We start from the raw sequence: 72,089 nt of genomic DNA on the forward strand, positions 1-72,089 counted from the left end.
GTCAGGCGCCAGGGATAATAGACGCGTGTTAGAAAACTGGCCACAATTCTACAAGGCAAGCGTGATCTCCTGCGCCAGTGTTAGAATCCTTCCCGGTGTGTCTGCTCTCGATATGGGGATGAACACAAAATCGCCTTCGTGGTGAGCAGTTCGCGCGGCCTTATCCACGCGGTGGCCGCTTGCGATGCCGCTTTGTCCTGGCAGCCATTTGTAAACAATATCGTGCCCTTTATTGATGACGGTGGGGTGGAGATCTCGGATTTCCGCGACAAGTTGTTCACGGGACTCATGGCGAAAAGCAGATTTTAAGGTTTGGAGGGCTGCTTTTGAATCAGTGTAAACAAACCATTGAAGGGATGCTCCTCCACTGATATGCTCAATGGCGACACTAATAGCGATAAGTTGTGAACCAGTCGATGAAGTCTGGTGTGATGTTTTCACTTTCTTAACTATGCTCTTTACAGGGATGACCACGGAGCCCGAGGAACTGGAGGGGGTCACTAAGCCATCATCGGTGCATACGCGCAGTTGGTGTCCGTGTTTCTCATGCAAATATTCTAGAGTGGTCTGCTTTAATCCTGTCGGCAATAAATCAGCCTTATTTTTTTATGCTCAGTATAGAATGCAGCACACGAGGTCGGTGCGGGCTACGTAATGGAGAGGACAGGCTAGAGGCTAATGTAAATTGGGGTGGTAGAAAGTCGCAATGGCATCAGCAGTTTTCTCAAAGGATATACGCGGCCGGTGAGCAGGAAAACTGGCAAAATGTTGAGCAGAAATCCGAGAGAGGTGACGAATATGCGCTCTGAAGGCGTCGATTGTTATACAGGTCATTCGTAGAAGACGCCTACACCGCAAGCGAACTTTGTAACAACCGGTTAGGCTCTATTATATGTACGCTAACCGCAAATGAAGAAACCCAAGGATGCCGAAAAAATTTTTTATCGGTGGCAAATTTTCATATGCTTAAGTGCCGAGAAGAGCAAAGGCTCAGTTGTTTAGTTCCGTACCCTCTACTTGAAAAAAAAGCCCATAGATGCCAATAATTTCTGAATTCATAGAAACGAGTAACCCTATAGTAGTCAAAGAAAATGCAAGGAATGTATGAAGTGCTCATGCTTTTAAGAAGTCTGAAAAAAAAAGAGAAACTTGGAAGCACTCCAAGACGGATGCGGAAAAACAAGCTACAGATTGTTCGTCATGATCTATAGACCTTGGTGCGGGCACAAAAATTTATTGGTGTTATTGAACAGCTGCCTCTGACTTGGTGAGACCAGAACGAAACTGGAAATGTATTTTCAGTAAAATACTAGCAATTAGCGGCTTTTTTACACACGCCGCTTTGTATGAGACATTGACGAGAGAGTAACGGTGTTGTTATAGCGACATAATGATAAAATATGCTTTAATTTTTGCCCCCAATCATCGTTGGAGGCATCACATATTCCGTATCTTTATGTGCTCAGCAGGCACTTATAATCGATAATGAAAATAGGAAGCGTCAGCTGGAGCTTCTTTCGTAGAAAAGTCTAGGTAGAAGACTACCCCGAACTAAGAATCAACGAAGGCACCCTCATGAGCCCCACTTTGCTTCTTTTGGAAACAGCTCTAAATTACTGATTAGAATATGCGGAAGGTGTTTACTGGTGATGATTATTAAGAGATAAATGAGAGATAAATGAGATAAATGAGCTCCTTCTCCCCTACTGTACTGTCTCTAGGAGCCTCTGTATGAGCAAAATGCCTGGCAGTAGTTCAGTTCCGCGACTGTTGGGCGTGGTACTCAGAGATTGAGGTTGCCCTTTTATTGACGACCATCACATCGCCATAATCTGGGTTTATGTAAAGAGAGAACAGCTGGCTCTATGTGTGGAGCCCAAGTAACTATCATTAGAGGTCTGTACCCCTCCCCTTTAATGTGACATTGAGAGCGCGAGGCAAACCATTCTGATATACTTTTTACTTCGTTTGATATGAATAAAAATCACTCCTGTATCTTTATTTTTATTATGTGAACATTTTCTTTATTCCTACACACAGTAAAATCGGACATTTATGGCACTTTAGTCTCACCTTTAGATAAGATTCCTTATGACCGGTTTTTGTGCGCATACTTCTGCAGTGCTAGTAGACACGTACAAGACTTTGGTCCACTTCCAAATATAATGCACATATCAGGCTTTCTGTAGTTAAGCTAGCCTTGTGCGTGAACATGGAGCATATTATTGCCAATTTTGACTTCCGATGGACCCGCCATCACGTTCCAGAAGAGTGTACTACATCAAATATGCCTTGTGCTAGATTAAGAAACATAAGTCTTAATTTGCTCGGAACGTCCCTATACGACCAATCCCGTCCTTTCAGATACGTTTTGAAGAACTTTTGCGGAAAGATTGGAGAAGCCAGCCGTTAGCTGTCACAGCGTCCGGACCGACCGTAGCAGCGAGGGCCCGCAACACTGGGCGCTGGGCTGTTCTGGCGAGCGTCGGGGCTGCCTGATCACGGCGACCTTCGCCGCCTCCGCACCTTCCGCTCTCGCCGTGGCTATCTCCGCCGCAAGCCAATGCACCTTGGTAGAGAGATAAAAATAAAACACAAGTCAGTGGGCTTTCATTGAATGAGAGATCTCACTGCTTCTGGAGTTAAGTCCAACGCTCAGGAGTTTACATATTATTACACAGCCATATTATTGGTACAAAAAAAGGCGCTCATGTTGCAAAGCTTCTTTACCGTCTATAAACCCTTCTCTTCTTTCTTTACAATTTATTTTGAAGCTCACCTTACATTGAAGACACGTTGCACCAAACCTACCTCTCCACTATATTTTCTATCATTCTGGGAAAAACTAAATGAGAGAGCATTTGAGCTGCACCGGTTTCTGATGCTAGCAGTTATTAGCAAAAAGAGTTGATTTTTATCAGCATAAATAAGTGTTGAAATGTATTAGAACAAAAACTATTCTGTAATCTCAAGCTCAAATAGACCACAGACGGGATACGAATAGAACAGCATTAGGGAATAGTAGAAATATGAAAGAGCCACTAAAAACGTTTTAAACTAGACGCTCCTCCAGCCCAACAATGTTATTACCGTTGATCGTCCTGTTTGAATTCTTCTATTTCGGGCTTCCGTCTCTTTTTTTGCAGTGCAAATAATTTTTACCAGAAAGGTGTAAACATATAATGCGTCTTTGATCGATCGGATTATTACAGTTGAGATTCCTTGTGAAAGTGCGGTGGAACGGGATGAAAAAGCTCTAAGCAGAGATATCGGGGGGTCATGAAATAGAATTCACTAGGTATTGATTGAAACTAAAATTAACCTCTGTTTTTAAAGGCAGAAATTATTATGAAGCTTTTTGCGAATACTTCATTGAATTCGGAGTAAGGCTTACCAAGTTAGTCAGCATACTTACGAAGGTTATTAGTACTATGAGCGGACTGAGTGGCGCAATCTAGGCTGCTGTTGGCTGGAGTCAATGCTGAAGGATACCTTGAGAAGAACGCAATACGTGTTCGCAGTTTCTATAACCGTGGAAATGACCCCACTTGGGAAAAGATATTCTAGAAACATTAAATTTACCCTGAATGAGGTCGCTCTTTCTCAGAGTAGGAAGTAAATATAAGTACAGATGACGTGATCTGGTTTACATTACAAAGAAGTAAGTGCGGTGTGGTTGTCACCCCCTCTTACCTGCAACGAAGATGGCGCAGATAATCAAGACTGCCTGCAGTGTTTCAGCCTTTATGGTAACAAAGTGCTCTTCGAAATAAACGACACATTTCACACTTTGTATACTGCACGAGTTGTCAAGTTCAAAGAGTATTCACGCATATCGGTACAAATGTATCGAATGCATCAAATGAGGCACGACAGTGTTAATGCCTGATGAAACATATTTGCAGCACAAAACATAGGCACGAAGCCGTTACACTTTTTAAAAAGTGATGTTCATTTTTCTCGTACACGAATTTTCATTGCCGACGCGCAAAAGTTTGCATAATGAACTTTGAAAAAAATTTTTGCTTTTCGATGCAGTACAGTCTAGCTGTGCGTATGGAACAATAAGTGACGTACTTGTTAAGGTGACTGGAGGACAACGAACTTGACTGTTCACCTCAAATCGGTTTTCTCCTACACCAACGGCACCAACCTTTAACTCACTGTACGTTTCTTAGCAATCTTTTGTTTCCCTTTTCGAAGCAAAGTCTTGCTATTTGAAAGCCTACTGGAAACATTTTAGCAAAAATAACGTTTCTTTTGTGTTTTGAGAGGCTGTACTTCAGCATTTGCAAATAAAGTAACGGAGAGATGTACAAAGCAAATGGCGTTCAATAAAGCTATTCAGAGCAAGGTACAACTTGTAAAACTCAACGTTCGGAAGCAGTCTGATGTTAAAGTGAAGAATATGCTTACCCTTGCGAGCCTTTGATAGCAAGCTGAGTGCATTAGCATCTGACATGACCTGGCTTTTATAGCGCTGTGCGAAGGAAAGACGAACAAACGACAGACAGTGAGGACAACCAAGATATTTTTTGGACCAATAAAATCCTCCGAACACCGGAAACGTAAAAAACGGAGGATATAATGGGTCATTCTAGCGTTTGATTGGTCGAACACGTGGATGCTGTGCTGGATGTACATCCTCCCTACAACGCCCGTTGCCACTACACTTAAGCTGGCATGATTTGTTGTTTTAGTGCAAAACTGTTTTTTGTAGAGAAAAAGGAATTGTACTGTAATAATTTTTTCTGCTGGTCTAAAACAGCGTCTACGTTTCTTTACGTTTTGACGTGCGCGTCTTTCCACAATCGTTTCAAAGAATCAATAGGCACCGAAGTAAAAAAAAAAGCAGTTAGTTCTTTCGTTTGCAGAAAGTTCTTCGTCGTATGAGGCTGCAGTTTTTTGTTTAAGACCGAATCAGCCGCATGTGGACATTGTGTGCATCGGAAGATCTGAGAAAGCTAGAATGCACAATGCACCATGGAATCTGTGCGGTTGCATTTTGTGTCAGACACGCATCGTGGGGCGGTGATAAAGGGAACTCTCCGTTTATTCCGATGAAGTGCAATATATACAGAAGCGCTAGTCACATGACTTTTGTGATAAGTGCGGTATGACAGTCAAAGAAGTGTGCTCGTGTTTTTCTGCAGGCTGACGTCACATCTTTCCCTTTTTGCAAGCTAAGTACATTCACAATAACTCAACAACACAGTTCATAGTTAATCATTAACTCCAATTCGTTTCGGCGTCTTTATTATGCGACCGCAGCGGGTGGTTCTCCGATGTCCGGTGGTTTCGCTGGCGTGACCGGCATACTTCACTGGCGTTGTAGCCGGTAATTTGGCGGGCAGTTCGGGAACTTGTGGTTTCGGTGTTACGTCGATCTCTTCTTGATGGTGATCCCGTTGAACCGCCGATGGAACACTGTCATCGTCTCCCGTCTCTGGCAGTAGGAGGAGATGGCATCTGTTCCGGCGAACGGCGCCTTTGTCGGTCCCCACCCAGTAGGACCGTGGCGTTTGGGACGGCCGCAGGATAGTTCCGGGAGCACCCTTGTCTTTCAGCCACACTCGATTTCCTGCAGAAAGTCTGGGCAAAGACCTGGCAGCATGACGCTTGTCAAAGTATCTTTTCTGCCTGTTTCTGTATTCCTCATCCATTTTCTGCCACGAAGAGCTAACAACACAGGGTTTTAGCAGAGATTGAACGCAAGGTATTCTTGAGCGCAATCGACGGCTCATCAAAAGTTGTGCTGGACTGTAACCTGTGGGACCCAGCTCAGCTCAGCTTCGCCGTTTGCTTGCGGGAAGAGCGGACTAGTTGTGACGTGCTTGAACCCGTACACGCTTGAAAAATGCTTGAAAGCAAACGAGACAAATTGTGGTCCGTTATCGGATACCACGGTGTTTGGGATGCCGTGCCTGGCGAAGATACTCTTCAGATGGTTGATAACCGCTTCTGATGACGTATCGCCTTTCAGCAAGGCCAGCTCTGGATATCTGGAATGATAATCCACAACAAGATACACCGCGCGTTTTATTTCAACGCCGACTTTTTGCCATGGTAGCTCTGTCGTTTCCGAGGGAATCATTGGTTCCGCGAACTTGCACACACATGGCAACCAGCTACAGCTTTTGCTATCTCTTTGCCGAGCCCCGGCCACCAAACAGATTCCTTTGCTTTTGCTCTGCAGCGAACGATACCTTGGTGCCCTTCGTGTATTCGTTCGATCATTTCCTTCCGCAGACTTCGCGGAACAATAATGCGAGCATCTTTCAGCAACAGGTGCTTGCAAACTGAAATGTTATCACGGTTGGGCCAAAATTGCCTCAAAACGTCTGGGAGCCTTTCTTTTCTTGGCCACCCGTGGTGGCAGGCTTTCAGCAATGACAAGCATTCCTGGTCTTTTTGTTGCTCAGCTCGTATGAGATTAAGCACGCTTTCTGTAGCCGGTAGGCCCTGAACGATTCCATCGACGAAAGCAGATACGTCTGAGTCTGTCAAGGCGCCTAGAGTATGGTTAGTAGCGTTCGCTCGTACTCTCGATAAGGTGTCGGCTGTCGCAATGCTTTTGCCGGGAACGTGCGTTAGTGTGTTGGATGCGAGGCGGCATAGCGTCCAGAGGATCACGACCGAGCAACGGAAGTAGAGGCTTGGGATCTGTTTCGAACAAAAATTTCATACCTCTTAAAAATTCGTCGAATCGTTCAGCTGCCCACGTCAGAGCTAACGCCTCCTCTATTTGAGAATATTTTTGTTCCGTCTTTGTCAGCGATCTCGAGGCATAAGCAACCGGTCGTCGTTCCCCGGATGGTTGGATCTGAAATAATACAGCGCCAAGATCATATGATGAAGCATCAGCCGAGACTATTGTCTCGTAGAAAGGGTGGTACATGGCGAGGCACCTGTCCGAGCTGATGGTTTCCTTGATTTTGCAAAACGCTTGTTCCTGTAGCGGTCCCCACGACCACTCATTGTCCTTGCACAGAAGGCTGCGTAGAGGCGCGCTCATAGACACTGCATCTGGAAGAAACCTAGCAAGATGGTTCATCATTCCCAGAAGAGAGCGAACTTCCGTTACGTTCTGCGGCCTCGGAAATTCTGTGATGGCCCGCACTTTTTCAGGATGCGGCCGCACGCCACCAGCGCCAAAAATCATGCCAAGGAAGGATAATTCTTGCACTGAAAAACAGCATTTTTCTTTGTTCAGCGTCACTCCTTCCCGCTGTAGTCTTCCGAGCACCTTGTGTAAGCGAGAGTCGTGCTCTGACTTATTTGCGCCGAACACAAGAACATCGTCCATGTAGTTCAAAACACCTAATCCTTCCAAGACTTGCGTGAACTTCCTCTGAAAAACTTCTGGTGCCGAGGTTATACCAAACGGTAGTCTGCGATAGCAGTACCTGCCGTATGGTGTTATGAAAGTGGTGAATGTTTGGCACGACTCCGCAAGTTGGATTTGGTAAAATCCTGAACTTGGGTCTAGTTTCGAGAACACAGAGGCTTCCTGAAAGCTTCCCATGATCTGCTCTACGGTTGGCAATTGGAGGCGCTCTTCTTACTAAGTTATTTAGTTGAGTGAGGTTGACGCAAATCCTGACTGAGCCGGATGGCTTCAAAACCGGCACAATTGGCGCACACCATTCCGTCGGATCCTCGACCTTCCTAATCAGGCCTTCCCGCTCAAGCCTGTCAAGTTCCTCCTTAACCGCTTGCTTCATCGAGATAGGAATCCTGCGCTGGGTTGACACTGCGTAGGGGATTGCATTTTCTGCCAACCGTATCGTGTGCTCTCCTGCTATAGATCCGATTCCTTGAAATAGCCCTGGGTACTGTTTCGCGACCTCGTCGGACGTTTCTAGTTCGTCTAAAAATCGAACTACCCCAAGGGCATTTATTGCAGGTAGCCCTAGTAAAGGCATGTGCAAGTTTTTTACGACATACACTGTCTGCTCGCAGCGATTGTCCTTCCATGCGATTTCGGCTTGAAACTTTCCGCACGTGTCAATGCCTGCGTCGCTTGGTCCCCTTAGATTTGCTGCTTTGTCAAGATAGCTTGGCATTCCTGGGAAATTTTCCCCACGACCGTGACTTCTGCTCCAGTATCGACTTTCATTTTTACTTCATGGCCGTTTATCTGCACCGTCACGAAGTGCGCAGACAACTTGCTTTGTCGCGGTGTAACTGCCGAGGAATTGGTGCTCGTTATCTGGGTAGTCGTTATCTGGGCAGCCAGGTGCCGTTACCCCGTCAAGTTTTCTTTCTCTGTTTTTAATTTGACAAGCCTTTTCGAAATGCTCTAGCTTCTGGCAGTAAAAGCATTTTTGCTGCTTCGCTGGGCAACTAGTTCGCGGGTGCATCGAACCTGCGCAATAAGTGCAGTTTTTTACAGAAGCGGTCTTCTTGCGACGCGCGAGTGTAGCATTCCATTCTCTCTTCTGTTCTGTTTTCTTCTTCTTTACCGCTGCAACATATGTTTTGGCGCTCGTACCTTCCCGCTGTTTCAAGTCTGCTTGCTGCTGCTTTATCGGTTCGCTTGTTCGGGCCCTTGCTAGTGCGGTGGCCAATGTTAGCTTAGGGTCCATTTGAAGCTCTTCCGACAGCGCTTCGTCTGGAAGGCCAACTACAAAGCGATCCCTTATTAAACGGTCCTTCATGTTATCGAAGTCGCATCGCTCTGCTAACTTGTGGAGGTCGGTTGCAAATTCGTCTACAGTTTCCCCTGGCTGTTGACGACGTCTGATAAAACGGGCGCTCTCATACACTGTGTTCTTCGTGTGAACCAAATAGGCTTCAAACTTTGCCTTTACGACCTTGAAAGTATTCAGGTCTCCGTCTTTTACCGCTAACGAGCGAAGAATCTCTCTTGCCTTCCGGCCCATTGTGTAAAGAAGCGTTGTTACTTGAATTTCTTCCGTTTTCTCGCTGAGACCGGATGCGAAGCTGTAGTCTTCGAATTCCTCAATCCAAGAGGGCCAGTCTGCTGCGTTGTGGAAATAAAATGGCTGCGGATGCTTTATCCCAGCCATTGTTGCTCGTTGCTGGACGCTCGTTGCTGCCGTGCCTTCCGTGAAGACTTGCACCACTTGCAAGTCCGCTCTGTCGGACTGCATACGCCCCTGACGGTCTATTCCGGGAGCGGCCATCCCACTTCTGACACCATGTCAGACACGCATCGTGGGGCGGTGATAAAGGGAACTCCCCGTTTATTCCAATGAAGTGCAATATATACAGAAGCGCTAGTCACATGACTTTTGTGATAAGTGCGGGATGACAGTCAAAGAAGTGTGCTCGTGTTTTATCTGCAGGCTGACGTCACATTTTGGATCCTTAATAATGTGGCAGAGAACCATCATTCATAGAAGAGATTTGATCAAAAAAACACTGTCGAACATAATTTGTTGTTCTGCTTAAATCCCGGTTATCTCGTAGAAGACTAAATTCCAGGGATTTTAAACGTGCAGATTATGAAAGAGGTCCTGCAGCGGGATTGTCTCGTTACTTGTCCGGTACAGTACGTTGACGATTTGTTAAGGTGTCGTCAGCGTAAGGCTCTTATTACCTCGGAACCAGGTACATTAATAGCAAGACAACAGTACTAAGAGGTGGTAGCGGCGGAGTATCTACTATAACGACTGGCTTCTGAATCCAAAGGTCATGAAATCGAATTTCTGGCTAGCAGGGGTAGGGGCAGCAGTTTAATGGAGGCAAAAATACTTTGAAAAGCATTCTTGCACAAACATGGTCCTAGACCACGCCCTCTAATAGCTAATTTCAATATTCATGCTTTAGCCTCGTTATGATTAGCAGCTATCGCCTCTATAGTCGCGCTTGATAGCTAGCAAGCAATGTTGCTCGCATGCTATGATATGGAATGGTGAGGCTAGAGAACGGCAAAGGGTACAAATAGTGGCTCGAAAAAAAGTCTTTTTCCGCGCTATTATTTCATTCCGAAAAAGTTACGCACCATCTAGGCCCATCTGCAAGTTTTGCTTAGGAAATCTGGGGCACGTTGTAGTTGAATCCGATCTCTGGAAAGAACGCTGTAATATCGGCGTTCGTGCCCTCTTGTGAAATTATTTAGGCGAAAGCCTTTAATGGCTCATACACCCGGTCGAGATTCTGTCAGTCCGTTACATCGCCAACCGTAAGTCACGACAACGGAAGGGACGTCATACAGTCCGTCAGTTACGCTATTCAACTCGATTAGAAAAAAAATCTTTGTGCTCAATTGGATTCGAACCACCATCCTTCAGCGTGCTAACGACTAAGCTACTTCCTGCCAACGCATATGTAGTTCTTCTTGTCTAGGACGCTGGAGAGTGTTTGCGGAAATCCGTCGAATCAGACGGATGCCTCCCAAACGCCCTCCAGTGTCTATAGCATTTAAGATTCCCAAACAATCGTGTACTTAATCACCATCTTAACCACACATCAGTGAAACAAGCAGCAACACTGCGCTAAAGGCTTTCGGCTCACCGCACTTATGGTCAACAAAGTTCCCCCCTCAGTTTGTCTTGCGGTATGTTTTGTAATTAAGCGGACTTTTATTTGACGTCAAAAAAGGCATTTTTAAATATATGTAGTAGCAAACACATACATCCGACTGACCTTGCGACGCTTTGGTTCGTCCTTGTACAAAGCGTAACCTGGAAGGATCAGGAATGATGACAGTATAGTGCGGCTGGATTAACAGTCTACTGATTCCTGCATAGCGCTTTCGTTTTCTTCAAATTTTAGTGGTATTGCTAGCTGTAAACCAGGAATAAAGGGGGTTAAATGCATAAAAAATGATTTTATGCTAACTTGTAATACTGCGGTCTAGCCATGATTTTAAAAGCGGAAGAATGCTAGAGAGAACAGAAGCGTAAATATAGGCCAAATTTCTCTGTCCTGCTACTTCACTAAGGTATTACTTTCGAATCACGTTTCTGTAATAGATCTAGCTTGTCCCTAAACGAATCTCTCTTTCGCTCATGGATGAATGTGATATGATTGCTGCATGTATGAAGCGTCCGGCTTAAGCGTTTGAAGAATACCGACGCACGCATAGAGAAACGTCCGAATACTGCTCAAATTCTAGCGTCTGAGCAGGCTTCTGGCCTCCCTTATAGCGTGGGAAGATTATCCTGTGCTTCTGGCAGCCGTCCTGCCATCCTGCGAGACGCCATCTAATCATTTTACGCCTCTTTCATTAAGCCTTGAACCAATAAAACGCCATTGTCCACATGCTGTGTTCCGTGGTTGAATTATTAATAGTAATCTTTGACAGCCACGACACTTACGCCGCTGAAATGGTAAATAGGGCAGTTAACAGCTGCGCTGTAAAAGAGTGAGCGACAGTTCCGAAAATCAGTGACAATACACTACTATTGACCTGGCTTCATCGTGCAGTGCAGCACCTGGACTTTCACATCAAGGGTAGAAAACACGTCCTTCCATCTGCACGGTGTCACTAACGCGATCGCCATGTGCGCGGCAGCTTTGTCTCCTATACTCTTCGCTTGGACAAACTCAGAAGCTCGGACTGGAGCAAGTGCTCCAGGCATTGGCGCTATTCAGGCGAATTAGAGCCGCTTGAGCCCCTTTAGACAGTATGTAATAGGACTTGCTGAAACAGGCGAAAACTTGCTCAGATAAAGTGGAGACGTTTCTGGCTTCATGTGGCCACTCTAAAACGCGCGACAAAGACCACTGTATACAGGATGAAGTTTCGTGAACAGCCGAGATTTTCCACAAAACTGATCATAACTAAGCCGTTTCTAAGCCTTCCGAGAGTTGACGTCATCACTACAGCAGGATGCCTCACTACAAATGCATCTAAATCTTCGTGTTATGTTTTGTGGGTGGCTGCTGTGTTTGTTCTGTTCTGCTCCTTTTCTTTTATGAATTTTTCCCCCTCTTGCTTTTACTTCCTAAACAAGTGATTGCTATTTAGGTTCCAGCCCTGCGCGATGCGGTTACGGAGCGGTCAGCTAGCTTTGTTCTTCAAGAATCATGTTATCCTTAGTTCTCTCAAAATTAATGTGAATGAAGCTTTTCTGTAATGATCAAACATTTGTCTGGAGATAGGTGGTGCACAGTAACACAAGAGTTGCAGTAGGGAAGCAAAAACAGGTGCTTTATGTGTAAGCGGTTTAATTTTTATTGCTGCTGAACACACCAAGCTGCAATAAATGCAAGAAGTCGAGGAATACTTGCTCTTTGCTTTACTTTATAAGATGTGAGCACTAGAAAACAACGATATATTAATTTCTGACCGACCTGCGAACTCTAGTCGGTCGTTGTGGGCCCTGTTGCGACATGGAAACTTTTGTGTCGTAGAATTTACATTAATGTTACATTTGTATGCACCCGAGAATGGACGTTAATTCTGTGAAGTCAGTGACGAAGCTGCTATATTTTCTTCACTGAGAGCTCCACATGCTTTGAAAGGCATACAAACTTATGCCTCATGCCTCCTCCACAAACTTATATTTGCGTACAAAAGCTGCAACAGTCACAGAAGCGATGGAACATCGGATACGCAAGGTAGAAGTCAAGTTGGTTGAGGGGTTCACCAGAGAATGAAGTGAAAACATAATCATTGTGGTTGAAAGACTTTTCTTGCGCTCCGATTCCACGTGAGGGGTAAAAATTCATCACATTTCTTGAGGTGGTTGTAATAAATGATGTTATGGCCGGTTACAGTTACAAAAGCAGCGAAAGAAGGCTACAGGTCTGGGCATAAGCCGTCGTATAGAGAACTGACAGACAGTAATAGACCATTAGCAATCATCAGAGCTTCTTACGGAGATTATGCAAAGAAGCACTACTTATACTATTACGATAAAACAAGAGGAAAAACAGCTATATGTTTGTGGGAAAGGCGCGAAAATTTATTGATAGTCAAGGGCTTTTGGTCTAGGGATAAGCTGAGAATACTTGGGGGATGTAGCAGGGGAATCCCCATGGCAAGCATTTAATCGAACATAATGCGCTGCTCCAGTACTAGAGATCTCGGGCGAATATTGAGACTAATTTCATTCCCCTAATGACGCTTGCCTGCTAAAAAAATGTGTGTGGAGCGTGGACAGTTTTTGGCGCTACTAAAGACCGGAATGTGACAAGAAGCTTTAAAGGTTCTACTTGGATGCAGTTAGTGCCCCAGTGCCATCATCAGCATCAACCGGACTACGTCCACAACAGGACAAAGGCCTCTCTCATATCTTTGAAATTCATCCTGTCCTGTGTCAGACGCGCTCATCGCATCCCCGCAAGCATCTTTTCTCTTGCAACACCAAAGTTTGTGTCATCCCCTGCTATACTTATTAAAGCAGAAAGTTGGCGAGTTGGTTTGGGTGCATGGTGGAAAAAGCACGTAAAGAGGAAGACGCAACGAAGAAACTTCAAGGAAGAGCACTGCACTCGTCGTAGCACTCGTCCTTGTTTCTTCATTCCCATGCCCTGCTACACTTGCGTTCTCTTGGAGTCCACTCCGTTACCCTTAACGACCATCGGTTATCTTGCCTTCGCATTACATGCCCTGCCCAAACCCATTTATTCCTTTTGATTTCGACCAGGATGTTATTATACCGCGTTTGTTCCATGACCCACTCTGCCCTCCTTTTCCTTTCTCTTAATGATGCACCTATCATTTTTATTTCCATGGCTCGCTGCTTTGTCCTTAATTTAAGCTGAACCCTTTTCGCTAGCCTCTACGTGTCTGCCCTATAGGTGAGTCCCGGTAAGATACAGATTTTACAGACTTTTCTCTTGAGCGATAATGGTAAACTATCATGAGCTGAGAAAAGCTGCCGAATGCGCTCCCACCCTATTCTTATTCTTCTATTTATTTCACTCTCGTGGTCGGGATCTGTGGTCACTATACATGCCCTAAGTAGACGCATTCCTTAACAACGTCCAGTGCTTCGCTACCAACCATAAAATCGTGAAGTGCTGTTACCGTCCGAGATGGAGAACATTTCTAAAGTTTTCCGCATATTAATTTGTAGACCTACCGTTCTGCTTTGCCGGTCGAATTCATTGATCATGTTTTGCAATTCGTCCGCCGAGCTACTTAGGGCAATGACATTAACGAATCACAGATTATATAAGGTATTCTCTATTAACCGTTATCCACAACAGTTCGAAATCCAGGGCTCTGAATACCTCCTGTAAACAGCCGGTGAATAGCATTTGTTAGATCATGCTTCGCTGCCTGACACCATCCTTGTTGGAATTTTATTGCTGTCATTACTGAAGACGGTGGTGGCTGTGCAGCCGTTATAGACATCTTCCAGTATTTTTAGATAGAGATTTCCTACACCCTGATTCCGCAATGCCTGTATGACCGTTTTTTATTTAGCGCAGTCTGAGGGTTAATGCCAATGAATCTGAAGCCATGGACAAGACGATGCTCATTAGTTACTTGAGGGCAGAATTCCTTCTCTAAAGCTATGCTTGCGTTTGTGAAAAGCATTTAACGAACAGAATAAATGAAGCTTAGCTGGGTTGGCCTTTATGCCAGGAGCCCGTTTGCATTGGCAGCGCAGCCTCCTAGACCTCAGTTGTTGGGTCATTGATTCTCGCAATATGTGGAATTTTCTGGCATGCCCATACATTGTGATATAAGTAAGCCACTTCGCCTGCAGACCCAGGAAAATCGGTGAATTCTTCCGTACAAAGCAGAAACTGAGCGCGTTAGGCGCGCAAGAAGCAGAGTGCAAACGCAACGTCCACTGGAGAAGTTTCACGCTGAATACAGCGCCGGCTTTGAACTTCCTACTCCATTCCACCATGGCATAGACTTGCTTTTGCTTCAGCACAGGGTGAAAAGATAAGGATCGTGATCCACAGTTCCGTAGCCGTTATTATTTCGAGTGACGGAGAAAGAGAAAGTGAATGGCATAGTACAACGGAGCAGGCAGTTTAAATTTGGCGGCGTAGTCATTGGGGACACGTTATCAGCGACTGTTGCGTCTGCACCCTGCCTTTTGTGCGCCTTATACGCCGAGTTTCGGTTTGTGGTGAAACCAGTGCTGAATATCTTCACTCTGCACAGCTTTAGAGGATGATTTTACTTTCGTCTAAACAACTTATTTGGCATCACTTCGAAACTTCCAGACCGTAATAATTGTGAAGTTGATCATACATTTCTGTTAAGTACCTGTCAAATTAGTCTGAATTTTTAAAGTAATCGACATCCGCCGTGGCTACTAGTTTGTTATTGAAAAGGTTTTTTTCGATTTCGAGCTCACTATATTTAGAAATTTTAGAAGGTGTTCATGATGGCGAAAAAAGGCGTCAATTAAGTAAATAAAAAGAGAGAAGACAACATACGCGTTGTTCTGTGGGGTCATTATTTATATTTTTCTATGCCAGTTTTCGCTTTTTTGCACCATTATAGATGTGCACCAGCTCGCCAAAACGTCTGCTCTACTGTGGAATGTGTTCTCTGAAACACGTGGTACAACCGACTGAAAGCCGGTAGTTAGGATGAGCCGATAACAGTGCAGTGTCATCAGCAAACTGCTCCAAAGTTGAGTTTCAATTCAGCACTTCGAAGCCTTCACTTGTAAGCTGAATCATGCTTAGTAACAATTTTCACTGTATAATTACAGTTAAATTGTTGTCCAACCACGAAATAAACAAATTTCCGTTGTAGCTCGTATATCAAAATTTTGCGATCGGTTGTATCAAATGCTCTGGTGAGGTGAACGAAACCGCACAACTAAATTTCATTTCGGTAAATTTATTTGGCGTGCCATATTGCACAAATTTTCTTTCAGCATAACATGCTTGTTCTTGTTCGAAATCTATACTGACTGTATGCTACCAATAGCGTTTTGTCCAGACTTCATTAATTTTCGATATGCTTTTATATTACTTTTTTAACGATAGGCAATATTCATATTAGCATGTTTAAGTAATTCTTCTTCCCTTGCACGAATAATGCTCCAACGCAGGAGTTTCAAGTTTTGCAGGAATTCTTCCGGGAATTAACCCTTAATTGGTTAAACCTAAGAGAATTTTATCCTACTTTTCAAAGGCCCTCCAGATGTTTTGCGGCCTAAAGTCACAAAAGCTGGAGAAGCCAGTTGCCTTCAGTGCCTGGTAATGAGGTTGCAATGCTCGGAGGTTGCAACCTCGGAGGTAATGCTCGGAGGTAATGAGGTAATGCAATGCTCATTTTATATCAAGGGAGGTAAGCTAGCGAGCCGATATCAGATACTCCCAGAATTAGATCTGAGCTCATCTGCAACTAGGTGCAGCGCCTATACTCCTCGCGGATAGAAACATTTATCAAAAAGGTGCTTTGTGGGCAAAGAGGTGCGATGTGTCCAAGATAGATTTTAAGGCTCCGTGTATAAGCGTCAACGTTGAAGCCTTGTTTGTGCAGTGAGCACAACATAATAGAGAAACGTTTACACCGTAAATTTCAGGGGTGATTTTACTTCGTGTTCGCAGAAGATACAGGTAAATGTGCATTGTGCTTGCAGTGCCAGAAAAGGCGGTTTGTTTATGTCATACAGTTTAAAAAATAACAAACGCCCTTACCAATGGCTCTGCTTATTGCTTTGTAATACCAAGTCACCATACACCTTACTTAAAGGCCTTTATTTAGACGCGTTGTTACTTTTGATGAACCTTGTAAAATTGCCGTATGCCGATTCACCTAACACCTCTGTGTATAGAAAGGAAAAATTCCGACCTTGGGGTAGAGGAAACGGTATATTACAACATTAGAAACTTCTCTACACTATGCCATGCAGAGAAAAATGCTTGTCGCTTTGAAGTGGCTGGATGAAATATTTTGTCGTGCCTTTGTTAATAAGGTGAGTCAGCATTAGTGTGCAGCTTGCTTCAGTTTCCGGCGGGTCATACCACGCAACCCTGGGTTTATTTCGTTCACCTGTGTGGCACGACAGCGAAGGGACGGCATAATTCAAACAGACTACTTTGTTGAAACCTGATTGACGTACTGAATAATTTCATGGCCGAATCTATATTTGTATAGTGCCAGAAAAGTGATCTACACTTAAATTGCACACGTTCTTACATGTATTTCATTCGGTATACTTTATGCAGCTTATTTTGCTGTCGTAAATCTAAAGTGGCTGACTGGTTTGTTCCTAAAAATATATTGAGACGCAGCAGCCTCATCACATATTATATTACAGATATTGCATAAAATGTTCCAAGTCTTGAAGTCGCTGTGGGCCACAAGTGATAAAACTCAACTACATTATATTAGGTTCATAAAAATGGGTCTATACTCTATAGGATTCATATGTGTATAGGAATTATCTAATGGGGCAGGGTTGGTGATTGGCTATACACTGTTAGCGGTAGACCCTTTCTTTGTGAAACTAGTTTACCAATCATAATGCCTCCATTTCGTTCACAGGAATATCATGCGGGAATATAATGGTTTACAGTATATACTAGTTATTTGTACGAGTTCAGCTAGGCGGTTACTTCGCAAAAAAAAATACAGGCTTGGAATCTTTAGATATAAACAATGCAGACAAATAGTAATAAAAAAGAGAGCGAGGTGAATAAAGATTCATTTACTGAGTGTTGATAATTTGCCTAATGCCATCCACCGGTAATTATGGTTGCGTATGCTCTTTCCTCTCACATATGAAAGCGATGAAGTTGTGCTCGGCATATAATAAATAGGAATCAATCTTGCTGAATTGCATGCAGCAGCGTAATGAAAAAAGGAAAAGTTATGCCCCGAAAACTGCCAATGAGGGAACGAGCCACAAAATGGTGCAGCGGAAATACTGCCAAGGATAGAGATTTAAAAAGGCCCATTCAATCAAAGAGGACTGCATTTCAAAGTTTTCACGAGAACCGGAGGCTGCTACACAAATAACTTCCATGTCATTTGCCCTGTGAATACACATCTACCCCGCTTATATCATTTTAAACGAAAATCACGTTAAACTAGCATCAAAGTTTCAAGTGAATTTTTGGTTGTCGGTGTAGTTTCTCTAGCCAGAAGGCACCCGATATTTAGTTCCAGGCAGAAATATTGCAAAAGAGTGGGGGGGGGGGGGGGGGGGAGGCTGGAAAGAAAAAAAAAGCTATTGCGGCTATAAACTTATTATATATGAATTTTTAAAGCACTATGTAGACAAATTGTCTCCAAATGGCCAAAAGCGCCCTCCTCAATTAATCAAAAAAATATTTTCTGTGACGAAACCTGTGCACAAATATCCCCATTTTATCGTGCTGAAAAACGGTTTTAAGCTAAATGTCCTGTAAGCATGTGTTCATATGTATAAATAACAGTGTTTAGTTGCATTTACAACTGGCTAAGCGTAGAGGAAACCTGATGGTTGTACACATCTCTCGATCTCTTAAAAAGCTGCAGCTTAGACATACTGGCACTGAAGCAAAAACCGAGGATGCATTCCAGTGATTACCCTGTGCACGTGTGTGCTAACCGTGGTTACACACAATATAGTACGCCTCTGGGCAGTGACAGAATGAATTTCAAGGAGATTAGTGCGTACTAATACAGCAACATCTATCATCTCAGGTTCCCTGTAACTGCTTCGTTGGAGCTTGTAGCTTGCACATGTTGGGATAACCCAGGCAGCACAACAGCATTGGACGAACGCCGGGCAAACATTGACGAAAATTGGCATGAACAGCGGTCCTACACTGGCTTTTAGGCAAAGTGCTACCACTCTGACTCATTATCTGGACTTTCAGGCCAGTTTTGGGCCAGCGCTCGGCCGATCGAGCGGCCAACGCAGGCCTCGTGTTCGTTACGCGACATGGGTGAGTAAAGGCCTCGGATTGGCTTTCCAACTTTCGTACACTGACATTCAGCTTTTGAACATTGGTATCCAGCTTTGGAACACTGGCATATCTAGTTGTCCTACATTGACATCGAGCTTTCAAACATTGGTATCCTGCTTTCGAAAATTGGCACATGCAACATAAAGCGCACTGGCCAATGTACTGGCACTGCGGATGTACCGTCAAACCTAGTAAATATTCATAAACGAGGGTGCCAAAGAATTCAGCAAAAAGAACGGTTTTATTGCATCGATTTATAATGATCACGCTTCTAGAAAACGCTGGATGGCTCGCACCACAAGCCATCCTGGGAATTAAAGAAAAGGAGAATGCAAGAACATGGTGGCAGAGGCTGCAGGAAAATCATTTATTTCCATGTTTGCTGGGTGCCGTCGATTCAGGTTGGACAACGCAGCTCGGCAAGCTGCTGTGTCATGGCTAAGAGACCCATAGAGTGCTTAATGAAGCTGTCCTACACTGAACTGATCAGTCATATCAGAAGTAATCGTTGCACTACTCTTGCAAGAGGAGTGCATTCACACAAATTCGTTGTTCAGCGCTTGTTGCACGATAACCTCACGATGCGTCGAACCTGGTAAAAGATGCATGATGTCACTATTTGTGCAATTAATGGGGTGTTAGTTCTTAAGCATAAATTACAAATTATCCAGAAAAATGTGTAAATATGAAAATGGCCGTCATAGGGCAAAAACATAAATGATTAAACAACACTGAATTTTGTGAGGCACAGTCTGCGTAAAGACACTCTCAACACGTTTTACAGAATAATTTTTAATTTATGCTGAAGAACTAACACCCCTTTAATAGCACAAAGAGAAATTTAAGAAGTGTGGCTGATCGGCGGAGTTGGTTTTGAATAGTTACTCATGAAACTGCACTGTGGACACAAGGCAGAGAAGAAAAGGACACACACTGCGCTGCCTTTCCACTCAGCGCTGTTGAAAGTCAGCGCAGTGCGTGTCCTGTTCTTCTCGGTCCTGTGTCCGTAGCGCTGTTTTATGAGTAACTGTGAAATTTAACTTGCCTTGCACCAGATTGTTGATTTTAGTTTAGTGCGCCAAGTCGCACCTACAGTAAAGAGATTCGATATGAAAAAAAGAAATTAATGAGATAATGAAAGGAAATTAATGTATTTATTTGTTTCCATGTCATAACTACGTACCTCTAAATTGCAAGCTCGTTTTTTATTGAGGTAAAGATGCACAGGTGGTAGCATCTTCTCCACATGGACGCGAGAACAGCATTTTTGAACAAAGTTTCTTTTTTTTTTGTGGATGAGGTTTAAGATTAGGCTTGCGCCTTTTGCGAAATAAGCTCGAGGCATCTTTCTTGTCTTAAAAAAATCAAACAGTTTATGATGGTCGCTTCGAAAGCATGTAATATGGCATTCGAAACTGTGACTTGAAAACCACACAAAAACAGCCGTCTGACAGTCCAGAGTCAGGCTAAGCTCGTAGCTGCGCGCGAGGAAAACAGCTTGGAGAAAGTGAGTAAAATCACCAACGAAAAACTGCGCTTCGAGGGGTAGGGGGTTAGCGCTCCACCTGGAAAAAGGCACGTCCAGAAGAAGAGGCGGGGAGATATGGGACATGAAAGAGAGAGGGGACGGGAGCCGAAACCTGGGAAAGGGGTTTGTAATTCTCGGAGAATGAGTCATGCGCTGTTCAGAAGGCAATACCTAGAAGGAACAACGGGATGAGAAACGCAGAAGCTTCAAAGTATTGTTGCAAAGCCGCAGGAGAAGCATCATGTCCGGCGACCGAAAACTTTGAAGCGAAAAACGCGGAGCTTCGAGATGGATTACGACATGACGACTTTAGACACAATAGCCAAACGGGCGAGTTGGTGGTACATATTGGTGGCAAACAGCGCAACGACGCGGACAGAGTGGAAGAAAATACAGGACAAGCGCTGACTCACAACTGAAATTTATTTAAGGAAAGCAGTACATTTTATAGAAAAAGTGGCCAACTTATCAGCTAGTACATACACAAAACCCAAGTTTCTACGCGGCATCGAGGAATGCAACCTCACTGTCATATAATGAAATAGATTGCTTACTGACACATAACCTTGTTTTTTTCTTCATGTGATATGCTTCCATAATCTCTCGTGTTAATCGGGACGGGTGTTTGTAGAGGATATCACAGTAAGGCAATGAAGGAAAACAAAATTGGCAGTCTCGAACATGGTCAACTAGATGATTAGATTTGTTAGCTTCAAGATTATTTGCATGCTCTTTCAAACGTGTAGAGCATGCAAATAATCTTGAAGCTAACAAATCTAATCATCTAGTTGACCATGTTCGAGACTGCCAATTTTGTTTTCCTTCATTGCCTTACTGTGATATCCTCTACAAACACCCGTCCCGATTAACACGAGAGATTATGGAAGCATATCACATGAAGAAAAAAACAAGGTTATGTGTCAGTAAGCAACCTATTTCATTATATGACAGTGAGGTTGCATTCCTCGATGCCACGTAGAAACTTGGGTTTTGTGTATGTACTAGCTGATAAGTTGGCCACTTTTTCTATAAAATGTACTGCTTTCCTTAAATAAATTTCAGTTGTGAGTCAGCGCTTGTCCTGTATTTTCTTCCACTCTGTCCGCGTCGTTGCGCTGTTTGCCACCAATACGACTTTAGAAACTCGCCTATTTTCTGGGGCCATGTGATTTGGCTTGTGTTAGCTCAAGATGGCTTAAAATGTTACCAGAGAACAAAAAAACATAGAAACAAATAAAATATTATGTAAGCAGAATGCGCGCTCATATTAGTACCAAAAAAAGAAAATGCCGACAAAAGGTTTGTATTAAACAATAGACGTTTCGGATTCCATGCGGAAGCCTAGTTCACTGAAAACTTCGCTCGCAAAGCGCTGCTTAAGACCGTTTCACTTATCGTCTGAGGCATCTTACATACATAGGCGGCAGATTGCCATCCCTGCGATTAAGCGTCTTTTTCGTCGTTTGTATCAGCAGCCTCGAGATAGTGGCGCGAAAGCTCGTTCCTCTCCTTGGCGATGGCGGAAGCCTTTTTCCAGCAGATATCATGGCCAGCGGTTTCTGCGTGCTGTGCAAGTGCACTAGAACCGACTTTGTTGTTTTTGATGTCCTTCAGGGGTTCCTTCAAGCGCCTTTCCAAAAGCCCGCTCTCGCCCATGTAAACGTGGTCGCATCCAGCGCAGGGAATCTTGTACACGACGCCGGGAATCCGGACCGCAACCGTTGCCGATCGCGTGTCTCCATTCCATTTGTACCCGGCATAAGTGAAGCACTGAGACGTGTGGTTCGTACGTACGATGTTCACATTGCCCACGTCCCCACCCGCAAGTTACGGCATGAGCTGGTGAGTGTGAAGGAAAAACTAAAAAAGTAAAACTTCCCCGGCGTCGTGTACAAGATTGTACAAGTACTGCAATTGTACACGTGTGCAAGTAAATGAACGATAGCCTATGGTGTGGTAGCGAAAGAGTTAAACGCCACTTATCAGCGCTAGCAGTACCTTGGCCTACTCAGCAAAGCCGCCCCTATAGGAAAATCCATCGCCTTGCACCCGTCCTCTGCTGGCGGCTTCATGTATTGGAAGCAACAACAAAAGAGTGAGAAAAATTGCAAGGAACTTTCCTACAAAAGAAAAGTGGCTTTGTTGGAGGGAATACTGAACAACGCACGCCGTATTTGCGTGAAATAATGAATCGATAAATCTTAAAAAAGACACTCTAGTCATAAAGCGAAGATCAGAAATTATTGAATCCACACAGAATAACGCACAATGTTAAAAATATAATTTACCCTGGGAGCCAGATGTCAGATTCTTTTATTATCTGATATTAATTAGTGTGTTTACTGCCATTAAGCGCATAATAGTGCAACAAATAAATCACAGTAAACGGCAGTGCCGCAGAAGGATTGAATAAGAAGATAGCCCAGAATAAGTTGTTTGCTTCGGCTGGTTTGCAAACAGTGCTTCCTAAAGGAAAAAAAAACGGTTGAGTTCTACTCCCATTACTTCCGTAGTGCCCTAGCCACTTGCCACCCTGTCTCGTCCTTCCCTAACAACCTGGAAAAATTGTCATATGCGGTCCCCCATAGAAGATAGCGTGACGGTTCCGAGTATGGCAAGAGAAATCTCCTCCCAGGTTAGGCAATGCGTAGCAAATGTCTTACAGCTTGTCAGTATATACATTTCGATAAACGCACGCGGAAGCCTTTATCTGTGGAACCGTATATATGAGACGGTGCAGAGGAAATCGACGGCAAGAGAAGCTCTTTTAAGGCAGGCAGGCAATGCTTAAATGTTTCAAGGAAGCAGGCAAGCACATTTTACAAATAGGCTTTTTGAGATAAGATGAACGCTGCAGCGTACCAAAGCCAGTGTCGGCGGACGTCGGAAACAGTAAAACCATGGTAGCTCTACTAAGCTTCTTGAGTAAATTCTAACCGTTTAATTTTTAGCAATTAAACATAGGCACCTAGTGGCAATTAGAGATTTGCAGCTGGCCTCGGCTGGAGTGGAAATCAGTGGGGAGCGCTGCAGCGCGGGCCAGACAGAGATGGTCACGTAGCTCGTGCTCCACGGAGCGACGTGCATAGGTTGATTGATTTAACAACTTTAATTTCCATCAGAAAAAAGGCGCCTCCCTCTAGGTGGGCGCCGCTGTTGGGTCATCGCCGATGCGCAGTTTTCGAATCGCGCTTGAAATCATGAAGATTTATTAGGCCACAGCGCCGATCGTAATCGCGCTCTCGAAATTCTAGTAACTTGTATGGCTCTTACTTAGGATAAGCGGCTAATCTCCGGTTGCAGCCAGATGCTTATCTCTTACAGGTACGAATGTGAATTATTAGAATTGTGCTAACCATCTTTCTAGTGAATATGATTCATCTGTTTTGGGATGTCCGTCAACACTGGCATTAGTATGCAGTAGAAGCCATCATCATGCTTCAAAAAGCCTATTTTTAAATATTCGTGGCGGCCTGCCAAGAAACACCTGGCTTTTTCTTCGCATATCGTCAGCTAATAAATAGTGGTCGAAACCACACAGAAAACATTTTTTAAGTTATCGCGTTCATTCTGCCGGAGGAGAAGGCGCACTCACCTTTCCGAGTGGCTGGTACTCTCATTTCAAGCCCTATTCACGAACTGACGATACACAGAGCGAGAAATCACGAGAAAAAATTTTCTGGCACTGAACGCTAAGAGGAACATTTAGAAGCACAGCCAGGAGTCAACAAAAATAGAGAAGAGTTTAGTCTTCGTCACATTATCCTAATTCCTGCAAAAACTCTGAAGTGTGTCGCGATCTCTTATCCTTTGAAGCTTCTGCGAAAGCTGTACAGGTTTTCCTTGTAGCCGTATGTCGGCACTTGGGTGGAATCAGTGACTGGAACCCCTTTCTTACATATCTGCTCCACCGCGGTGGATTCCTCAAAAAGACTGTACCAATTTTTTACCATCCAAATAATGTTCTGAAGTGGCAACAAGGTGAGAGCTAAACAATCTCTTATAGCCCCTAAAACATTGCAGGATTTCACTGAACACAGTTAGGGTTTTGGCGACTCTTGACGAAGCAGTAAAAAATAATAAACAACCAAAGACAAGCCTGGGGCTAAAAGTGAAATAGTATGTAACAGACCCCAAGATAATCCAGGATTTCACTGAATCCATGGCGGTTTTGGTTGTCTGATAATAAAGAAAAAAAACAATAAACAAACCTACGCACCAAAAGCAGCGTCAGGGATGGCAGGGTCGACTTCTCGATTTCAAGGCTTATCCACTGCTTTATATCCATGCCAATCAGTGCTAACATTTGTTTGTTGCGAAAAACAATGCTGCTCGCGTAAGGAGCAGTGCAAGCTGAAGAAAAATGAAAGAATAAACCTCCGTAGGGGGCGGGGGGGGGAAGGGTGGAGGAAGACCTAAAAGGGAGGGGGCATCTTGCAGTTCATTAGCAGGATTGGCGCCTGCCTGTAGCGGGTATATGCGACCAGCATAGAGTTTTGGTACGCACGCGTTGATGCTATTCGAGAAGCTCATTTCTGAATTGTGCATAGGGATACGATGCAAGCATTGATCACGTGGCCAAAGTCAGAGTTCCTGTTTCCACACCACTAGTGTCGGATTCCAGTCGGGAACATGGAACACAGCCGTGAATCAGCGAGGAAGCCCAAGATTCGTCTTGGCCAATAAGAGTTCAGAAATTTATTCAATGCATGTCGACCATCGAAGCACGCTTCTCGGTTCGCGGAGTAAGAAAATGTGCCTCGGATTGCCGATTGGAATGCACCCTGAGGAAAGAGCGGGCTGCGCCATTATAACTCTGGTTGGCATTGGGATGATTTTGGTGTAGGACTGTTTATTCATGATGAAAGGCGCGATCAACGTGTTTGTGCAGGAAAGTCACCAAGAAGACAAGTCATGAAAGCAAACGTTGTTCAGAACACAATACAAATCATTTGACAAGGTAGAGTTGATGGTGGGTGTTTGGCGTCATGTTGCAATTTGCATGTGGGGCACAGATGAAGGCCGTCATTTCAATTAAACGTTTTTTTTAATAGCTGGTTCTTATGAGCTCCGCTGCCGGCGGTTTTCATACCTACACATCTCGCACTGCGAAGAGGCCATAAAACCGCAAATACCGCTCTAGTTGCTGAGAGGCACTTACATCAGTCACTACTACTGGTATGGTTAATAAACTTGGCATTGTTAAAGTGATGGTTTGCTCGAAAGGAGCGGCAGTATGCAGCAAAGTAATAAAACAATAAAAAGGCACAATGCTTTGAGCAAGGCACTTCTATCGAGCCGTTTCGCAACACAAACATAGCGAGGCTTTCCGCACAAGGTCATTTTCACCGTGGAAGCCGCACGCTCAAGTCTGCGAAAACAAAGGAAGCCGCTGCCCAGACGGCCGTGCACAGGTCCAGTTCTCGGCGGTCTAGAACGCTCATTGTGTCTCCCTCGCTGTGATGAAATATGAAATACTTCTCATTCGCTGTGCTCAAAGACGCGCCTGGTATGCCTTCTTTGATCCAAAGAGATAGGTCCGGCGCCGAAGCCCCGAGGGTCAATCGCGTGGCGTTAATTGGCGCGAACAGGCGAAGCACCTCTGCTGCAATGCAGCGTGCGCGGTCGTTGGAGGAGGAGAAACCAAGGCCCAGAGGTCGGAACGTCCCACTGTCTGATTCCATCACCAGGTTCACGAGGTGGCGCTCGCGATCAAAGTGGCGACGGAAGTACTCGGCGGCTCCCGCTGTGTTGATCTCTTCGCCCGTCCAGAGGACGCAACGCAGCGTTCGCCGTGGTTTGAGTCCGAGCTTGCGGAGGACGGCCAGCGCCCTCCATGAGATAAAGGCACCCGCGCCATCATCCATGGCACCTTGACCAACATCCCATGAGTCCAGGTGACCGGACAGTAGCACAACCTGTGTGAAAAAGGAGTTTCATTACACCTTGAAAATAATTTTCGATTAATCTTGGCCGAGATTACAGAAGTTGAAAATCAGGGTTTGCCATACAGTGCTAGTGTTAATACTTTTGTCCGTACTGAGGTTCTAGATTTACTCAAGTGTCATTTTTTTTAAGTGTGTGATGGCCGGAAAAGTGTGTCGTAAGCTTCATGTAAAAGGCGCCTCTTGTGACAAATGCTCTGCTATCGAATAACTCAAGCTAACGTTGCGCTAGATGGAGGCGATAGATTGCTCAAATTACTCGGCTATATCTTCGGAACGTTTATATGTCCATAAGCTTAGTTTGGAACAATATAGCAAAAAGTTTCGCCTCTCTTTACTGGTCGTCCAGATTCTGGAAACTGCACTGTGTCACATCCTTAATAAATTGGATCCTATTACTGCCAGTAATACTTTGGTTTTGGCGAGCTAGATGATCACTGTAGAATGTTTTGGAGACGGCGCAAATGTGAGAATAAGGTCCTGTCGCTTCCATCTGCATTCATTGTCTCTCTTCTCTTCTGCGCAGTCTTCGAAGTCCTTTACTATTATCATAGCTGGCATCTTCTAAATGTGAGAAAGGCTAGTGTTGGCCGCTTGCGTGGAACGTTTCGGTGCCAGGCCGTTATCGGCGGATCTATGATGTGAACGTGGCTGCAGGCTTTGAAATGTCTGCTGGTAATTCGGTGGTTGCTTCGCTTTTTTAACAGCGCCTGTCTCGGTTGACGTCATTGACCCCACAAACTGAGGAATTTGACGTGCGCTCCAGTGCAAATGCAAATTATCTTGAGTCTTCTCAATCATTCATCATTATTTTCCCCCACTCCTACTTCCCCAACGCAGGATGGAGAGAAGGTCCCTTCATTGTAAAATGAACATCTCGGTCTTACTGGACTGTTTATCACATATTGAGACAGTGTAGCCGCCGCGGTGGCTGAGTGGTTATGGTGCTCGGCTGCTGGCCCAAAAGACGCGGGTTCGATCTCGTCTGCGACAGTGGAATTTCGATGGGGGCGAAATTCTAGAGGGCCGTGTACTGTGCGATGTCAGTCCACGTTAAAGAACCCCAGGTGTTCGAATTTTCTGGACCCTTCACTACGACGTCCCTCATAGCCTGAGTCGCTTTGGGACGTTAAACACCCATAGACCATATTGAAACAGTGTGACTGCGCACCTTTCAACCTTTCGGTTTATATATACCACGCCGTTAGCGTGGGCACGAAAAAAATTAATTAAACGGTTTCCAGAGCTTGAAGGAAGTATTATTTTTAGTGATTTATTCAATAAAATAAAAAAAAAGAAGTATAAAGAGGAAAACGTTATTCGTGGCCAGCACTAAGGCCCAGTGAAGCGAAGAGTTTGCTAGCCGCGGCCTCTGCCATCGAAACCTGAAGCACCTGCACTGCGGCTAGAGTAAAAGGACTGAGAGCAGGCAGTGCAGGGGAAAGAAAGATGAAAGCGATAGGAAGACAGGATAGACTGGAAGAAACCAATAAGCTAATTTCTGAATGAGACTCCACAAACGTCTCTTTAGGCAAATTCCATTCATGTTGGAGAGGCACCGCGGCTATCCCGTCGTTTATAGCCACTGACCACGGCAGCCCCCCTCCCGTGGTTATTTAGGATCCAGCATCTGCAGGAACGGAACAAGCGGCGCATTCACAAAGATTTTTCTTGTTTAAGACGAATGCGGGAACGGTCAAATTTCAATAGCTGTGACATTCATTGAGACCCCAGTATCAATAAGGCAGTAGGAGAGGAAACTTATGGTCTGTAATGGATCGCACCTAGAGACACTACTGGTCCTGAAACTTTCTTATGCCGGCCTGAACATTTACTTGATGTTACAGCGAAGTAATCTATCGAGGGATTTGTATTACCTGTGACCACAGGTAAGGTTTTGAGAAATTCATGAACATTACATTTACTTGCTATTCAATATACGTGCAGACGTGCTTTAGAAAATGAGTTGCGATGTTACGTTCCAAAAACATTTTTGTAACGATAAGGTTGATAAACAAAGCAAGAAATATATTACCATGAAAATAACATGATGGCCATATCACTGATATTCTAACCTAATTTAGGGCAGACATCGTTTATTCAGAGGCGATAAAGACGACCCTGAAGCCCATACACTCTGAGCTAAAAAGGAGTGCCCACACGCGGCACATTGAAGCAGAACTTACACAACTTACTGCCTCTATTGTTCTTATAAATCGGCTGTCCTTAAGGGCTTGGTTCTTTACTAAATGAGTGCTCGAGATGAATCTGCAAAACAAAATATTTCAGTTCTGCGCAATCTAAGGAGAGCTAATAGCAGGTTCGTGCTCATCCATCACGCATTCATTTCGAGAACACAAAAAGGTACAATTATAATACTGAAAACATTACGAAAGCTAATTGCGACAACGACTGAAGAAAGCACCATAGAGCGCTCTTACCTCGTCCGGTTTGCTCTGGCCACGAATCTCTGCAACTGTGTTCCGAGAAGGAGCTGGCGGAAGTGATTTCGCACCCATAACAAGTCTGACGACCGGCTCGATTCCTGCGACGAACAGTGGAGGCAAGTCTCACAACGCCTCCAACAATGTGACGGTAAGGAGAATAAAGTAACGTACTCCTGTTTTTTTAAAGTTCAAATTACTTGCGATGCCATTAGCGTACACATCGCGAAGGCACCCGAGAGTCTCCTAAATAATAATTGGTTTTTGAGGAAAGGAAATGGCGCAGTATGTGTCACATATATAGTTGGACACCTGAACCGCGCCGTAAGGGAAGGGATGTAGGAGGGAGTGAAAGAAGAAAGGAAGAAAGAAGTGCCGTAGTGGAGGGCTCTGGAATAATTTTGACCACCTCGAACCCGACCGCGGTGGCTGCGTTTTTATGGAGGAAAAACGCTAAGGCGCCCGTGTGCTGTGCGATGTCAGTGCACGTTAAAGATCCCCAGGTGGTCGAAATTATTCCGGAGCCCTCCACTACGGGACCTCATTCTTCCTTTCTTCTTTCACTCCCTACTTTATCCCTTCCGTGACGGCGCGGTTCAGGTGTCCAACGATATATGAGACAGATACTGCGCCATTTCTTTTCCCCCCAAAAACCAATTATTATTATTATTATTATCTTTAACATGCACTGACATCGCACAGCACACGGGCGCCTTAGCGTTTTGTCTCCTAAATATCTAGGTTTTGAAATTTGCACATTCCGCATACCTTTTGAAATCGTCCGTTCCAATCAGCGAAACCACGGATGCTTTCTAGAAGCACTTATATTGGGCATGGCTTTCACGCCGTGGTACCTCTGGTTCACTGGATGCGAATACTGCGCAGTGATATGCGCAGACTGAAGTGACAAAAGAAAAGACATTGAAGGCAGACGTCATGACTGGACAGAAAGCCCCATAGTGGTGGTCTGTGCCTTAAATTCGCGCGCATGAAAACGTACATGTAGACCGATTCGTCGTCGTGTTCGACATCCAGTCATTGCCAAAGCACGTCATACTACGCGCTTAACCAGAGGCTGTAGACTTCATATAAAATTTCAGGAATTCGTTTTAAGAAGAGCGGGTACCGATTGGCAGCTGCATTTTGACGCACTGCCGATGTCCTTACATACCGGGCAGTTCAGCGAGCACTTTCTAAAATTCCGGAGGATAGCGCAATTGAACGAGAAAGAAAATATTATCAGGAACACACTGCCAGCCGCGGCGGACGTCAGTTATAGTTAAATACAGCCTGATTGAATAACTAAATTTCTCTAACTTTTGAGTAACAGTCTGGTAGTCCGCGCCAATGACGAGTTCGCAGAGACAAACATAGGTGTAAAACATATAAACATACAACAGAGACAAACAGAGACAAACATAGAGACAAAAAGAGATGTCATATCAGTACTTCAAACGAAGGAAATGCCATTACCTACACATTTTCATTAAGCAAGAAAGCGAAAGTGCGGGGTGAGGGAAGCTCATTGAAAACTAAATGTCCGCTGGCGACGTGTGGCAGTGCCTACGGCACCCATGTCAAACTGCCTGCGCTATGTACCAGGGCCCGTACTATTTCTAATTTCTTCGTCGCTTAGTACAATAAAAAAAGACAGTCATTGCTAACTACGTTGCTCTCATTTGAGCGCGACAAAGTAGAAGTTGATGCATGCCGTAGTACAGTCCTGCAGCCAGTTAGAATTCGGCGCTGTAGGAATTTCCACATATCACCAGATGAAGTTACATTGTCCTGAGCTTCACAGCCGCCTCATCCATGTAGATTGCTTTGTGCGGAAAAAGAAGTGGATTTCCCAGCGTTGAAAAGTTTTAGGGAATGATTATTTTTTTCGTCTTGGGAGTGATCTGAAATCGTCTTGTGCTTGGCTACGAACTCGACCCCGGCACTAAGCAACAGACTGTTAACATCAAAATTAATTAGTGATTTTTGCAAATTATGTTCCTCAACAGAGTGATTTTGAAAAATTCCGCCACAGCTGACAGTATGCTCATGAAAATATTGTATTTTGCTTCAACCACCCTATTATTAGCAATTTTGGATAAAGCTCATCAAAACGGCCCGTATATTCGCACCTTCCCATTGCCAGCATCGACCCCCGTGATGCCTATTTTTGCAACTACGTTCACGTCCGTTGAGGCAGGGAGGATAATCTAAATGAACACGCGTATAGGATTGGGCAAGTTGGTTAGATATGCTAGCAAAAAGCTCTCCTGGTGTCCTCGTCACTTGATGCTGCCCCATTATTTCCTTTAGAATCTTACTGAACCCTTTCTTAGTAAATACACCTCCCTTCTCTATTTTTGTAGAGCTCTCGAACGGCTAGTTTAAGTATGTGCCAGCGAAATTAGGAAATGCCTCTTAGGCCTTGTATGGGTTATGAAAGCTTGAGAAGGAAACAACTTTTCCCATGAAAGCGCGTGCACAATCTGACATTTCTCCCAGTAGTGAGTCACTCATCAACGACTCCTGCGCATACCGCAATTAGTAGTTGGCGCGTTCCGGAGTTTCGCGGGGAGCGCTGTATACCACCTTTTCTAGTAAATCAGATACTGTACATTACGAAGCGGAATTTAAAGCGATGCCCTTCTTTGTGCCTCTTTTGGCTAACGACTAAACACTTTCCTTGCCGCTGGCTGGAATAACAAATCAAAACTCAGCCTAATGCAAGTCTCATGATAAACTAGTAGCCAGGTATAGTAGCAGAAGCTTTAGTGCGCTTTATCTATTTATATTTGCATTTTTTGGCAATTATAGACGCGTCAGAGGCACAGGGCAGTTACAACAAAGTATACGGGGGTTGTTAAATAGACAGTGAAAACAAATTAAAGTTCGCTTTTATCGATGTTGTGGAGTGTTGTAATCACAAACAGACCTCTCCTACCGAAGATGGAGCTTTCATAAGCTAGAAAAGAGCAAAAAACAAGTTACAGCTGTCGTCACGACTGACCGATTTCGGAAGTGAAATGCATGCGTCGACACCGAATTTTGGACGCGGATTCGAAAGGCCGGACTGGATCTCCATTCCCTTCAAAATGGAGGTCAAGCAGTACATCTGGTATGGACATCACGAGTTTCAATCGAGTCGCGGGAATGCTTTTGAAACCGATATTGTCCACCGTCATCATTCGCAGAGCGAACCAGAAAATGAGTTTTCACTTGCAACAATAAGTAGATCGAGTTGTTCTTAGTGTTCCTTTAAGGAAATAAATTAGCCGGAATAAAGGAATAGGCTCTTGTTTACCGTTTCTGTTATTGGCAAGCGCTGGTGAATTGTGGTTGTTGCTGATGACATCACTAATAAATAGAACTCGTAGGTTGTAATCAACGTATACTGGCAAAGCTAGGGACCTAGTAGCACTCAGCGCAAGCTAAGCCGTAACCTGGCTTACTAAGCACCAAGAGTACAGCAGTTGTGTTCTGCGCAGCAGTGTGAAGCTCTTTTCTTTCAGAGAGTGCTCACCCCTCTCCTGCAGTCGGGCCAGAAGCTCCGCGTCTTCGATGGTCACCGCCGCTGTGGGTATCTTGGTGGTGTTCTCATCGTACTTCATGTAGCCCGTGTGCGGGCTGTTGACCGACATCGGGGTCACGGAGCGCACCAGCGCGGCCACGGCACCTGCCTTGGCCGCGGCAGAAGCGCCCTGCACTCGGTACTTGACCGTCTTCGAGTAAGTGACGAACTCTTGGTTGAACACGACTATTTTACCCGCCGCCTGCGAGAAAAGATAAGAATGTACGCTGGACTCATGAGATTTCTGTCGCTAGTCCTTTGAACCTTTTAGGCGCCGACTTTTAATTTTCGGCTGAGCACAAATACTTTCTCGCCGTAACTGTATATCAAGAAAGTAAATTCTTTACATTTTCAAGGCTAAACACCACCGGATGTATTTTGATAGGCATGTACAAAATGATTTAGAGATTGCCATATTATTAGAAACTACTAGCATTTGTCGAAGATACTAGCATTTGTCGAGGAAACGCCCGAGGCAGCATTGAATCGTTTTCGGTATAGAGTACGCAGTCATCGCGAAAATTCAGAACAAATACAGATATTATAATCGGGCGCCAAAAACAGTGCAGACAAATGCAGGGGGATGGTAGCAAGCTCGTTGTTTTGAAAAATATTGGCTGCATTTACTAGTTTCCATAACCCCAAAAAACTCCACAATGTGAAGAATCCTATATTCGCCTAGGAGGAAAAATGACTGCAAGGTGTGACACGCTATCAGAAAAAAAGCTCGGAGTTGGCTATGTAGAGAATTGTGTACTTACCGAACATATAAAAAAGAATTAATTCCTAAAAGGGCTACCATAATGTGAACTGAAGAGCAGAAAAATCACATATTAGCCCTCATTGTCAGGGACATAAGCAATGAACTAAGGCAGGTGCCCACCTTCTCCACCGAGCACATTAAATAAGGAGGATAATTTCGGTCCCTCCCTTTCACATCTTTGCTTCACAGTGGTGTTTGTGTCTTCTCACAATGTATCTGCGTGCGTGCTTGTCATCTTCGTTGGCTAGCTAGGTTGTATGTAATTCTCCACAGGTTTCTCAAAAGTGAAACGGAGCACTCAGACAGGGCTAAAATCGCATCGCTGCCTTCTCTAGTAGCGGATTAGCAAGCACGCACTGAACACACCCGTTTCACATCAGGTTTGCTAGTGCTATATTTTTGATGGCGGGTTATAAGCGGCCCGGGCGATTCATTGCAGCTTTTCCACAGTTTTCATTTTTGGCCACCTGTACATTAGGCAACTTAAATAAAGTTGATATGAGTGAAATTGTGCAGAAATATTTTCTTTTTCTCAAGCCAACGCTTGAAAATCCGCGCACATCCCGTTAGCGAACATACCGAGGGAATCTTCGGCGAAATGAGAGGGCGCAAAACTAAACAGGTATTCGCCAGGACTTGACGAAAGCGTGGACCGCGAAAACCGAGAACCCAAAAATATACTTTTTGGTCTTCTTTCATGGCGGAAAGGAGAGGGTCACTGCCCGCTAATTCGTTATCGGTCAGACTCTAGCATATTGACCTGCAACGAAAATCCACCGAAAGGAGGAGCTATTGGAAGCCGGTTGTCAGACTTAACTTTTGCGCTGTTTTCTCCAAATGTCGCTTTTCCAGGGCAAGAATTGCGAAATGAGAATGTAACGCACTAAGCACAGTGCCATTTTATCGATACTAACTGCTCCACAGATGAATAATATAACACGTGTTTTCTTCGTTTCGGTGCCTGATGTTTATTCATAACCAAAGAATGTTGCAGTTGAACACGTAAGATAATTATAAACACTACAGTGTTTCCTTTTACTCATAAGAAAATGTATACGGTATGTACAACGTGCGTCGTAAGTTCTCAAGCCAGAAGGACTTCTTTTGAGCAGGGCAGCGGGGCATTTAGGGCACCCCTGACCTCCAAATCTCTGTAGGGGGTACGAGAATTGTTATTCTCATCTCTGAAACTTTGGTAGCTACATGGACGTTTTAAGGAATAGACTATACTGCTGGAGAGGAAGCCCGGTAAACTGGTAACTTTTCACACACTGTGTACGTGATGTGCTATTTCGTCCCGGATGTGGCAGGCAGCATCAGTCAGAAAGGCGGCCACCGTGGGCACGCATGTCACGTCCGAATTCGTCTTCTTGAGATGTAATGATATAGCCAAACTAGCCGGGTATCTTACCTCGGGAATGTACAAACAAATACCACAAAGAAACATAGGGCGATTTTACATAGTCGGTTGCAGAGCAGGTCGTGCTTGGTTCCTTTTGAAGATTACAAAAAACGAAAGTTAAACATTTGGCTGTCTATATTTGAAGCAAGAATTGCTAAATTACGAGTAAAAGTAAATTCATCCAGTGGAGTAGTTTTGTGTCCTGTTGCTGATGGCAGGCCCGTATGACAGACTTGGCATACGTATTTTGGACACTTTCATCCGTGGTTCGGGAAACTTCTTTCGACGGAAGTACAGCGAAGTGGTTACGGAATGGTAAATATTTAAAGAAATTGTGTTTCAGTGCGGCAGTACCAGCTATGAGGCACTGTGGAGCGCTGGAATTTGTTAGCTTAGTGCATTGAGGGCTCCTCCAAGTGTCATTACTGTTCACATGCCGGCACGCCAATTGTTTTTGCACTACGCAGCTATAGAAATGTGGCCACCGCTGTTAGGGTGAGAACTGCGAACTGGACATCAGCACCCGAATGACACTACTAGTGCACCGGAACTGCGGGTAAGGGCTTAAGATGACTTACCATGGTTTTACGCCGAAACATGGCACCTTCTCATGTCGGGTCATGATTGACTACTTTTTATGGCGAAACCCAAAAAATGCAGGGCTGTCATCTCAAGAGAAAAAAAAAGCTGGCGGTTTAGCATTGCTAAATACGAGATATTGTTCGAGATAACAGTTTTTTGCAGATGGGTGCCACCGCCAACGCACCAGAAAGCGCAATTGAGGTGTCCGCTGAGCCAGGGTCCGGTTATTTGCGTCTTCAACTTTTTCATCGTCAATTCCAATTAGCCCAATCCACGCCAGAGGCCTATGCTCTAGTGCCGCGTTTCTGCAGAAATGTTGTCAGCGCCAACGCGTATTGCTCTAATGCCGTGTTCTTGCCACACGGTTGTCAACACCAAAGCGTGAAGCGCACATCTTTCTGTCACTGCTACCACATAGCTCAAAGCGCAGATATGAACTTGATATCATTATTAGCTGATAAAGATGATGATGGGCAATGCACAGCGCGGCAGTGTCTTGCAGTTTAACACAAGGTGTGATCGGCTGTGGGAATAGCTTAGTGCTGCCGTGCAGTGGGCAGCGAAGCTTATCTGTCCGCCCCCACCCGCGGGTTCGAATCACAGCCGTTGCAATATTTATTTATGTAAATTTTTAATGATTTGCCCAATGTCACCCTCAAGGTCAAGCTTCACACGCACAAACCAGAGAGCTGTTTGACCTCGTGAATAATTGCTTTCGCGCTAAATATAACTAATAGTTATTTCTTAGTAATAAATAGTTTGAACGGGTGAAGCGACCGTATTGTTATATTGCTGAGAGAAAACGCTGCATTAAATTATGCGTGGTAAGTTTTTTCGCAAGCCGTTGTCAGCGGTGTAGAACTGCGAAGTTCTTTGAGTGAAGCCGCAGTTTAGGCTTGATGATAGCGAGCGCTTTTCTTGGAACCTTGGGGAGCAGCAACTCACAGTTAGTCTGCCTGGTGCATGAATGCTCCTTTGGTTTAATGTGAAAATGATTGTCGCTCTAGCACTGTGCCCTCCAAGCGTGTGCTTCTTCTTGCTTCGAGCTTAATCCCCCCCCCCCCCCCCCCCCCACACACACACACACACAAATTGCTGTGCGCTGTGAAGAGACAATTACGCTGTAATAATTATGGGGCCTTGAATACAGCGTTTGCGTGCGTGACTACAATTTGCAATCGACGTTCTAGCCGAGAACTCCACAGAATCGAACCCGTTTTGGCACAGCAACAAAAACAGACAACTTGGAATACCTCGAACCCTGTGCCATTACTTCTCAGGATCTGCAGTGTGATGAAGTTATGACACTTCTGGTGCCTATTTTAATCGCTAGTAGGATTGGATAAAATTAGATGAGTTATTATTCGCAGATTCGAGAGTATTTCAACGGCAGCTTTCAGTAAATTGTGGCTTTAATTCTTATGCATAGCTTTCTATAGAAGCAGTGGTCTTTGGGCTGGGCTGATTAACAAAATATCACGTTCGTTATGACGTCGGGTCTTGCGCCAAAGTGTAAAAAACCGTTTGACATGAATGGATAAGTTACATTATTTGACAGTCTTCTAGAAGAAAAAAATACAAAACAATAAAGCTGCAAACCACGCAGGTGGTAAAAAGCTGGAGCTCCAAGAATTATTTTTGACTGTGAGGAAAACACACATAAATATTATTGCACAACACTGGCCAAGCGCGTGTGAAAAATGCCGACGAAACAAAATAATTCTTTGATTTGGGTTCAGGCAACTAATATTTATAGATTTACTTGAACTTAGGAAGCACGTAGTTCCTCACCTTTTTGGCATTCGCTTCAAGGTCTTCGAAGGATTGAACAACGAGCACTGGAGCTTCTACGCCGCCGGGAGGTGTGGGAACACTGTTGCCCAGTCCCAGGATGTCCATTTTCTTTTGCCTTGGCTTCACCATCCAAGCCTCCTCGTGACCCCTCTTCCAGTTTACAACGCTTACGTTCTCCAGGTGCACAAAGTCGAGTCCTCGGCGCCGGAGCAGCTCGAACATGTAGTCGATGGAGTTCTCCAAGCTTTGACTGCCAGAGGGCCTCGCGCCAAACGTGTCCACAAATTTGGCCAACTCATCGTACGTCACGTTCTGCTCAGCACCGTAAACCACAGTATCAATGATCTGGTGGACGACTGGGGCATAATTTCTAATCTCACGTACCAAACCCGATGGCAACACACTGTCACTATCACAAGTGTATGGGTCACTGCAGTAAGAAATTACGAACGTGTGTATGAGAAGCAGCGAAGAGGCGATTGCGCGAAGCGGGTTCATTGTGCCGATTTACCAGGAGCTCACCTGCGAAAGAAAATAAACAGATTGCAGAAACATGCTTTACTTGAGGCGTATGTCACTACATTATATACTTGGTTTCTTCACGAGATGCAACAACAAAGAAAAGCAAAGGGTTCAATGCATAACAGGCAGTCTTACATGAAGCGCTTAAAATTTCTTCAAAAGCTATATATGATTGTCTAGCAAGAGAAACTCCCATATTTAAGCGAAACGCCAGTATTCTTCCCCTGAACGTTTCCGGTTGTGCCACATCTAGCTGCAGTAAAGATAAAAGAAGGGGAGTATAGTTCGTACTCTTGTAATATTGAATAATCTCATTCATGAGATAAATTGGCATTGAATAAAGAGCTGTGTTTATTATTGGCTCGCCGTCACCAAGGCAGAAATAATGGCGACGTAATTTGTGTTTCTTTGAGGGCATGAAATATAGCGCAAGGGTGCGACATCGGTAAGGAATAGTAAGGGGTTTCTATCATCCGCCAGCCTTTATTCGGTGCTTGGTTATATACTCGAGGCCAACAGGTTGACGTGGGAAAAAAATAAAGGTCATGGCTTGTTCCGTTTGAACAGAGTGCGCAGTCCATGCCGGCACAAATCTGACTGGGGCGGGATACAGTTCGATTCTCGTACAGTTCCCTTAAATATTGGTAAATTATGGACAGCCGTTATGCTATTTTAATAACTCTGGGACTCTCTGAATTGTCCATTCCACACGTTCAAAAACACGAATTTTGATACAGTTTTGCATCGTAGCCTCAGGTGATGCATGGTCTACATAACGACATAATGACATAACGACATAACGACCAACACCGGGAGAAAAAATCGCTGTGTCATGTGACGAATATTTCCGAAATGAAGTCAGAATTTTGCTTGAATGCACCACCAAAAGCATCGACACTATCCGATCGGATAACTTAGCCGTCATATGTGGGCTTTTTTTTTTTTACTCCTCATATAGGCGAGGCTCGGCAAATTGCACAGCATGTGTTTCAGGAGCGCATCGAGAGCCTACTAACCACCCTATTCATATTAAACGACTGATTACCTTAGCACCGCCATGTTTTATCTCAGAGGAGTGATTAATACCACCGCCACTACACCCTTGTTGTATTGCTCTCCCTTGCCTTAGGATGCGGCCAGGGTTTTTGTGAAGTGCATTGGAATGATCTTGGGAAACGTGGCTCATAGCACATTCTGTCTGAAACTTGTTTTGTTATCGAAGTATTGAACTGCTTTACGTGCCTTCGCCTCATTGATTTCTAGCGAGAAGAATAAGGAAGCCAAACTAACCTAGCAATTATTGCGGTAAAGAATTGCGTGTGAAGCATATTTAATGTTATCATTCTGCCGAAAATTTTATACGGGGAATATTCTGTATTGAAGCAGCGCTTCATATATATACTGCAACACGTAAAAATGATTGTGCTTTAAAAAATGAAAATCAAGCGACCATGAATGCCGAACTTAAACCGCTTGCTCTTAGCGTAAGCGAAATGAGAGCCAAAATTTGCTGGCCGTTAACGACGCAAAGGCAAGCAAGAGTTGTGCATACGCGCTTTTTGTGTACTTTTAAAAAGCCTTCATCGTCAACTGCTCCATTTCGCTAGAAATTCTGCCAAAATCATACGTTCACGGTAGATCTGATCACTCCCCTTAAACATCGCAATATAAAGAACGCAACCGTGTTTCGGTTATTGCATGTTGTGCAGTTGCGTATGCTTTGGTAACAAAGTTCTAATTACTGAGGGTGATCGCTACTGACAAGGGGGCGCACGTGAATCGCTGTTATGAAGAAAGAGCATGATTTACTTGGGCTCATTTGGGAAGCTAGCTGTACTGCTGCTGTATTGTTTCACTTGTGGTGAGTTATTATGCCATGAAAATCACTATTGCGCCAAGATCCTGGCGGGAACGCGCTTGACTTAAGCTTCTGTTCAATCCTTTTAGAGGCACTTTTGGTTCCACTTAGCTCTCAAGTTTATTAGCACGTGTTACGTTTCTGTTGTTTTACGGCGCAAGAAAGTTGAAGTAGCAGCATAGAATGATATCCTGCCTTTTTAACGTTCACATGTGATTCGTGAATCTCCGCACCACTTGTAACATCCATGCCGCATGCCTTGTGCATTAAACGAGAAATTTCTATTCAGGTGCGCGGACAGTCAGATTTTAGACAAGCATTTTTAGCGTAGTATGGTATACAATGTCCCTCCGACGTGGCGAAATTTCTGTAAAAGATCAACTCAGATAAGCTACTGATTAGATGAGTGGTTGAACTCTCGCGGATACTAGCAGCAATATTACAAATGCACGAAGGAAAGTGAATGTAGACAGCTTTTACGTTGACAAGTGACCTGATTATAACCTTTCAAATGCTTTGTAACAATTCTAGGGAACTGACGGAAAATATGCACAAGTTAACGCCACGAGCAATGAAATGTGTTAGCATTTATGTAATATCACTAATGTAAATTCGTTGTTACTTCGTCTGTATTACAAAAGTCAATGTCACTGGTAGTATGTGTTCTAGTACCCGAGGTGATTATTAGGCAAGTATGCCACCGGATAATTGTAATGGATAATAGCTCCTCAGAAGCTCTTGTAGCTGAGTGTGTTGGTGCATATTGAGGAAAGGACACTGTAGCGCAAAAAGCGAACACGGACGTAGTGATGAAAATGGACGAGTGCTTTACTTGGAACAGACTTGGTTGACTAAGGTCGCTTGTATAGCTTCGTTTCGTCCCATGAACTAGCACCAAACAATCACGTGTCAACAGAAATGAATCAAGAAGAGGTCCATTACACGCGTCTGCAGATATGCGGCACGAAATGCCACTTCATTCCTGCTAAGCAAAACAGGACTATCACTGATACATTAGTCTCCACGTTTATTGGTTTAAAACGCTTCTACAAGCTCTCGTTTTGTTTTGATGCGGCCCTTCAGTAACACTTTGCAATCCGATAAGGGAGGACCGCAGGCGACCCGATCCTCCTTCGTATAGACCACTGCCTAGCTTGCACGAAGCACTACTCACAACTATCTGTATTGATGTCGTGCGGTAAATAGGGGGTAAACGAACACTAACAAGACGAGGCACTGCATCAAAGAGTGACAACGTATCTTTAAAACCATCGTAGATCGAAAACAAACTGTAGATAAATCCTCGCCACTCTGCCGTCTTGGCTGCCAAGACAGTCTATTCCGTTTCGTGTTGGCTGTCGGCGCAACAGGTTTTCTGACGCACGTGTGCTTCTCCCGATGAGTCACAAACGCTTGAACGCTTTCTCGCGTGCGCTGATCCTTATGTTCGTTCATTATGATCCTGCGGCTGAAAGCAGGGCCGCAGTGTTTGGACGGCAGCCAACCTACGACCAGATTGCTTCTGGGAGGACGTCCCATGGAGCGCTCGCGTTCTTTCAGACGGTCATTTACGCATGTCTGTGATGGATCAAGGGAAGGCTTCACTTTCTACTTAGCTTTTGAGGCCCGATACTTAAGCCTCAACTAACGCTCTGGTAACGGAATGTGTCTCTGCCACGCTAACAGCGTGGGCTAACGGCTGTCAATACGCTGAGTCGCAAGATTAACAGCCTATAACCGATATATGCAGATGCGCTGCTTTTTGTGGATGTCTGGTGCGGGTTCTGAGGTGGGTGTCAAAGCCGCAAACAAAACTATATTTACGAACAAAAACCGTGCGCAGAAATACAAAAGCTGGGATGGATAGAACCCAGGAGAAATGTAAACGCACATACTGCAGTATGTAGATACGCAATGTGCAAGCTCTGCGTGGTCTATTTTATGCAGGAAATAGAATCAGACATCGCTCAGCGATGTCCTCCATAAAAATGCTAAGGCAGCCGTGTGCTGTGCGATGTCAGTGCACGTTAAAGATCCCCAGGTGGTCGAAATTATTCCGGAGCCCTCCACTACGGCACCTAATTCTTCCTTTCTTCTTTCACTCCCTCTCTTATCCCTTCCCTTACGGCGCGGTTCAGGTGTCTAACGATATATGAGACAGATACTGCGCCATTTCCTTTCCACAAAAAATCAATTATTATTATCGCTCAGCGTCTACCATTGTTTAGGAATTTTTCAGCATAATGTCTCGCGCTAAGGCAATTAGGTATCAAATAAGGGTTCTTGTGTTGTACATGTGACATCGTACAGACGCAAATCAGACCGCATATGAGGCAGGAGCCTAGCTCAATTATTCGTTAAATCTGAACGTGAAGGAAAACAAGCCCAAAGAACATAATTATTAATCCTTATGTAAGCTTTTTAAAAATCTTATTGCAATAGAAAAGTTTAAGGATGTGTCAATGCGCCGTGTCCGCAAACACTGCTAATTTTAGGCATGCACAGTGCAGCGCTGCCCAGCGCAAGCAATGGCGATCTCATCACATACAACTTCCCGTCCAGCACACAAGAGGAAATTCGCTGCTCAAAACAACGCACGAACGACAGAAGAAGCACAAGCGCTGACTTTGCTTACGTTTCTTCTGTCGTGCGTGCGTTCTTTTGCGCTGCAAATTTCCTCTTCTGTGATGAACCAAAAAGCCCAAATCACCACCTTCACCACTTCCAGTCCAGTGCGACCCAATCTTTCAAACGGGCGATGATGATGACAATTTCGACGCAAGGGCATCTGTGGCCAAAGAGCGCCATAGCACAAGGTGTCTCCGTCAACTCAAGGTGAGGTCAACGGTCCATTTCTCAAGCAATTGAGCTCAAAGAAGCAGAGCACCAGACCAAGGAGAGGCTTTGTACCCACTGCATCACCGGTGGGTCCCCGACGGCGCTGGTTATCGAACCCCGCACCCCCAGCATACGAGACGGATGCTAGACCAATAGGCCACCGCTGCGGGCCGCTTTACGAGCCCGATTGCAGTAAGACATCAAGTACGCTGACATGCGATCATGACACAAAACTCTTTGAGCGCTGCGAAGAGAAAACGTTGACAATGCCGAAGTAAATTCTGCTCCGTTAGTTGAGTCTTAAGCTCTGGGATGTGAGGATATCAAAACTAGCGTAGTTGCGCGGTTTCACTGGTGAATAGTGGCATACAAGCGCCGCGGAGATGCAGAAGTACATACGCAATGCAGGCTTCTTTCCCAGTGGCGACAGCCAGAAGATGCACGGTTCGACTTCTACCGTAGCACTACTATCGAATCGGGCGCTACTACACTCGACTGTGAGCGAGAATGCGCGTTCGTTCTTTAGACAACGGGTCTTAATTTTTTGCTTCTTGTTAGGCGGGAATGAAATGTAATGAGCACGCGCAAAGAACCACTTCATGCTAGTCACGCGTCGCCACTGCCCACAGCGACTCTTCCAAGGGCGATCGTTGATTACCGGTCTGGCAGCGGCAACCCCCCAAGCCGATGCGAGAGCGCGAAGCAACGCTTCGATATATTGTGGCAACTTGAAAGGCGTTGTTTTTTCGCCACACCGAAGGGTACGCAGAACATATGTGCCTTTTTTTTGCTCGTGATTAATGACTGCGTATATGCGACTGTTGTATGTAGTTATATTTCTGAACTCAGGAAATAAAGGAGAATTTGAAAGCTGCCGTTGATAGTATAAGGGTGGAGACAGAAGGTTTTCCCGCTGAAAGCAATCTTTATTGGAATAGGCAGTACTCGCAAAATGAAGTCCTTTTGTTAATCCGGGTGGCAGGTCATAGCGAAAGGATGACCTTACAGAAAGAGCGTCCGCCTGCAATAAAACACTCGACGTTCTGCTTTTAAAATTCTTGAAGGCAGTGGTCAGACTTGATATTGATACCTCGATACCTGTTACTCTATCTTCAGGTTAATCTACAATAGGCCCTAAATAGCGTGAACGCGCTTTACCTGTCGATTATCTGCTCATTTTTGTTAGAAGCTTAAATGGCGGTAATTTTCCTATGGGCAGTCCAACAACCGCCTGGCAGGACGCCGGGCAGATAGGGGTTCTCTCAAGGCTTCGAAATGAATGAACGCACGAAATTTATATGCATTGCAAAGAAGGCACAGTCATGGTCAAAAGTCTTCTGGTCAAAGGCTTTTCGCTTGAGCCGCATAATGGAGCCTTCACGGCACCACTAAAGGTGAAAAGACCTTGAATTTCGAGATGGATTCTTCTCGCAGTATAGAAGCTTTCTGCTTGACGTGTACTTCGAATGCTCCGCAGCACGGGGAATGCAAAAGACGTTCATTCCGCTACAAGCGAACGCTGTCACATAGACAGCTTGACAGAGCCCCAAGCTCACATCCTGGCACCCATAAAGCAGCGGGAAAACAGCCCAGCAAAACAGAACAAAAAGACAACTAAAAAAGCAAACTCGCAAAAAACGACAGACACACACAGGTCAACATATTGCGTAATCAACTCAAAGGGCAAAGAACGCTGGCTTCATAGGAGAAACAAAATGAACATAAATGTTTGTACAATATACAAAACATACACCAAAAGTGAACCGAAGGAAAAACAGCATAGGTCTTTCCATAACACTTTTGTAGCAGTAAGTGAAAGTGGGGCGTAGTCTTTTTAAGCTAATGACATTAAGTTCAACGTCACAGCTATCTAGCCGATTAAGACGTAACTTCCTGACGTACGCCGCAAGACGCCCTCAGGTACGCCACAAGACACAGGCAGTGGATCAGAGAGGTAGGAATCACTATTTGGCTGGGATATGCTGCATGACCAGCTAAGAAGAGCTGCTTGTCTACGAACGGCATATAGCGCTCAAGATTCCTTGATACTTTTCCTGAAACAAAGTAAATGAGCCTTAAGATTACGTACTAGTTCGATAGACAGTAAGTTTATTGAAATTATTTTTAATTTGTTTCTATTTCAACAACAACAGCTCTCGATTCTACGGCCGAACGGTTAAAAAGTTGTCCGAACTTCTTTGAAGAAGCGCAGTTGTAACTGAGCTAAGAGTTTGCACTTTTTCGGGATTACCGCAGCGATGGGCGAGTGGTTGAGCATCCGCCTCGCATGCGGGAGGTGCGGGATTCGATCCCCAGTGCCGCCGGGTACCCAACAGTGATACAATGAGTACAAGCTTTCCCCTGGCCTGGTGCTCGGCTTATGTAAGGTGGAATGTTCGGAAAATGGGTCTTTGACCCCACTTTGAGTAATCGAAAAATACCTTAAGTCATGGAGCTCTTTCGCCATAAACGCCGTTGCGCAATAAAAATTCATCATTATTATCGTCACTTTTTGGGGATTGCATAAATTTATTCAAAACGTTCTTTTAAAAACTTTCGCTACTGTACATGCTGGGAGGTATACTGTTTATATCATTTTTATTCCTTTTCATAAAGTACAGTAACACGAGCAAACTGCATCTCGCGTGGGCAAATTGCGTGTCTTAGACATATATTAAAAATGTGGGCCACTCAATGTGGCGGATTATCCTATACAAACTTAAATGACTTTGTTAGCATTGTTTAATTATCCTCAGCGGGTCGATTCCTGAGACTTGTCATAACAGAGCTTACTATGGTTCGTTTGCTGGTTTCAAAAACATGTCACTCATTATGCGCCCAACCCAAAAATTATTAGTAACATGTGCTTTTCTTCAGCAATTGCAATGATGTGCTTATTCAAAGCATCAGCACCTTTTTTTCCTTTTAGCTCAGTGGTGTCCATTTATACGTTAGTGATATTTTTTGTGTGTGGAACACAATTCAAGATGTAGTTCAGCCTGCTCCACAGAACATCACAAGGCCAGCAGCCGAGCTAAATATAATTGCGAAGTAATCATGCGTTGTGTTTTTGAGGTCTTTATATCGATTATTATGACAATTTTCCAATTCGTGAATCATTCCGATGTCTTTTCAGGAAATCAACTGCATATATAATTTTTTTCCTTTTTTCTATCATCTTGAAAGGCTGAGGAAACCCCCAGTTCGCATACATTGTTATTAAGTTTAACGTGTTGCAATAGAAAAGTAGGATTAATATAAATGCTTTAGATAGATAGATAAAGAGGAGGAGGGAAAGGCAGATATGTTAACCAGAAAGGGGCTCCGGTTGGCTACCCTGCACCGGCGAAGAGGGATTAGGAGACTAAAAGGAGGAAGAGAGAAGGGAAAAAGGCATAACACACACACGCACAACGCTGTCACAATTTGTCACTCAATCCAGTCGCTCTCAAGTAGACAAAGAGTGCCTTGTATGCTTTGAGGGCAGTCGACTGCTGTGGCCACGGACCGAGGATCTTTTTCTCTGTTAATGGGCGAGGATCGAGGCGGTCCAGGGCACAACACAGTGCATGTCTTGCACTCGCAAATGCAGGGCACTCACAGAGAAGATGAGCGATGGTCTCCTCACAACCACAGCTCTCACAGGCAGGGCTGTCGGCCATCGCCATCCGGAAAGCATAGTAATTGGTAAATGCAACACCGATCCATAAACGGCATAACAGTGTTGCGTCGGGACGTTCTAAATTTTAGAATTAACACAAAGTCCTTATAGGTAGTGCTTGCGTCAGTATTCTCGTAGAAATTTTATCAAGACGCGAAGGCAATATAACTACGAAAAATGTTAAGCTGTGTTTTGCGATTCTTTGTATTAAAAATGTAGTTTGCTGGATCTTGTATTTGACGTGTACTTCACAGCAAAGGAATCTGACCAAGTGATCACTTGAGATTATTGCTCCTCCCGTAACATTCTCTCAGCTAGTGTTATTAAAAAATTGCGTTGCATATCGCACCGCAGGACACCGCTAGAGCATCAATACAAAAATGGAAGCGTTAATCAGGAGAATGGAATCACGAACAGAGATCCGCATTCTCCATCTGAAGGAACACAAAGAAAAGGCGATTCATGCTGGGCTGTGCTGATTCATGCTGGGCTTTACTGGTGTACGGTGACTATGCTCAAGCTTACGGTACGATTGTGAAATGGTGCAAAAGGTTTCAATGAAGTCGAACAAGACTAGACGATGAGAAATGGTGTGGCCGACCATCGCTCGATGGTGTGGCACAAATCACTGAGCAAGTGGAGGCTCAAGTGATCGCTGATTAGCTGATAACTGTTGAAAAAATAGTACAGGAGGTGAACGCGACTGCACACTCTGTGCACTGCATCCATCACAAGAGCCTGCACGTACATGACCAAGGTTGACGCGCGCAGGGTTCTGCGGTTCCTAACGCCAATGCAAAATGACTCACTGAATGCACGAGACGAAAACCTGTTTAAGATTTGAGAAAACGATGCTGCTGACATTTTGGACTTCCTCATCTCTATGGATGCACCGTTATGACCCAGAAGTGAAACAATAAATCATGGAGTGGCAGCATGTAACATCACCAGCACCAAAAAAAAAGGCCAACGCTGGGGCGCCGTAAGCATTGGTCACGTTGATCGTGTTTTGGGACTGCAGTGGTGTTCTTCGCAAGGACTATGCCCACAAATGTTAAAACATCACAGGGAAGTATTAATGCGACCATCTCACCATGTTGCGTGACGCTAACAAGGCAAAGCGCAGACGGAAGCTCACGGAAGGCGCCCGTCTCGCTAATGACAACGTACCGGATCACTCAGCACAGGTGACGGTGGCACACGCGGACTCCTTAGACCACGAAATTTTGTCCCATCCCCCATATTCGCCTGAATCCGCACCCAGCGACTTCTTCCTCTTCGCTCGAATTAAGAAACCCGCAGCGCGGGACGCATTTCTGGAACGTGGAGGAAGTCAGTGCTCTCAAAGGGAGGAATTGCACAACGGCGGTCGTCTCCGGCAGCTTTTCCATCAGATATGGCCTGGATTTGGCGCATGGGGCGGAGGCGGGGAGGTATACGTAGAGGAAGATTTAACTCCCACCTCTTTCATTGTTCTGTCCCTCTTAATGGCAATAATATGAACTTTATGAACACGTCGTATGAATCTGTGGAACTAAAGTGTATCATTCAGCATCAGCGAGAACGTTATGACATCGCGCTAGAAAGACGCCCACAAATTGAACCAAAAACTAGCGAAGACGTTAGTAAAGCATATATTTCGGACCTCTTACAATTGCTTATGAATTTACTCCCCCCCCCCCCCCCCCCCCCGGATAAAATGTATGCAATTGCAAGTGTTAAAACGTTTCTATACAGGCCTTAGGCCTTGACGTACTTATAATAAGGCAATAAATAATTTTGTTGCATTGTCGTTTGGGGAACCTCTCTCATGATTCAGCGCGGTAACTTCTGCTGAGGCATTCTGCACAAGATTCACAAGCGTAAAATAATCCCGGGAAAAATGTCAGGTCACAATGCCCAGCCCTGTCATTAAGCGCGCTGTATTTAAAGGTGACTCAAATATTCTTAGATAGTGCACCTAAATATTCACCAACATCCCTCAACACGATGAAGGTTGACACGCGTGAGAGATCTTTCTCGAATCACGTGGCCATGTCGACCTAACGTTAGCCTCGCGTGACAGGCAGAGAATGATAAAACCGCGTGCTAGCGACAATAGACAAAAAACACTGGAAACCCTAGGATAGAAAGGCTCCCCGGCACTGTTCTAGACAGGAAAAATGTAAGGTAGCAGAAATACGCACGGGCACGTGAGTATTCTTCGATTATACAAGAATAAGTTGCTAAAAAATACCTGCACAAAGTTTTGGACAGCTCGGCGCAGTAACCGTATAAGCGAAGAAATCGACATCTCTGTGACATTTCTTCTTCATTTAGCATATTACCAAGCGGTGGTAAATACACCGAATTACATGAAAAGTAATAATGACCGCCTGATTTTTAAAAGCGTAAATTCAGAACAAATGGCGCTCTAAATGAGCGAAATAAATGCACGTCGCTCTCATCCAGCAGCCATCCTCAATATTTCAGTATTAACTCAGCGCTACTTCTAGTAATGGTATGGACTGCTTTAAGAAATCTTCCTTCCCAGGGAAGGATTCGAACTGCGTGACACCCTAAGTCAGTATACAAACGATTAAAACTTGGATAAGTCAGGAAAGCTAGAAAAACAATAGCAGCAAATTAGGGCATTGGTTCAAGAAAAAAAAAACAGAAAGGGAAAGTGCATCATGCACGTCACCGACATGGCCAGCCAAGGGGATACCGATGCCTTTATTACAAAGGCATAGGACATCTTTTGTGATCACTCGGCACATCCTCTTGAGTGGTGCTTTCGAGAGACGCCACTCAATGCAGCCCCTGTAATACCTATAGGTATAGCCGCAGCTTCAGTATAGGCGGCCAGCAATGTGTCGAAAGTTGATGTAGCGTACTGACCTTTACACGCTGAAATAATCTACAGTATGTGTCGTACTTATAAGGAACACGGGAACGAATGCCGCCGTGCTCTGCGGGGCATTGCAGCTGGCAGCCATTGAGAACAGCGGCGAAGGCGCATGCGCCGGCTGCTCTCTTCGCACAGGCGCCTAGTGCCGCCCACTCTCGCCGACTCTCGGCAGCAGTGCTTTTTGAAGCGCGACGGTCACGTGTTGCAGTGTTATAAGTATGACGCATACTGCAATGCTATTGCAACGTCGCAGTGGAACATTTACTGCGAGATAAAAAAACAAATGTATAGACAGAGCGAGTGGCGAGGTCGACGTGTTTCATACGAAAGCTGGAAGACCGATAAACTTTCTTTTCAAGCCTATTCTTCTTTGATGAGTTTTGCTCCCTGCACTTGGCTGTGGCTATTCATTACAGCCGTGTGCTGCAATTTTTGTTACTGGCAAGAATTGTGAGCCGGCTCTCAACGCTGGACGCCTGCAAAGAAACACTGATTGAACCAGTATTTTTTTGCTGTGCACCAGACGGTTAAAAGATGTTTTTGCACCACTCATTAAGCGGCTCAAAGCTCAAACTGAAATGTCGATAAAAGCGAAGCCGACGATTTTTTGAAATGTCGCTCATAAATTTCAAAAGTTCCACCCTTTGACCTCTAACTTTTTGAAGCTTCAGGGTGGCAGAGAAAATAAATCCCTGTTCCAACATTCATTATTTTCTCTTTAAAAGCAGCAGGGACGCGTAAACAACGCTCTTGGTATTGCTTGATGTTACTAATGCTATAAATGATTATTTATTTTCCAGATGCATACAGCGTCCTAACTGGCAATCATGTTGAAGGAAGGGAGGAAAGAAAGAACATTAGACAACACACGATACTCAGAGTGAGTTAATAGATCAGAAGATCATTAAAATGATACATTAATATACCTATGATAGCTGTACACATTTTAATCACATAAAGAAACAGTGACTGGAACAAAGTGTAACGAAATGTGAAGCAAGGAGTACTGTAATATATTGAAAACAAATTTTCTGAAGTTTTGTCCAAAAGATTAAGGGCTAGAGACCGGCAACCGGTTTCACTTGTGCTTAATGTTGAGGGACTTGTAGCCAGGAACTTTGATTTTCAATTACCTGTCTTTATCGATGCATTTTCTAAAATTGGTAATATTGCATAGTAATAAGCGCAAGTATTCCCTTCTTATTTTGAGCAGTAGGCGCACAAGATTATAGTAATACCGCATGATCTTTTCGTGGTCATATTCACCTGCCCTGAAGCAAGCAGCACGTAGCAGCTTCACCAAAAGTGACTAGGCAGCTGGGCTTGTTTTTCAGCCGTGTAGCAGAGCATTTATGTCATCTCTAAGGCTATAAATCTGTGTAAAGAGAACCCTTCTCTACAGCTTTCGAGATTTTTCGCGCTTTAGAAGGTGCCGTGAAGGATCTTCTACAGAAATGAGAAGCAAACTCCGCTGCCTAGTTGCTATGGGCAAACATGGTACCTGTATGTGCTCATGTAGCCCTATAACTGACTTAATTTAGCTATGCACTAGTGTACACATGGTTGGGACGCACATTTGACATATATATTGTTTGTGATAGAATAAGCGATGCCAGCTTATTATTTCGTTTCAAGAAGTTTAACATGTAACTAGCCTTTAGTGTGTGGTTATAGACATGAGATTTATAAGAGAGGTTATTAAGGATGCGCCTTCAATATATATATATGCACTCCTGTATTTGAAAAAACGGAAGTTCTATCTACGACATAATTTGTAAGCATAGGCATGGGTCACGGGTCATTAAGAATTGTAAACATTGGTCGTAAAACAGGTGAGATTGCACCAGGCCATTTTTCGCCTAATTAACAAGGTGTTAAAAACCGTATGTTAGTGTCTTTGTGGGAAGGCATACCAGCGTGAACAGTTTTGAGAGATAGCCCTAATAAAATCGGTGGCCGGTAGTCTTGAACATCTGAAAAAGTTGAAAAGCTCCCTTTTTAAACAATTCTCTTAGCCCTAAAACTTGCGACGTGGTGCAAATGAGGAACATTTTTTAAAAATTCCGTTAGGCACTATATTTCTGAAAACAAAAAGAACGCATTAAAGGAAAAATTGGAGTGTGCTTCAAAGTCGTGAACATATCGTTGCGCATTGTATAAAATCAATGAAGAAAGAAAGAGGCAGGGCACCCTTTGAACCATCCTTACTTCTGTGCAGTTTTTTGTGGCTTGAAATGAATCATAAGCAGCCAGAACGCCGCCTGCATGGTCTAAATGTTCAACCTTGGTAGTAGAGTTTGTCTACCTGCGTGTTTCTGCAGAAAAGTAGAGCGGAGTTTCGAAAGTGGCTTCGATTCTAATAACTATACATCGGGCTCAGTTATAAGCATTGCTATATATTAAGAACAAAGCGAAACATGTCACCTTATGGTACATAAACAGACCATTCAATATCGATTGTTTGGCCAAATTTGATGAAACGCTGCCATTTTAGAACTCCCTGGAACCCTGCCATTGTGAATGAACCCACATTATTCGGGAAAAATATATTCGTTACTTGCCATTATTTTCGACTAAATTTTTAACAGAAGTTGGATGCCACTGTTGCAACATACTGGCTTTTTAGCGCGCATATTGCTAGAATATTCTTAGGTTTCACGTATAGACCTTTCAGAAGCCTTTTATTTGTGTAACTGCAGTGCTCCCAGGGCTAATTACGGTGTTTTAGCATAGAAAAGAAAATTAATTTTAGGCACCATAATAATTGAAAAACGTAGTTTTGTTATCCTGATGTCTCACCTGACCTGCAGTAGGCTTGTTTCACGTGTCACACCCGACGCCTTTCGCTTCTTAATGTGCGATGAAACTAGCGCAATTGTCTGCTTCTTTTAAGACTGCTGAAGTATCATGGAAAGCAAGCTGCTTCACCTTTCCACCGACTCCCGATGACTAACCATGAAACAGACTTATGAAGGAAACCAACAGATACCGAAACCAAGGTGCACAGGACATGTTTTCATATATTTTTTTGTGTTTATAAATGGGAGAATAATATTGTGATTAATCTGTCGCTTAAAGACAATTAATCCTAAAAACAGAACAATCGTGCTGACTGTGTGATCCTAACCCACGACCTACGAATTTCGTGTCCGGTGCTCTACCAACTGAGCTTTGACGACAGCTGTCTAATCTGCTTTCGAGGGTATTTATATTTGCGTGTAACCACGAATCTTGACTGTGTTCACCAGCGCCACCTTTGTCCAAATTTTTTGTGTCTCCCTGTTTGGCGTGAGGCGGATCTGTGTACCCATCTCTTACATTGCATTTATCAGAAAGATAAATTGCTGAAACCCTGCATTTGTGCCGCTGCTTCTTACATTTTCACTCATGTCGCTCCCTATAAAAAAATCGAAGTGCTTTGCCAAAACAGTGGACGACATACGCTAATCCTCCTTATGAAAATATGCTGAGATTACAAACAGCTAGCGACTGTCATCACTCTAACAATCCGCTTGCTAAAGTCACTTTACATATTGCCGCACAGCTTTGCAGTGTTTGTTTGTTCATTTTTCAAAGCTGCCGCCACGCCGCTTTATCGCTTTGTTTGCGATGCAAGACGCGACCAGATTTATCTCGATTGATCCCATCCAGGCATAGCTGATTCTATGCTGTTCTAGAAACTTTGCACGCTTTATCTCGAAAGTTCGCCGTCAGCTTTAAATTGAGCACGGCCTACAGCGGCGGGCATTCTGTTCGACGACCGCCGAGCACGCTCGTTGACAGGCCGCCGCCGAGTGATTCGGTCCAATGTGGGCGTAAGTCAGCCCAAATAAAGGGTTTTGTTTAGACACCATTTTCGCAGCTTTTTTGCTCTCCGGACTGCAGCCACCACTTCATGACAGTATCTTGATTGCTAAAAAATAGTTTCTTTTGCTAATTTGAGTTTAAAATTTTCCTTCTGATATAGGGTTTCGATATATTTTTTTTTGCGACGTTTGACCTAGTTGCTTAGAAATATTCTTTTTGCTTTGAAGCAGTTGCGTTCCCCATATAGGATTTCACTCTTTCCGCATGGCATTCATTAGTATATTTTTTTAGTTTCTAGGAGGTTCTTGGCCTCTGTATACATGCGTCCAGCGTGTTTCCACCACCGTGGTGATTTGTTATAGTATGTTTTGCTGAATTTCAGTCGGCCTCTGAAGGCTTTATATCAGCCCAGAAGTCTTCATGAAATGCGTTTATGGATTATCGGAAGTTTACCGTCCCATAGCAACTCAGGCTATGAGGGACGCCGTATTGAAAGGTTCCGGAAATTTCGACCACCTGGGGTTCTTAAAATGCGCTCTGACATCGCACAGTACGCGGGCTTTTAGAATTTCGCCTCCATCGAAATTCGACCTCCGGTGCAGGGATCGAACCCGCGTCTTTCGGGTCAGCAGCCGAGCGCCATAACCGCTGAGCCACCGCGGCTGCTCATTAATTAGGACCGTTATCATTTTTCCTGTCTGGCAATACGATTATGAAATAACATTATTAACAGTGAATGATTGAACAAAATGAAGAATAATAGCCAAAACTGCATAAAAAAATCATTGCTGTCTTGAAGACTTCGCGCTTTCATACTATGTTAGAAAATTAGGAATGACTGCTATATCTCGAAGACATTACCATGAACCTCAACACAAGTGGAGTGACAATGTGTAAACGAAAACAAAGGACCGAGACCAAGTCCATTTAAGGCGATAACACGTGCTGACTTTACATATTTTTGATGATGGCTCCGAACGTTAAACGCAGACTCATGGTGTCTCTGCCCTTGCAAATGGGGATCCGACAGTTAGAAAAACAGGCACAGAAAAAATGTTCCGTCATAACTTGAATGTACTCACAACGCCTGTGGCAGCCAAGGATGACACTTATCAGCTCCGGGTTAAACAAGGGTTGGTCAACGAGCAACCGAACAAAATCCGCATGCTGATCACATTGCCGGGACTGAGCGCGGTCTTGTAGTTGCACCGGGAGGCCACATATGTATGCTGGACCGATTGGAAGGCGCTGCAGAGGTAGCCGCTCAACGGAAGCACGAGTGCAGATTAGCTATCGCCGCCAAGATAACCTGTCACGGAGCGGCAAGGAGAGGTTGCCAGGTCTTCTTTTTCGTGGTCTGCTTCTTTTTTCGAGACTTTTTCATGGTCTCGTGAAAATAACAAAAAAAGCATTATGTTTATGATGTTTTCTATAGCAAAGCCCGGTTGCCAAGCTGCTGTCTTTTGGCTCTGCAACACCCCAGATGCATTTCTCATGTGGAGCGTGTTATCATGCTTGTGTGAAGCGCTAAAGAGGACTATGGACTACGTTATCACATGAAACAGGTTTCCCTCTCAACGATAACAGTGAAGCAGTCAGGCACGGAAAGGGCTCTGGTTGGAACGAAACGTATGATGCTATGTAGTAGAAAGCAAAAAAAAAAAACCATCACAAAGACGGCGGCAGATACAGCACTCAAAGAGTACTGACATGACGAGTGTGGTGCGCCTTTTCATCAGCAGAAAGCACTTCTAAAGCAGTTATATTGTGTCGCAACTAGAAGGGGGCAAATGCCCTGATTTTCACTCTTCCTCCCTCACCCTCACTTTTGAATCCATGGCCATGCATCACCATCGCCTCCATTTTGAAAAGTTATCCGACCCTCTCTCACCCTCATTCTCATTTCAAAAATTTGCTCGACCTCTCTCGTCCTCACTTGCTCGACCCTCTTTCAGTCTCACCCTCAATAACAGTCATTTTAAAACTGCAGTTTTTTGTAGTCGCCACCTTCTGGCTACATTACTGAGTAATAAACATATAAGACAAGCCCTAAAGGCACCATTGGACGAGAGGCTAGATGCTTATATTGTTGTGTGTGAGCGTGTACGTGTGCTGTTTGAGCTAATACGTCAGACAAAACCGAGACAGTTACGAGTTGAGCCGCAAAATATCACTGTACCTTTACTTCAGGCACGCACTGAATGCATACATGTGCCAGGCACTTATAACATTGCATTGTTATCTATATGCACAACCTTCTATGATCAAACCAATTAACCCTCGGCCCTCAGTCCCCAGCGGCTGCAGAGCAACTGACCACGGCGGCGGTCAGACGTGTGACGCAGCGGAGGGTGCTAAGAATCTCTGGCTCCGGACAGGCCGCCATTGGAATCTGAACCTGGCAACGTTTAACGCTAGAACTTTAGCTAGTGAGGCTAGCCTAGCAGTGCTCTTCGAGGAACTAGCGGGAATTAAATGGGATGTGATAGGGCTTAGCGAAGTTAGGAGGACAGGTGAGGCGTATACAGTACTAAAGGACGGACACATACTGTGCTATCGCGGGTTAGAGGGTAGACGAGAACTAGGTGTGGGTTTCCTCATTAATAAGGATATAGCTGGCAACGTAGAGGAGCTCTACAGTATTAACGAGAGGGTAGCAGCTATAGTAATTAGGCTGAATAGGAGGTACAAGCTGAAAGTGGTGCAGGCCTACGCACCCACATCCAGCCATGATGACCAGACCGTTGAAAGCTTCTATGAGGACGTAGAATCAGCAATGAATAGAGTAAAATTGCAGTACACTGTACTGATGGGCGACTTCAATGCGAAGGTGGGCAAGAAGCAGGCTGACGACCACGCGGTAGGTGACTATGGGATAGGCTCTAGAAATAGCAGGGGAGAGTTATTAGTCGAATTCGCGGATAGAAATAATTTACGGATCATGAATACCTTCTTCCGCAAACGAGAAAACAGGAAGTGGACCTGGAAGAGCCCCAATGGTGAGATTAAAAATGAAATCGACTTCATACTATGCGCTAAACCTGGCATCATTCAGGATGTGGCCGTCCTCGGAAAGGTGCGTTGTAGCGACCACAGAATGGTAAGGTCTAGAATTAGCTTAGACTTGAAGAGGGATCTGAAGAAGCTAGTGAAGAAGAAGACCATTAACGAGTTAGCCGTAAGAGGGAAAGCACAGGAGTTTAGGATAGCGCTGCAAAACAGATATTCGGCTTTAACTGAGGAAGATGATCTTGATGTTCATTCAATGCACGATAATCTGACATCAATAATTACGGAGTGCACAGTAGAAGTAGGTGGTAGGACAGTTCGAAAGGATACCGGGAAGTTATCTCAGGTGACGAAAGATCTGATTAAGAAGCGCCAAAACATGAGGGCATCTAACGCTACCGATAGAATAGAACTAACGGAGCTATCAAAGTTAATAAGCGCAAGGTAGCCGACATAAGGAAGTTTAATATGGAGAAAATCGAGCATGCTATAAAGAACGGAGGAAGCCTAAAAACAGTGAAGAGGAAACTAGGCATAGGTAAAAACCAGATTTATGCATTAAGAGACAAGCAGGGCAATGTCATTAGCAATATGGATAAGATAGTAAACGTAGCCGAAGAGTTTTACACAGACCTGCACAGTAGCCAATGTAATCAGAGCGTTAATGAGAAAGACAGCAGTGCACAGCAATGCGTCATCCCGCCAGTAACGAAAGATGAAGTAAAGAAAGCCTTAGAAGCAATGAAGAGGGGAAAAGCAGCTGGGGAGGATCAGGTAACAGCAGATCTGTTGAAGGATGGAGGGGACATCGTGCTAGAAAAACTAGCCACCCTGTATACGCAATGCCTTATGACCTCGACGGTACCAGAAGCTTGGAAGAATGCAAACATTATCTTAATTCATAAGAAGGGAGACGCCAAGGACTTGAAAAATTACCGGCCGATCAGCTTACTATCCGTTGCCTACAAAGTATTTACTAAGGTAATCGCTAATAGAGTGAGGGCAACGTTAGACTTTAATCAACCAAATGACCAGGCAGGCTTTAGTAAAGGATATTCCACAATAGATCATATTCACACTATCAATCAGGTGATAGAGAAATGCGCAGAATATAATCAACCTCTATATATAGCTTTCATTGATTTCGAGAAAGCATTCGACTCAGTGGAAACCTCAGCAGTCATACAGGCATTGCGTAATCAGGGGGTAGAAGAGCCTTATGTCAAAATACTGGAAGATATATATAGCAACTGCACAGCTACTATAGTCCTCCATAAAGTCAGCAATAAAATTCCAATAAGGAAGGGCGTCCGGCAAGGAGACACGATCTCGCCAATGCTGTTCACCGCATGTCTACAGGAGGTATTTCGAGGCCTGAATTGGGAACAGTTGGGAATAAGAATAAATGAAGAATACCTAAATAATCTGTGATTTGCTGATGACATTGCCTTGCTGAGTCACTCAGGAGGTGAACTGCAAATCATGATCAATGAGTTAGACAGGCAGAGCAGATCGATGGGTCTAAAAATTAACATGCAGAAAACCAAGGTAATGTTCAACAGCCTAGCAAGGGAACACCAGTTCACAATTGGCAGCGAGAGCCTAGAAATGGTGACGGAATACGTCTACTTAGGGCAGGTAGTGACAGCTGATCCGGATCATGAGAGGGAGATAACTAGAAGGATAAGAATGGGGTGGAGCGCATATGGCAAATTCTCGCAGATCATGAGTGGCAGTTTACCAATTTCCCTCAAGAGGAAAGTGTACAACAGCATAATCTTACCGGTACTCACCTACGGGGCAGAAACGTGGAGGCTAACGAAAAGAGTTCAGCTTAAGTTAAGGACAACGCAGCGAGCCATGGAAAGAAAAATGATAGGTGTAACGTTAAGAGATCGGAAGCGGGCAGAGTGGGTGAGGGAACAAACACGGGTTAATGACATCCTAGTTGAAATTAAGAGAGAGAAATGGGCTTGGGCAGGGCATGTAATGCGAAGGCAAGATAACCGCTGGTCCTTAAGGGTAACGGAGTGGATTCCAAGAGAAAGTAAGCGGAGCAGGGGGCGGCAGAAGTTAGGTGGGCGGATGAGATTAAGAAGTTTGCAGGCAAAGGGTGGATGCAGCTGGCAAAGGATAGGGTTAATTGGAGAGACATGGGAGAGGCCTTTGCCCTGCAGTGGGTGTAGTAGGGCTGATGATGATGATGAAAATGAGTCAGTGCGTTGTTGTGTGTGTGCACAAAAACTAATTTACGCCAAGAATATTTAGAAAACAATTCCGTTCTTTGGACGTAATTTAATTGTCGTGGTTAACGCTACTGCATTGTTTTCTAAATATTCTTGGCGTACATTAGTTTTTGTACACATACACAATAAGACCACGCTTTCAAACTACAGAGTGAGAGACTGGCAGTTTAACGCGCGGGAACGCGTGAACACGGGTACGTTCCGAAGACGACGACAGTTCAAGCACAGCTCGAGAGCACGGCAGTTTGTTCAAGCAGGATGTTTAGATTTCTCCCAACTGATTGTTCATCTGAGGAAAGTGTATGAACCGACCGACTTCAAACCAGTGTTGCACTCTCTCTTGATGTGCTTTGCCTTACCTTGCTCTGTCGTTTAGAACGACAAGCTCTACTTGTCGCGTTTCGGGTCTCAGCGTTATGCATTATAACGCTAACCGCAACCTAGTGATTGCCATAGTCTCCGAGGTGGTTACATAACAGAATAAAATAATACAAGGCGGCAGCGTGATGCCCGAGCACCACTACTAAATAGGGGTGTGAGAATGGTACTTTTGCTGAAAAGTATTTTGGCTGAAAACCTAATTGAATACGAATCGAATAATAAGAAAATTGAATCGAATACGAATATTTGGACGAATATTCGCTACTTGTGCGAATATTCAATGAACAGTCGTGAGGAACAGTGACGAGTTGCCTTCGCAGTTTAGCTGGATCTTTCAAAAGGGGCAACATCGATCTCAATATGGTGGTTCGCAACACAAAGTCTATTAACTTGATCATTGATGTGCGCATAGAAAAAGTAGCTTTTGCTCTTGATAACGGAAGATAATTTACCAGCGCAACATCTCAGTGCAGGAGATAGGCGAGAGCTTACGTGTATGGACATAGAGCTTACGTGTAAGGACATGTATGAGGATTACGAATACTGCAACTACTGCTACTCCTGCGGCTGTTGCTGCCGACAGGAAGAAAGAAAAGGAAAGTGCACGGGCCTGCCTACTGGCTCAAGCCGAACTACGCTCGCAACGCGAGTTTACCGCGGTGTGGAGGCGAACGCTCCATCCCGAGCGTGCCGATCGCGGCCGCATGATAACGCGGCGTGTATGCCCCCTGTTTTTGAAAATTCATGCAAGGAAAATACGGATGGCTTTATTCGAACTTCCGGCCAAATATTCGAAGACATGGACATATTCGAATAATCTGAATATACTGTTTGATTCGTTCGAACAATCGAGTACCAGGATATTCGATTCGGTACTCGAAATTTCCGAATATTCGTACACCCCTACAGCTCAAAACTAAACTATGTCGATCCGGTATATATATCCCGTTCGTCTTTTTCTGCTTTCGTTCTATGTCTTTGTTGCGCTGTGATAAATATGAATATATATCCCTGCCTGGCAAGCGTCAACGTCGGGCCACTTGGAACCGACATTCGTGTAAAATTCGTGGGCCAGCCGTTTGCCTTAGAATGTCCCCGATGGTGTAATTCGATTCAGCGTTTTGTACAACATAAACGGACTAGTTAAGTTAGAGCCTAGCTAGTGGCATGGATTCGAACCGCGGACATAGATACCCCCCTTTCTACGTCTTTACGAAACTACATATGAAAATTACGGCTCAACCGTTTGTCACAGAGTATTTGGGGTGGTGCAATACGATTTCGTATAGCCTATATTTACTATTCAGGTTATGGTCTAACCGGAGGCAGGGATTCGAACCGGCGACGTATGTTAGGTGTGTTAACACACAATATTCGATCGCTGCCTCAGCGTCGGCTCATTTTTTTGCGATGCATTTCGTGTACTTTCCTAAAACCTTTGTAAATAATTTAATGTAAATCGAATATATTTTCAATGTAATAAATAGCATGCTTGAAAAAAAAAGATGTGGCGATGGCTTAGTGGCCTGAAGCAGCGGTCAGCGGAACTTTTTTTTTTACTGCCGCCGCGGGTTCGGATCCCGCTTTTCCAGCCATGAAGTATTTTGTTTCTTTAGTGTCCTCCCCGAGTGCGATGCCGACTTTCCGCTGCAGTGAAACTCTTGTGCTTATGCTTAAAATAAAACTTTATTCATGCCGCTTGAAAAGCAAACGGGTCGCTAAAATGTAGCATTTGGCTTGAATCGCTAACTTCTCGAGTCTGGAGTGAAGGATTCCTGTGGTTGCCATTTTAGTGCTATAGAGCTTCCACTCCATCGAATAGTGGTTGTCTGTCTGTATGAGCGTACTTATACTACGTGGGCCACCTTGGTAATGTGAGGTTGTGACGTCATCACAAGCTGCCTATCGTGGAATTTCAATTAATGATTAGTCCTCAGATATTCCTCAGGGTCAACATGGGTCTCACAAGCCTTACCGAAAGCACCTGCCATCTCAGGGCAGTGGCGCGTAACACCTCTGCTCAGGAGCGGAATCAGGCCTCCCAGCGATCTGTGAATGTACAGAATGACCAAATCTAGCATAGTGCATGTCTAAAGTGATGCAATATCACGCAAGCTTGCATTATGCGATATATCAATAAAAGTACGAAAGTGCAGGTCAAGCAAAAACATAGAAAGCCAAGAAAAACCATGAAAAGCAAGATCCCATGGTGCTAGCGCGCGATAATTCGTGGTTAACCCCAGGCTAAACCGCCCGAGATTTTTTTTCTTGTACGACTACGCATTACCCAAACGCTGAGTGTCAATTCCCTACCATGCCTGCAAAAACTTTCGTTCATAAAATCAGCAGCACCATTACGTGGCTACACGTCTCACCAGAGACAGAAACAAGCCTAGAGGTGTTCCAGTTATTTGGAGAGCAGTACCTTTTCTTTATTTTAGCACATTGTAGAATGCAAGGCGAAGCGAGCGGTGATTGGGACCAAGGTATTTAAGCTGCTGCTTTATTTCCATGGCAAGACTACAGTGCATGGCTTTGACCGCCACATTATGCTACCGCTTTTCTATACCGAAATTCCAGCGCAGATAGATAGAAGATGCGATTGTATACTGAACTACTTACAGAGTGAATGAAAAATTCCACACCAACGCCTCCAAATGGCTTTGATTTGACAGTGGAATTTCGTACAAGTATTTTTTTTTTTTTGCGCTGCAGCCAATTCTTTGAAACCTGACTGAGCTGAAATCGGACTGCATTCCTGGAAACACGGCTTAGAACGTGGGAATTCAACAGCCTTACCAGGTATAATTGATACATGCCCTCTGGATTTTTGACGGGAGCCAATAAAGGTTTTTCATCATGTTTTACTCTACACTCTGATCATCGAACAGACTCGTGGCTGATAATGAAAACGTTGACTGCGGTAGCACGGTTCCCGTTGGACCGGCAGCCACCCGCACGGCCCGGCCAGTGCCCCCTTGTTAGCGCACTATGAAGGATGTTTGACCTAAGACTTTACACGGTTTCGAAAAAAAAGAGCTTTTTGAGTTATAAGAGCGCTTTTTTCGGAATAACACTGACGGCGGTGTAGTTCATCACGGCGACGGAGAAACCGGGCGGCTCCCCGCCTTTCGTGTTCACCTCATGTGCCCCCAGACTGCAGAAACTACGTCTTCGCCAGGAACCTTCACTCTAAGAAATAGCGTTTTAAAACGGGCATTCATAACGGGCTGCACAGACAAAAAACGCTAGCCAGAAGTACGGTGCGGGCTGCCACCCTCGCCCTCAGAGAGTGTATCTTGCACTCCCTCACCCTCACCTGATCATCTTTCCTCCCTCGCCCTCGCCTCACCATGTCTTCCATCCCCCTCCCTCACCTCACCATGTCTTTCCTCCCCCACCCTCATGCTCACGAATTTTCATGCGTCCATCCTCCCTCACTCTCAACTCATCGAGTGAAATCCTCATAAGGTGAGGGTGGGGACTCCCTCTCGAGGGCTCGCCCTGGTATGGATGCCCATCTCTGGTCCTCACCATGAGGGCTCGCCCTCGTGAGGATGCCCATCTCTGGTTGCAACTGGCTACGAATGCTTATTTTCGTACATATACAGGAGTACACTTGATTTGTAAGTTTAGACTATGTACTTGACTGCTATTGGCAGTACCAATGAAAGGAAAAAGCTTCTCAGCCTTTTTCTTCAGTTGGGAAAAATGAGCGCATAGTGAGCTACATGTTAGGCTCCCTATAAAAATGAGTTAAGGGTCGTGTCTTTTGTCATGATGCTTATTACTCGCCACACTTTACGGGACGAAGATTGGAGCGAGACTGTCAGGAAGGAGCGCGAACTGACAACTGCAGGGACAGCTCGAGCAATGCTCCTGTTTAGGTAGAAGGTAATACTGAGAAGATGAAAGCGACTGAGCAGTGCTAGAGGAAACGAAGTTCTCGTTGCAAATCGATCTTACCGCCAAGGAGGTGTCGCGTAATTGTAGCAAAACTTTAACCAACATAAGCTTCATCTGTTGTTATAACCAGACATTAGGGACACAATAGTGCACTCATTCCGTGAGCCTTTAACGTCCGGGAAGCTTTTAGCCCCGTGTCCATCGACGCACATGTTGCCTTTTCAGCAGGCTTAAATGAACCCAGATAGGCTTAGACAATTTGGTTCTTAATAGGCGGGGAAACCCTCCATTCTTTAGCACGAATTAAATGCCTCAGATGATGACGCCGCTAGTCTGGTATAATTGGGGTAGTTGGTTTTTCCAGCCACCCTAGCGTTTAAGTGTTTGATGGTGGGAGAGCCATGGAAAGTACTTGAGATCCGATAGGAGGCCCAGACACCTCTGCTTTGCTACTTTCCTGAAAATTAGGGTTACAGAGCAGGATGAGCGCTGAGTTTGGAATAGGTGATCATTTCTCACTACCTCCTTGTGCCGTGCTTCGCGCGGCATACATAGTGAAGATTTTAGGCAGGTACGGGATTTATAAAATTGTAGAAACACAAAAAATGATATATTTTACCTGCTTTATGTGGTTTCTGTGTCCCCCCGCGGAACAGTCAACGTAAATAACATGTAAGCAGTGGTGTAGCCAGAACGTTTGTACGGGGTGGGAGGGGGGGGGGGGGGGGGCTCATGTTGCAGCGCGGCTTCTCCGCAGAATTTGTGGAGTGATCAAACGCAAGAATAATAACTGCGTTGCCATTGACAAAATCATTGTGTATTAGATAACACTACGCACTACCAAGACGAGTGAAATATGTATTTTTAAAATAAAAGAATGTATTCATATGTCTTACAAATCGTGGCAGACATAACTGATACCAATGCTTCCATGTTTTTGCGTATTTAATAAGTTTAAAAAATTACACGAAGTATAAAACTATATCAGTCCGAAACCAGGAAAGCCGTGCATGTCGCCGATGTGAAAAACGTAAAGGCCATGAAATGAGCAAGCAGAGCACACGAATTTTTACGAATATTTGTCGTTGACGAACCTTAAGATATTTGTACAAATCCAATGGCCAGGGAAAAATCTCAATGACGCTGTCCTTCATTGCACTGTACCGCACAGCAGGAGCTGTCACCGTTCATGTATTGTGAGTAATTGCACCGTAATTTTATTCGCAAGAGCGAGCACATGAATAAACGAGGAGTTCTGAGAAATATAAATAAGAACTGCGAAGATAAAATGGAGTATTAGAAATGCGAGGATACAACTTGTCAAAGGACATAAAGTGTCACTGAAAACAAAGTCACTCTATGTATGCACAAAAACTCGCAACAAGACATTTCAATACACGTATGTCTCCACTAAATGTACGTATCTAAGGAAAAGTACTGCATTCAATGCGTCAAACAAGGCAAATAAACATCTTGCGCAATCGCAGGTAGCAAACATTACATACGGAAAGGCAGACGATCCAGGCAAGGACAAAACTATGATAGCAGAAGTCGAGATATGTACTTGGGCCATGCTGCGGTCGCGAGAGCACCATATGGTTAGAATAATAGAGGAACAATGCAGAAATCATTACGAAAGTATGTTTTTTTCAACTTCCTGCACAGTGACAATTATTGTGCACCCATAATTACAGAAGGGTATTAATTTTGTTCACAACAAAGTAAAAGCATGTAGCTAAAAAGGAAAGAGAAGGGCAGACGAAAGCCACTAATGATGCCGCAAGTTGAAATAACCAATATCCAAGTGTGTATGTTAGGAAACGCCGCGTGGGCAGGGCTTTCAATGAGCAAGGTAAATCAAAATCGGTTATTGATGTCCAAAAAATTTTCGTATTCGCATGATATTTTTGATCATGATGCTAACTGTTACAATGAGCGGCACAAATTTCTGCGGTGTGAACAGTCATATATTTTAGTGATATCCCGTTTATGGACCCGAAGGAACAGATCTTTTCACTTGCATTGATTTTTGCTTCTCCGCTAACTAAAGGACAAACTTCACTCGGCGGGAAAGTTTAGTGAAGCGGGCAATGACTTCATCCACATTGATGCCGATGTCTCTGTGGGCGTTTTGAAGCGCCAGTCACACAATGCGTCCCTCAGACATTGCTGAGCGCAAGTAGTTTTTTAGTAATCAATCTCATGCTCGACATGTTGAAACGGGCATGTGGAAAAGCGATCATCTCCCTTTGTCCTCTCCCCTATTTATCTCTCCGTCCGTTCCCTTCCCACGTGTAGGGTAACATACCGGGCGCTGCCTAGTTAACCTCCCTGCCTTTCCATTTGTCTCTCTCTCTCTCTCTCTCTCTCTCATGCACAAAAATGTTCTATCTGCGCTGGCAGTTGCCACTTGGAGGGTGACTAGAATCTGCAGCAGTTTGTACACATTTGGGTAGAACTTGCAGTCACAATGAAGGAGGGCATCTTTTCCTGTGCTGGTGGGTGGCTTGCTGCTTCTTTCGTCCACTTTGTCCACCATAGTCGCAGTTCTGCCAAAGCAGCCCTCGTATCCACGTCTTGCGCAAAAACGGCCGGAAGGTTTTCTGCTCCTTTCTCTCGATCATCTTGCATTGGTGGTACTGCGGAAGGTACAATTACATAAGAATCCTTTAGTATTGTCCTGTGTTGTTCGAACCGTTCGTGTAACTGTGTTAATACGAGGTCCATAAAAGGAATGAACACAGTTCTCCGGAAATATTCCTCGGCATTTTTTGATGCGACGTTCTCATGATACTGCTGTCGGACGCCGGCTCGTCGGCTGGTGATTTCCACACCCAGTTTTTCGCCAGTTCCTGCACATGTGCGAAGATTTTTGAGAAGGAAGCATTCTTATTCTTGCGGTCATTTTCGATGGCCTGCTGTGCCACATCTATGTCATCGATGGCGGCACTTATGTCGATGTTCCTGGTCTGCCGCTTCTTTGACAGAGGCACAGTCCCCACTAACACATGTTCCGATACATGCCGGCTCACAAGGAATGCCGGTGACAAAAGTGCCAATGCTAGGCTATTTGCCTTAACTGGACTTCCGCTATTGCCGTTTAATTTTATCTCCTCTAATGCCGCGATCAACGGTTCAAACAGATTAAAAAATGAAAGAAATGCATCATGCTTTTCCACCCAGTGCGTTTTACATAATCCCAAAAGTCGCTACCTTGTAGACACGGGACACATCAAACTTACCATTTCTCGTAAAATGTGTGCGCGGATATGAGATTTGCGGAAAAAGTTTGACGTTGCTTTTATCCTTCCAAAACAGTTTCGGACATCTGTGATGGAGAACGGCGCACAGAGAACTAGGTTGATGGAGTGGCTGGCGCAATGTGCGTACAGCGCGGATGGATATTTCTCACGAACGGCAGCTTGCACACCATTCGTTTTACCAGTTATCGAGTTAGCACCATCAGAACCTTGGCCACGAAGATGATAGATGTTAATTACAAGGTCTAGCAGAAATTTTATAATGGTGTCGGCGAGGGCCCTGCCACATTAATCCTGAATTGGCACAAAACCTAAGAACACTTTTTTAAAGCGAAATTTATTGCCCCAGGGCATCAATGATGGGTGAAGGTGTGAAGAATGATGCAGTAGAGATTAAATGAATGGAAAAAGGTTAGCTGATTCGATGAAGTCCAGTAGAGAACGATGGTACGGTCCCTGCGTCCAGGCAATGTATGAAGCAGGGTTGCTTGGTGAAAGACCTGCTACCATCAGGCGCCGGATCCTTGTGGGCTTGAGAGCTGGGCAGTCCCACAGTAAGTGATGAATGTCGGCCTCAATGTCCTCGTGTTTACATATCGGACACTCTGGCCGAGGAAACAATTCTCGGTACTGAGGCCACTTCCGAATGATGGCTGGTGTGAGGGCAAACCCCGACCCGGATGCTCCTAAGCGCCACCTCCTCTGCATGGGTAAGACCGCGGGGGAGGGTTACCGTACACGGAGGGATGAGAGCACGTGTGCAGCGCCGCAGGAGTTCCTTTCTTGATGAAAGGAGGGTAAAATTGTCCAAATGAAGGAGCCGAGGCGGTGATGAATTTTTATTCGCAAGGCGGGTCGCTAAATCTGCCTGGCTTTGATAGGTCAGCAGATCCCGTGGGACCCACTCAATACGTACTGGCTGCGGGATGCATGCCGCGAGCCGGTGGATGTCCTGACATATCGTTGGACAGCGGCTAACACGTCGTAGCAACCGGGCAACTTGAAGGGCGTCAGTGCGGATGACAATACGGGCCGCAGGGAGCGTAGTTATGTCGGCCACGGAGCAGAGTGCTTCTTGAACTGCAAAGAGCTCAGCACAAAAAAACGAAGGGGTTTCCGTAAGCTGAAACCAAGAGGTTTGATTCAGGGCAGGTCTGCACGGGCAGTAGATAGCTGTTGTTGCTTTGCAGTCTTGTATGCTTGCGTCTACGTAGACAACAATGAATCCGTCAGGCAGGCAAGCATCTTGTTTCTCAAATTTCTGGCGAAGCAACGATGTCGAATGATTAAATGTGGGCCGGCAATTATTTGTTGGCTTGTTGTCGCTGAGCTGTACAAACTTCCATGGGGGAAGAACTGGCGTTGGCGGATGAAGAATGGAGTGTGACGTTGCATAAGTCCTCAGTGCATGCGTGGAGTGCGATAGACTGGCCTTAAGGCGGCGCGCTTCACGGCGCTGCTGCACTAGCTCATCAGTGGTATTGAGCTGCGCATTCTCTTGTAAAGCTATGACCGGTGTGATGCGTGGAAGGCACGTAATGGTCCTCATAGCCTCTCGGTTCACGGCTTCAAGGCGATCCCATTGGGCTCTTGTAAGATGTTGAAACTAGGTTTGATAAACAATACGTGGCTGCAGAACAGCCCTCACCAATTGCTGTGCAACGAAAAAGCCTGCGCCACCAGTTTTAGGGGCAATTCTTCTAATCAAACCCAGAGTCTGAATAGCTTGCCTTTTTGCCTGAGAAAGCCATGCAGTCGCTGATCCTGATTGGTGAATCATTAAGCCAAGGATTTTTACACTCGGACTTTCCTGTAGTCGGGTGCCTTATAGACAAAGAGGGATTGGGCTAGCAGCAAGTTTGCGGCGTCCCCAGCGCTTGAACACCGACGTGTATGTTGTTTTATGCACGGATAGCTGAAGTCCGATGGATGATGCGTAATTACAGGTAACATCGAAGGCAGATTCAAGGGCAGCCTCCTGAGTACGGAGATCTTGGTGAGTACTCCACACCGTGTTGTCGTCAGCGTACTGAAGAAATTTTATGTCTCCGGATGTCATGTAAGCGCCAAGCCAGCGGGATGAAAGCAATATTAAATAACGTCGGCGAGAACACTGATTCCGGGGTGCACGCCGCAGAGAGGAACAAATGATCCGACCGCTTCGCCGCTGGGGCGTATTGCAAATTTTCTGCCTTCCAAAAATGATTGGAAAAACTACGCACTCTCAGAGGGAGATGAAGGATGTCAATGGAGTTCAGAATGGCTGCATGACTGATGTTGTCAGATGCCTTTTTAACATCCATTGCGAAAACAGTACGCACATTGAGGCTGCGGGTAGATGACAAAACTGCAGATGCTAAGACAGCCAACCCGTCCTCTGTACCAATATATGGACGAAAGCCGATTTGTGCTGGGCGATAAAAACCGTGCTGCTCTAGCCACCATGGCAATCGTGTGGCTAGCATTTTCTCCGCCAGCTTGCACAGCTTAGGAGTTAAGAAGATAGGTCGCAAGTTGGCAATGTCCGTCGGAGGCTTTCCTGGTTTCGGGATAGGAATCACGACAGCGGATTTCCAGCTCTCGGGCACTACGCCATCCAACCATACTTTGTTTATGGTGTCAAGTAGTTGGAGTGCAGCGCTACTCAGGTTTTTGTACACCTCGTACTGAACATTGTCCGCGCCGGGCGCTGATTTCCGTTTCGCATCATCTATTGCAGCCAGCAACTGAGGCATAGAGAATGGACACGCAATTTCATCTACGTCGACATCAGACGGCATTTGATATACATGCTCTGGGATGCCTGCCACATTTAAACTAGCGGATGAAGAAGGCACAGCATCGTATTTTGGGAAAAATTTTCGCTCTGCTTCTTTGGCGAAATCATCTGGCGACAAGTTAGCCGCGAAGCATGCGGTTGCCGCTGCGTCAGTCGAACGGCGACCGCGTTCCATTGTACGGAATGTTCGCCAGAGAGAGGCATTCGAGGATATTGCAGAAAATTGTTCGCACCGCGCATGCCACTGCCGCCGAGAGAGGTAGCGTTCATATTTGCGTACCTTAGCTGTAAGATAGTGCAATCGCGTACGTGCCTGCGACGAAGTAGAACCTCCCGTAGCAGCAAGCTCGGCTTGACGGCGTGCCGCGCACAAGTTAAGAAGGCCGAGGTCTGGTGCCGGTCGGCCAACATCAGTCCAGGTGGTAGTTGTAGCACTGTTGAGCGCTGTTTGTATGCGCTCAACAAGGATTGGCGAAGAATCTGAGGAGAGATTGCCCATACAGGAGCGAAAACTGTCCTAGTTGATCACAGAACATTTGTAGCGTAAAGGTCGGAAATGTGAGGTGTGAAGACCGATGATGATAGGGTGATGATCCGTTCCCCAGCCGTCTGGCTCCATGTGCCAGGAGGGAGTACCCGGACCCGACCACTACGTCGTCTGGAGCATAGGAAGCACTGCGAGTTTGACGCACTGGCCGTGTTGCTGTCCCAGGATGGTTGAGCAGCACAAATTGGGCATCCATGAAGGGGTCCCGCACACGCCTGCCACGAGGGCTTGAAGTGGGGTACCCCCAACCCTGGTGAGGGGTGTTAAAGTCGCCTCCGACTAAGGGCCGTTGTACGATCGTTTCGGAGCGCCTTCCGCTTCGGGAGCGGTCCGCCAGTTTTCGGCCGCCAGGTGGACGTGAGGCGGAAAGGTGTTGTACGATCACTTTGGCGCTTGCGAGCGAGGCGGATGGTCCCAGCATGCCGATTGGCGCGCCGGGCATATCCGTCTGTCCAATAGCCTTCTCCGGCTGGTGGCAACCTAGCCGGCGCGATCGCAGAGCCAGCATCGCTCCACGCGCCGAAACGGGCTCCCGCATCCCAAAGGGCAGATCGGTATGCGCCCGACTACTCGCACCGACCATAATCACTTTCACTACGCGGACACTTGTCGCTATGCTGTGAAACTTGCGCACGCACAGGAAAATAACTCGCAGCAGAAATTCAAAACGCTTGCCACAACCACAAACAGCTCGAAATAAACACTTCGTGACACCGCCATTGCACAGGTCTTGCGTCGGTTTGCAGAGCCGCAGCAGGAATTACAAACGCATGCAAAAACCAAAAACAGCTCGAAATAAACACTTCGTGACACCGCCACTGCACAGGTCTTGCATCGGTTTGAAGAGGCGCTCTGTCAACTCCGTGAACGTAGATGATTACAGAATTCAACTAGTGGAACTATCGCTCGCCACTGCTGAACGCGGCGAAGTTTGCAGTCGCTCTGAACACTGGTAATATGAAGATGTGGCCAATATAACACGCTTCGCGACATCGCTGCCACTGCCCAGGCCGCGCTCCCCAGTTCAGTCGACGGATGGCCATCTTGCCGGGGTAGAGCAGAACCGAGGCGGAGGGAGGAGGGGCTCGGACGTCACTGACGTCACGGGAAAAGCAGCCAATAGCTGCAATCCGGTCCCCGGCCGGATGCGCTCGTCCGCCAGAAAGTTGAAGTTCACCAACTTTCCATCCGTTCGCCGAACGAGGCGGATCCGCCAGCTCCGCTCGCGAAGCGGACGAGGCGGAAGGCGCTCCGAAACGATCGTACAACGGCCCTAAATCGGACACCCTGGATACTGCCGACGGACACTTGTTAACCAGCCAAGATTAATACGGGAGGCAGCACCACCGGCTGGTCTAACGTAAAATGAAACGACCACAACGGGTCCCTTCGTAAGTTTCGCAGCCACTGCCGCTACCTCTTGATACGACGTGCACCAGTTTTCGACAGCAAGGCGTACATGCGGAAAACGTGAGTCCACATACACCGCCGCCTTTTCCAGGGGAGCAGCAGTTTATACACGATGGTCTATCACTGAAGGAGACATGTAGGCACTGAAGCCTGAAATCGATGGCAAGGCGTTTGTTTCCTGTAGCAGCATGGCCCATACCTGGAGCTTGTGAATTTGTAGTCGGGTCTTGAGCTCTCCCACCTTCGTGGAAATTCCTCTACAGTTGCACTGCAGCACACCAGCACGACTGGAACTTGCCATTTCTAGTTACTAGCCCAAGCGCTGTAGAATCACGGACGTCAGGTTGGACAACTGGTTGACCATAAACCGGAGCAAAGAAGTCGCAGAGTTGTCCAGTGGCGTTGCGGTAATCTGGGAAGAGGCCGCAGGAAATGACACTGGTGGGCGGCAGGAAGGCGATGTTGCTGCGCCATTGATAGAAGTGGCGGATGATTCCGCTGCCCTTCTACGTCGAGCGAGCAGTTCACGGTGTAGCCGGAGCTTGGTGACCTCCGCTAAAAGACGTGCGATTTGTTTGTCGACTGCGGCCATATCGTCCTACGGTAGTTCAGGCACACTGCGCTGCTTTATGGCTATTTTCGGAGGCGTTCTTTTCGCACACTAGCGTTAGAAGGCTGCTGAGCTGAAGGATCATGCGAGGTGTGCTCAGGGAGCTCCGGCCACTCGTCGTCATCCCACTGGAGAGCTGCGAACCGATTGGATGTCTGCAATGAAGTTATACTGTCTTGTATTGGCCAATGCTTAGTCATTCCACGACGAGCATGTTGTGTTGCCTTTTGTTTTGCCGGACAGCTGGGAGATGTTATCTCGTGGTGGTCGGATTTACAAAGGCCGCATCGATAAGCCACTTTCCCTTCCGATTTTCTTTCACAGGCAGCAGTGAAGGGGCAGGATTTGCGCATATGTCCAGTACAGAAGCAGTTATAGCAATATACCGCACTCGGTTTATATGGCCGAGGCCGTAAAATGCAGCCATAATAGTACAGACGGGCTGGTGGTGTCAGAGGGCCTTGCAAGGTGACTATGCCAGAGCGCCCCTTTCTCATTCGTCGGGCCTGGATTACACGGTGCGTGGGACAGTACAGCTCACGCTGGAGTGCAGTTTGATCCTCAGTGATATCAACGTTGTAGACGACGCAGCGCTGCACGTCGGAGCCTTCAACTATATACACTTGTACTGGCACTGAGATTTCGTTTGCAGACGTTCTACGGCAGTCAGAGTCGGAAGCCACACTGCAATGGTGTTGGACTTTGTCCTGGCTGTGAAGCCCCGAAAACCTTTGGTTCCGAGTCACGCGTCCAAGTTAGCTTGTAAAATCTTGTTCGGTATTTCCGTGAGGCTTTTGTTAGCCAGTGATTTAATGGTCACTTTGTAAGAAGACGATCAAGGTGTAGGCTGCACCGAGTTCTCGATCGTAAGACAGGTGCGCTTACCTTGGGAGCCATCACTTGCCGAAGATGGAATAGGTTGGCTGTCTTTTGAGGGACGCTTGTGAGTTGCACGAGGGCACTTTTGCACGGGTAGAGGTGTCGATAAGTCCACTGGAATGCCCTATTCATCATGCCATGTGGTTTGAGGCCCATCCTGTGGTGTAGAGTTGATGGCCATGTGCCCTGGTGGCAGATCACACACGAGCAGTCCGGCATTTCGGGAAAGCAGGAGGGGTGCATCTGCCGAAGAACCGGGAGCACAAAGCTGGACCTGGCGCCACGGATCAGGTGTCGACTGCGTGGCAGGTGCTGTCACGAGAGACGCCGGCATAGCTACCTCCGCCAGCGTGGCAGCGGAGGCACTAAGCCTAGCGTCAGTGCCCAGCTCAGCTGCACTCATGCATGGTTCCCAGGAGGCCTCAGACGGTGGGAGGACGTGCGGAGCTTCTTGAGAAGGCGACGATGCAGTTCTCTTCAAATAGGGCACGTATTTACGTGGATGGCGAGATTTTTCTGAAGGGAGATGTGCAGCCACTTTAGCAGAGACACATTTCTTCAAGAACACTTCTTCGATGTCGTTGGCATCCTTATTTAGGTACCTTGTACAAAGCTGTTCGATTCCAACAATATCAGTTGTTTCGTCAGAAAGTTGGCAGAAG

General features: G+C 45.3%; 2 protein-coding genes across 4 annotated transcripts; both read right to left on the reverse strand.

Moving 5' to 3' along the window:
- Positions 1–8,126: 8,126 nt before the first annotated feature.
- Positions 8,127–9,149, reverse strand: LOC144119979 (uncharacterized). The gene has a single exon (XM_077652469.1). The coding sequence runs from the start codon at positions 9,147–9,149 to the stop codon at positions 8,127–8,129; it is 1,023 nt and encodes a 340-aa protein (XP_077508595.1).
- Positions 9,150–25,002: 15,853 nt separating this feature from the next.
- On the reverse strand, positions 25,003–53,639 carry LOC144121737 (carboxypeptidase Q-like). 3 transcript variants are annotated; one of them, XM_077655104.1, is made up of 5 exons: positions 53,483–53,639; positions 36,822–37,346; positions 32,236–32,485; positions 28,716–28,819; positions 25,003–26,247 (listed from the first exon to the last, which is right to left on the reverse strand). In XM_077655104.1, the coding sequence occupies exons 2-5, from the start codon at positions 37,320–37,322 to the stop codon at positions 25,675–25,677; spliced, it is 1,428 nt and encodes a 475-aa protein (XP_077511230.1). In that variant the 5' UTR covers positions 37,323–37,346; positions 53,483–53,639; the 3' UTR covers positions 25,003–25,674. The 3 variants fall into 3 exon arrangements, with proteins under 3 accessions (XP_077511230.1, XP_077511232.1, XP_077511231.1); XM_077655106.1 differs by lacking the exon at positions 53,483–53,639 and adding an exon at positions 50,802–50,857; XM_077655105.1 differs by lacking the exon at positions 53,483–53,639 and adding an exon at positions 42,442–42,584.
- Between the last annotated feature and the right edge of the window lie 18,450 nt (positions 53,640–72,089).

Source organism: Amblyomma americanum, chromosome 2 (assembly GCF_052857255.1).
Source record: "Amblyomma americanum isolate KBUSLIRL-KWMA chromosome 2, ASM5285725v1, whole genome shotgun sequence".
Lineage (NCBI taxonomy): Eukaryota > Metazoa > Arthropoda > Arachnida > Ixodida > Ixodidae > Amblyomma > Amblyomma americanum.

Bases quoted from the DNA above. Each gene is read 5' to 3' on its own strand.
- LOC144119979 (XM_077652469.1), bottom strand. From the start codon at position 9,149: ATGGCCGCTCCCGGAATAGACCGTCAGGGGCGTATGCAGTCCGACAGA.
- LOC144121737 (XM_077655104.1), bottom strand. From the start codon at position 37,322: ATGAACCCGCTTCGCGCAATCGCCTCTTCGCTGCTTCTCATACACACG. The intron at 28,820-32,235 runs GTGAGCACTCTC...TGTTCGTCGCAG, and splicing joins GGCCCGACTGCAGGAGAGGG to GAATCGAGCCGGTCGTCAGA. The intron at 26,248-28,715 runs GTAAGAGCGCTC...TTTTTCACACAG, and splicing joins GCCAGAGCAAACCGGACGAG to GTTGTGCTACTGTCCGGTCA.